General features: G+C 40.9%; 2 protein-coding genes across 5 annotated transcripts; one reads left to right on the top strand and one right to left on the bottom strand.

Annotated features, from left to right (window-relative positions):
- Positions 1–18034: 18034 nt before the first annotated feature.
- Positions 18035–28048, top strand: FHL1 (four and a half LIM domains 1). The gene is made up of 6 exons (XM_053474243.1): positions 18035–18175; positions 24757–24938; positions 25663–25837; positions 26337–26506; positions 26690–26876; positions 27027–28048. Exons 1-6 carry the CDS (start codon positions 18154–18156, stop codon positions 27179–27181), a joined length of 891 nt encoding a protein of 296 aa, XP_053330218.1. The 5' UTR covers positions 18035–18153; the 3' UTR covers positions 27182–28048.
- A 253-nt stretch (positions 28049–28301) lies between these two features.
- On the bottom strand, positions 28302–55364 carry MAP7D3 (MAP7 domain containing 3). 4 transcript variants are annotated; one of them, XM_053474239.1, is made up of 21 exons: positions 55258–55364; positions 46630–46728; positions 46456–46536; positions 46066–46229; positions 45150–45255; positions 44265–44360; positions 42996–43100; positions 42384–42476; positions 41559–41657; positions 39502–39627; positions 38626–38774; positions 37078–37205; positions 36444–36697; positions 35170–35305; positions 33374–33554; positions 32835–32939; positions 32081–32134; positions 31728–31794; positions 31384–31561; positions 30727–31004; positions 28302–29994 (listed from the first exon to the last, which is right to left on the bottom strand). In XM_053474239.1, the coding sequence occupies exons 1-21, from the start codon at positions 55301–55303 to the stop codon at positions 29987–29989; spliced, it is 2553 nt and encodes an 850-aa protein (XP_053330214.1). In that variant the 5' UTR covers positions 55304–55364; the 3' UTR covers positions 28302–29986. The 4 variants fall into 4 exon arrangements, with proteins under 4 accessions (XP_053330214.1, XP_053330215.1, XP_053330217.1 ...); XM_053474240.1 differs by having other exon boundaries at positions 38626–38750; XM_053474242.1 differs by lacking the exon at positions 39502–39627 and having other exon boundaries at positions 38626–38750.
- Between the last annotated feature and the right edge of the window lie 1532 nt (positions 55365–56896).

The raw sequence follows: 56896 nt of genomic DNA, 5'->3' as shown, positions 1-56896 counted from the left end.
GTCTTAATTTGGGGGACAACCATAGATGGTCCCACAATCATAAGTTTTTCACAATACAAGGAAAAGGACTAAGAATTACGGGAGATAATCAGATGTAAGAAAAACTAAAAACGTATCAGATGTAGAATACACAAGTAGTGCAGAGTTTGGGATCTTATTTTAAATCTCCAGTTGTCACCATGAGTTGACCCTCTGGAAGAATGTGGAATACAGCTGCTGCTGCAGTACCACAAACAGCCAGTAGGGGGACACATGCAGGTTATTGTTCTCCACCGCATAGGTCTCAGTCACTTCATCCCTGTCCTTGGAGCTGACTGCATACAGTAAGTTTCTGCTCCTGCTGGTCTCAGGACTTTCCTAATCTAACAAGGACTGCATGCTCATACCTGGGGTTCTTAGACATATTAACAAGCTCATGGCAAGAAATAGACAACTTATTAACATAAAATAAGGCTAAGGTTGTTAGAGAAAGGCTTAAACTATGTTGCAAGTTATTTTTTCAATATTTGTATGCCTTTGCATGGAACCACATTTCTCTTTGATAAAACTTTAAACAGTTTCATTGAATCATTGTAATGACTTTAATTTTGGAAAGAATCTAGACGAGTCTTTGATCAAAAATCAAAACTATTTCTGCTTCTCTGAAGAAGGGCAGCCTTACTTATATTTAAATTATATTTACATTGTTTGAATATTTCTGAGCCATATATAATATTTCACAGTTGCCAGGGCTTTTTTTTTCTTTAAATAATTTAATACTTGCTGATTACTTACAGCGCTGCAGTGTATAGATGCCAAAAGTAACTTATCACAGTATAGGTAGTTCTATAGTTTACAAGAATTCACTAAAATGCTGCAGAAATAGATGATCTTGTTATATAAAGCCGGTTCCTACATATAAAATATTGAATTGCTGAATGACACAAATCATTGCCAGTAGCTACTGTCACTCCGTAGAACTTTGAAATCTATGAATTCCAATGGATTTGGCAACTTCAAAAATATTACCGTAGACCACTTGCGTTCCGCATAATGCCATAACTCGCTATTTTTTAATCTATGCTTTATCAAGCTTTGTACTATCTAGAAGGATTAAACCCGCAGAGTGGGGAAAGGCGGTTTGCACCATACAATACGCTTAGGCCAATACGGAAACGTGAGTTTGGGGCTGTAAAATATAGTCATATAAACCAGACTACTCTGATTTAGTTAGATTTATTATTTACTTGCACTTCCACATAAAGCCACTGGGGCGTCTAGAAAAACTTTAGACAGCATTAACTGTCTAGCAGTGTCCTTTCTGTGATGCCTCCTTGGGGAACTTAATAATGCTGGGAATTAAGCATGTCATAGCCTACAGACTGAATGTTATCAGTCCTCTCTTGCTTGGACCAAATGCCCTTTAGTTCATTTGTCATGCTGGCCTTCAAGGCATTTTGCTCGGTCACCATTCAGCCCTTGGTTCTTCTGCTTCATTAGATTTTATCTGCGAGATGTATCATTTCATTTGATGGGCTCTAGCTCTACAGGCTGTGCTTCTGAATGTTAGGATGGCAATCACCCCCCCCATCCCTTTTAGATTACTGAACGCTACTTTGTTAATTACCAGTTAGCTGCCTCCTGACACCGACTAGTCAGAAGCACTGGGCTAGTAATGCGGCACAATCACACCGCCATTTACATTAGTGGCTGAGTTCTCCCAACCCGGCAAGGCCTTTTGTGTTATCAGATACCATATTGTGGGACGTGTCCACTATATTAAAATGTAAAAGCAGCGTGTTACTGAGAAATGCTGCTCATTCATTTACACTTATCATCTGGCAGTTCTGCGCATGCACTGTGAGCACACATTCACACACAATTTCACAGAAAGGGGAAAGGAAACTGCTTAGTTTGTGTCTGCGAATAAACATAATTATTGCCTGTGTTTAAAGTTATTCAGCTTTTGTGTGCCTGTATTTTGTACAGCGACGCAGAAAATGTTGGCGCATTATATGTAAATGATAATCATACATTTTGATCTATTGTATGAATTACCAAGTCTCTTACTAGGAAATTAGGTACATACACAACGTTGCAAATTCTTTATTTGGATGCATAGGAAGCGATAAGGTTGCCATGAGTAAGAATTCTATTCTATTCTTCTTATATCGTATCCCTGTGACTGTTGCTGAGAAATACAGAGTTGGTGATAAGGCTGTGGTTTGCTGCTAAATCAACGCCAAGTTCAGCTATTCATTTATTTTAAATATCTTTTTTATATTTGTATAATTCAGCTAATTTACTTTGTGTCACATCAACCCTTTAATGAATGATCAGAGTGTCGTGGCAGTTTAATATCAATTGGATGTGTGTACCAAGCGACGGCACAGCTCTAAAAAGCTGAGGTGACAAGAATTCAGATTTCTGGTCTCCATGTAAATATATATACATTTTAGTGGATGGTAAGACACCAAAGCAAGTTTGAGTAAAGCTATACCTTCTAACACCTAATTTCATTGATGTTGAGTTAGATAGAATATACTTATCATACACAACGCGTGCTGCAGCGCAATGCAGAACACAATCATCATCAGCACAACCAAGTATACACAGGTGTTATATGTAATCCCTAGTAACAAAGGCTACGACTAACACATTAAAAACACTCTAACGTGTGATGCCGCGCGGTACAGCCAACAATCAAGTATATGTTGGCCGAAGCCATAGTACAGAGATACGGCGGTGACATGCCAAAACATGAAATATAAGAAAGGGTCAGGGGTGCAAATGTGGGATGGAAGCAGGAATGACACCTGGGTGGGTGGTTGATGAATGAGGTTATCACAGAAGTCTAAGAGTGAAGAGGGGCAGGAGAGCCAGGTCAGCATTGTTACCACGTTAAGGTTTATCCTTCTGCCTCGGACATATTTGCCTCTCCTGAAGAATTGAGGGTAATCCAGACGCGGACCCCTTGCTTAGTGTGTGTTCACCCCCCGGGAACTAGTATTCTTTTGATTTCTGTTCCGGGACACTTTACTTTTGTTGATTTTATTGGTTTGGCTGTTTTGTGAATTCATGTGAAGGTACAGGGCATTCCAACGCTATTTGCTTTACCCAAACCACACTGGGTATCGTGTTTTTCTATAAGCAAGCGGTAGGGTGTGTTTCGGGATAATATGACACAAAGGTAGTTTTGTTTATACACTCAGAATTATCCTAACACAGTATAGTGAAAAGGGGGGTTTTAATAGTGGGGGTTTGGAGGAAAAGGGGTGAGTAATCAAGATCACATTTAGCCTTGGCTCCAGGAGACCTTGGGCTGGCCATGCCTGTTGTATACATTATCATTTATTGTTTTATATAGCGCCCTCAAATTCCATAGCGCTGTACAATGGGTAGACAGGACATAACAAGCAGTATGTAACATAACAATTTGACTTACAGAAACAACAGGTGAGGAGGGCCCTGCTCAAAGGAGCTTACAATCTACTAACCCCTTACTCCTTAGCCAGTTATACCCGCACCAAAATCACTCGTTCTGTGTCATGTGTCTCCTGCGTTTGCACCTCATCGTGAACTATGACCAAATATGGACTTTAGCATTCTGAGCTAAATCAACCTAAAATTCCTCACAATTCATAAAAGCAGACAACGCATTCCTGAGTGATGTCATATATATATTTATAGAGCAGGACAAGACTTTTCTCTTACATTTCTTTTTACATACAGTCAAAACAAAAATATAGTTCTATAAGTAAGCGTCCCTCCAGTGACACTGCTTGGAAGGGACACTCTTTGGCACCCAAATCTCTCTCCTTCTCCCTTTCATCCCCTGATATCCCCCTTTTCTACGAGCTCAGAATGTTTGTTGGGTACGAGTCTATCACCGTGTTCTACACGTCACGTCTTCTTAACGTCACAATAAATCATATAGAAACAGCAGGAAATGTCTATAGAAAGTGTGGAAATAAAATGCATTATTCATAAATACCTTAAATTCCAAATATCACATAAAACAATCTATGCAAAGCCCCCACAACCCCCAAATCAAATGTGTATGTGTGTTTGGGAGGTATGAGTAAGGTCAAACCTTAGGGTAGGGTAGAATTCAATTCATTATAAATCTCTGGCGTAGGCCAACCAGGCCTAGGGCAACCGGTCCAGGGGGAGGCTGGGGAGCAGGTATGTTGCTGCTTAATGGGCCGGTTACAAGGCAGATCTCCTCAACCAGCCAAGTTACACTATGGAGACCGTGCCCAGCCAACACAGCCCCCATAGACTGCATTAACAGGTGCTGTGCGCCATGTCATATCCTGGCGCTATGTCATATCCTGGCGCCATGTAGTAAAGATGGCGGCTGCGGAAGTGGTAGCTGGGGGTGTTGCATATATATATATATATATATATATACATAGAACATTCAATATGCATTTTTATTTCTCAGTTTTTTTACTCCGTTGCATCAAAGGAGACCAAAAGTGATTGAGGTCATCACTTTTGGTCTCCTTTGATGCAACGGAGTAATGGAGTAGAAGATTTGGTTCCTGTTATTTGAGACTTTTTCCACCAAGCAACCAATAATTGTGCTCCCGATTGCTCCGGCCATGCATGTACCAGCTACTCGGAGCTCCGAATGACTTCTGAATATGAATTTGTTTCAAGCTTAATAGACCCAGCAGATCGGAGGCATGCATGACGTAATAAGTAAATGGCTTACTTGAGAACGGGGGACATTTTTGAGCACGCAGAAAAGCTTCATTCCTTCTTACAACTTTTACCAAATTAGGCCTTGTCTGTTTGTTTAGATAATATTTTGTCAGGGTTAACTACTTGTTAAATTTCGTACTTTGGTGAAACACAGAGAGGGAAAGAAACCCACTGAGGGCCGAGTATATCTTGGCAGAAGGTTTGTGGCAGGAAAAAGGACCTCGTGTGCTATTCAGATTACACTCATTTGCAAAGGAATTCTAACCAGATGGCTGTATAAGCCCAGAGCGCCTTTATTCTGTGATATTTAGACATAATACATGTTTTCGTTTGCACGCACCCATTCCAACAGATCTGCATGATATCAGGAGCTGGAGCCGTGTCTATGATGTAATGTTTTCCAGGGAAGTTCGTTTAACGCCCTGTTGTGATCACAGGTGATTTGGAAACAGATTTTGTTATAATGTGAAAGCTGACTTGCCAAATTAAATGGCAATCCCTACAGAGCAGTAAAGCACGTTCCTAAATCAATGGTAGCGTTTAACAAAGGAGAATTCTGCTTCATTGTTCATTCTTTATAAACTACTATTATATGTTTTTAGCATATGTATCCAGGATGTTCTGATACAAAGGCCGCGAAACCCAATATACTGAAGAGCCTTTTAATATGGATTCATTTTAAGAATGATACATTCAATTAAAATTTTTTGGCTTTGATTTTAAATCCAAATCAAACAAATGGGATTAAAACCAAAACTTGTAAACCAGTTGGAATGCTGTTAATTGTTAATTTCTCCCTATGTCTACAGCATAATATGGAAATCAAAAAAAAAAATATATAAAATATGTTAGGCCTCTTCATTTGAAATATTCAACATGTCCAGTAGGGGGAGACATGGACACACAAGACTCTTGGTTTCAGGCAGTTACCGGTAAATCCAATGTCTTTGCCCCAAGAGTCTTAATGTTGTCATAAAAAATGAGCATAGATGCCCCTGAATAATTTGATGTGAAAACATGCAGATGAGAACAGAGAGGCGTAAGCTTTTCCGTGCCATACGTAGAGTTAGATAGGGGGCGAAGGGTCCCACCTGTGTCACGAAGCTCCAACCTCATTAGTTACCATACGTGAGAAATATCCATGCGTGTATCCATACAACTGAGAATGACAGCTACCTACAGAATCCACATGCTTATGGAGAGAAGAAAGATAAACAGAAAGAAAGACAAAAAAATAAATTTATTCCCCTTTGTACTCTTTAGCATATTAAATAAACATTTGGTGGTCTGTGATTTTTTTCTCTTTTCTCTAAAATATTAATTACATGAAAACATAAAAGAATTTTTTTAGTGTCTATGACACTGCTTTTGTGTCACCGGACAAGCATTCCCTGCAAAAGTTATGAAATAAGGAAAATTGAAGAAGAATGATTTCTTATAGTAGGCATTAAGCATTTGTTTGTAATGTTGCATTTAGCAGAGGCTTAACCTGGGGTAGAGGTCCTGTCCTACTCTGACTTCAAATCAGACAAGGAAAAGGAACGTCACTTTTTGATTCCTTATCCACACCGGTGCCCGTATTGGTGTAAACCATTTTACTGTATATTTACCTTGTCGACAAGTACAGCGTTGGAACTTGAACCTGACAGCTCCACCTGTATACAGCTTTCATATCCAACATGAATACATGAAAGTGATTCTTTGCCTACTTAAGATCACGGTGTACCATGGCGTCCCCAGCCTCCATCTTCTGGATGCAGCCCATTTGATCCTCCATGATCAGCAGGAGGGAGGGGAGAATAGGCCTGGTCTGGCCATCTGGGCAAATGCCCGGTGAGCTGCTGGGCTAGAGCTCCACACACTGCAGATGTACGTGGGTATTCCCGGCCGCAAGCCACATAAGCATTAAAACGTAGCGTACCTCATTGGGCAGCCTCTGGCCCGGGGGAACACGGAGGTACAAGCCAAAAGGTCAGCCCCCCACACCAAAAGCTGAATCTTAAGGGACCTGGCTACATTGTGGCAATCTCCATTGGGTGCAATATAGCTGTTTTAAGACATGTCCACCAGTATTTTATTAAGCTGGGCTACCTGTGGTCACTTGAGGAGACCCCAAATACTTGCACTGTTGGGGTTAGTTGAGTTCCACCATTGAGTCTGAGAAGCGCTCATTTAGGCTGTACCGTGCCTATTTTTTAAATTACAATATACATATTTATTCACCAACCAATAATAACTTTATAATGTTTACTTCCTCGGCACATTTATCATTCCTTTAGTTTGTTAATATTTGTCTCTACATATAAGCATAGCAGAAATAAGTTAAATAGTTACATAGCACTCCGGATACTTATTTGCTCATGTTTTCTGGGACAGTTGCCACTGCAGCTGAACGCAGAAATGATCCATTTATAGAAAGCCCTGACAGTTTTGTTTGTATAACGTAGTAACTGTACTTGGTAAAGCATTTTTTAACGTTATTTAAACCATGTGTCTTTGGTGGAATAAAAAAAAAGCCTGCACCCATTGTTTGACTATTACATTGCATCTTAAAGCTAGAGCAGCATTTTTGGAGGCACTTCTTGGGTTGGGGTGACAGCTCTGACGTGTATTTAGTAAGCTGGGAGTTAGCGGCTGAAAAGCTATACCTGCAAGAGGAGCGCAGATGGCTTTGTGTAATGTACGGTTAATGAGATTCCGAGAACGCCAAACATCTGGGAAACCTTGTCGGACTGCAGACTTCTAGTGGAAGCTCTTTGTTGCAGATTATGCATCAAACAGTTACAATATAAGACTGTTAAGTCTTAGGCTAGGTCTAAAGGAACGCTTAAAAACTAAAAAAAGGAAACTAAAACATTACAGAAAACTAAATCATTAATCATGTTATCCGTAGCCACGTGATTTTTTGGATTGAATCTTGGTCAGGTGCTGTACTCACTGATCAGGCCCATCAAGGCGGAAATGGATTGCCTGTTTTTTGGTCATGCTAGTCTCAGGCTTGCGTGTGCGTGTACATATGTGTGTGACGTGTGAATTTGCATTCTCGATGCGCTTCCCCAAGAGTAAAAGTGCAGACCAGATCTGTACTCTTTATTTAGGGGTAGACAGGGAGTCAAGTGCTGTACTCACTGATAAAGCCTAACAAGGTAGCAACTGCTGCCTTCTGTTTCGTTTTCAAAACCCCAGGGCCCCGCCGGTTGATAACATAAGGCTCTGATAATGGTCATGGCTTTATTTTCATTGCCTCACGTGCACTTATCACTTCATGTTAAGAACCAACGTAAGTCATAGTTGATTGATGACTCCAAGTGCGTGGACCTGTTACCTTTCCTGTTATGGTTGCCAAGAATGCCCCATCCTACACCCTTATCTTACGCATAGATGACTTCAAATCTACTTCTATTGAAACGTTGCAAATAATTCTTCAAGCAACCGCCACCACATATAGAATACTGAATATGAATTAGAAAATGGAACATAGATTCCAATTTACGAATAAGGAAAACAGATAGAGGCTTTATGGAAAACAATGAGCCTTTTGTTGGAAGTTGATCCCATTTTTTGAGGCAACATAGAAAAAAGATGTAAAGTTTTCGGGGCCTCATAGGTCTCTTCTTCAGATGGGATATTCTGGCCAGCTGTTTTGGATTACCAAAGGGCGGTTAGATTTGGCAGGCTTTACAAGGATCCTGCTGTCTTGGCTCCTGTCCCAAGTATCAAACCTGTTCTTGTCTTTAAGAAGTAGATTCACTGGTCTTTCCCCTCTATGTGTTTAATGCACTTTATTTCGGCGGTCTTAAATAGTTACGGGTTTTTTCTTTTTTTAAAACCAGAGGCTACCAAAATGTTGAATCTACAGGAACCGTTCTCCACTATGGCATTCCTAATGTGAGCAAATCCATTTGGAAAATGCAGAAAGTGTTATACTTACAGATCTTACAGATACTATGCATGATCATAGTCACCAGGCTAATGGTGAATTCCCTATTCAAGCCTAAGGGGTTGAAATAAAACAAAAAAACTTCAAAAGAGCCTTGCGAGTGGGAACATCTTTTATTCAGATTTGGGGATTCCAAGACAATTGAACTCATATTTTCATATCAGGCCTTATTTAATGATTGAGTTAATTAATATGTCAGATAAAATAGTCAATATGTTAGAAATCTTTTTGGACAACAACATTAAGAAAAGGGTTTTTAGATGGGATGCTGAAATTCTGGATGATGTCACATGTGACACATGTGACATCATTCCTCAATCTAGAAAGAGATATGAGGAATAAAAAACCCATGGAATAAAACCTGGTGAAATACAATGAAAGCAACCCTCTCCTGCCTCATCAGAAGGTCTTATTACACCAAGAATTTTATAATTTAAAAAAGCATAAACACATTTTTGTTGATTCAAATCTTCATGGTGCCTAAATTGGTAATAGTATTATTAAACACTCATCTACAGACACCAGACAGGCCAGAAGGGTTGTTTTTCCCTCAGAAATCTCATGGTGCTGCCACAACCACAAGGGATTCTGGGTAGGCGCATGCAAATAAGGCTAACAAATATCACCTTGGCCTCTATATCCACTTTAAAACTCAGGTAAGAGGTGCAATAGCCAGATCACCACTCATGGACAGCTGTTTCGTCAGCATGAGGTTGTGATACCGGCTTAATACTTGAGGCTTGGAGAAGCATGAGAAATACCATTACATTGACCTTATTTGCATGTGCCTACCCAGAATCCCTAGTAAGCACACTGTCAGCATCCAGGACCCTTCTTATGCACTTATTTTTTTTTTTTTACTCCTCAGTAATGGTGCCTAGTCACACATTTCACAACCACTTTTTGAATTGTTTTTGCACGTATGTGAATTTTGGCAGCGCATTCCAGTATATTAAAATTGCTTTGGTGGGTTCCCTCTACGGGGCGGGGGCTGGAAGATCCAGCTCTCACTTGGGTTTGGTCCGGGAGGGAAGGAAAGAGCTGTTTATCTCGTTGTGGGGAGTGCAGCCCCCAAAGGTGAAGATTGGGAACCTAGTATGGACCATGGGCATCTTTTACTTCCAGCAATGACTACGAAGTATTGGCCTAAGCAGGTAATAAGGTGTAAGGTGGCTGATCACCTGGACAATGAGTTCTATTAAATGTTGTTCTGCAGTAAGAGGTGCTCCCTGTTTCTGCATTTACAGGGTTAAGCTAATGATTCATGGGCCCTGCAGATGGCATTGACTGACCAGTACTAATGGAGAAGCAGGAATAAGCATGATCTCACACATGCAACAATGCAGCGTTCTGAATCTAATTCTGTCAGATAAACAGAAGGTCACCATGATACCAGCACCGAGTTTATCATAAACAGACATTTAGAGGAAAGATTGATTAGCTGTTAGTAAGCTTTTATTCTGGTTGATACACTGAGACCATCCTAAATTGCATGTAAGGAGCCCTTATCTAAGTTGCCTGGGATGCCTCAATCAAGGGGGCTCCCGGCTGTGGTGTATTCTTCATAGGGAGACTGGCAGACCCTGTGACGCATTACTAGGGGCAGATCTCTCTAATGGGACACAAATCCCCGTGTCAATCTTTCCCTCCCGGAGATCCTTCTTTTCTAGGAGCTCAAAATGTTTGCTGGGTGTGAGTGTATAACGGTGTTCTACAGCCTTGAAAGTGACAATAATGCTCATTTTTTAAAATGTAATTCTGCACAAAAATTGGGACAAAAACACGATGACGTAATAATATAAAATAAAAAAAATATTGCCTGGGGTGCTGCGGGGATCAACCATGAGGTTAGTAAAAATAGTAAAGGTCCTCGTATTTAGAGGATATTCTATGAAATAAAGTGTTCTTGCTTTCAATGTTTTAACACATGCTAGTTCCAGTTGTGTGGCTGCTTGCACCTATTATAATTCCTATTGGGGCTGGATTTAGGAATGAATCAAGACATACTGGGCTGGCAGGTTGGGTACCTGGGGTGTCCAAAAAAGAGGGGCTTAGTAGTCTAGCAGAGGGATAATTGCAGGGGACATGGAGACTGGGGGCTTCATCATTTTTAACTCAACTGAGCCCAAGTTGAACTCGGACACCCGGGACTGTACAAACTATCCAAACTGCTGTACTTAGGTAGAACTCATACTCCGGTCAATGGATACATCAGTGTTAATGCAGATGAGGCCGCGGAGCTGTCACTGGTCGGTTATTAGTGAATTGCCACAATGCTCGCTGCCAATGAAACACAACACTTGGCACATTCCAGAATAATTTTCGAAATGAAACACTTTGAAAGTAAATACACGAGGTGTCGAAACATCCAACTCTGACATGTTTTAACATTGTTTCTCTCTTAAATAGTTCTGCAGAGCAGTTTCTGCGTTTATATGAAGGGGACACTGGCATCCTCTGCAGCCCTACCAAAGAGTGTAAAATACATTCCACGATAAGGATAAGATAAAATAAATGAATCAATCACCTACCACAGCTGCAGCCCACTGCCCCTCCGTGGTCCTATTTTTGGACCACTGTTGGCTTTGCACACAGTAATGGGTGTGGGGGGATTTGGTAGACCCCCTGGAACTCGGGTGCTAACCAGTAGTGAGTATGGTACGCATGCAGGTTACCAAGCCTAGGAGCAGGGGGGGCAGGGGCAATTCCATAGGGAGAATGGGGCAAAATCCTCCATCCATTTCCAAGGGAGACCAAACCAACATTTAAAGGGGACATCAAGTGCTGTCAAATGCATATGATGGCTGGATCCTTTAAAGTGCATTTTATGGGGACGTTCTTCTCACTATGCATTTATCTAAGGGGTGCCTTTGGCGCATTTATTTTAATGTGTGTTCAACCATACAACATTTTTATATCCTTTTCATTTCTGAGTGTAACTCAGCTGCCCCTGATTTCTTGTAAACTCAGCTGAAACTTTCAGTGAGTGGACTCTTTCTGTCTGTACACACAGATTTCCTAAGACCAAAAAGTAATAGTGAAAGCACCTATTTTTGTTTCCTGACAACCACAACATAAAAACCAATAACGTCTAAAGCAGTCAAGCAGGGGCGTAACTAGAAACCTCAGGGCCCCGGTGCGAGAATCTGTTAAGGCCCCCACCACCCCCAACCCATCTATCCCTTTCTCACTATCTCCCCTCTCCCTCCCTACCCCCCCTTCTCACGATCTCCCCTCTCCCTCCCTACCCCCTTCTCACGATCTACCCTCTCCCTCCCTACCCCCCCTTCTCACGATCTACCCTCTCCCTCCCTACCCCCTTCTCACGATCTACCCTCTCCCTCCCTACTCCCCATTCTCATGAGCTACCCTCTCCCTCCCTACCCCCTTCTCACCAGCTACCCTCTCCCTCCCTACCCCCTTCTCACGATCTACCCACTCCCTCCCTACCCCCCTTCTCACGATCTACCCTCTCCCTCCCTACCCCCCCTTCTCACGATCTACCCTCTCCCTCCCTACCCCCTTCTCACGATCTACCCTCTCCCTCCCTACTCCCCATTCTCATGAGCTACCCTCTCCCTCCCTACCCCCTTCTCACCAGCTACCCTCTCCCTCCCTACCCCCTTCTCACGATCTACCCACTCCCTCCCTACCCCCCCTTCTCAAGATCTACCCTCTCCCTCCTCAGCCCCTCTTCTCACGATCTACCCACTCCCTCCTTACCCCCCCTTCTCACGATCTACCCACTCCCTCCTTACCCCCCTTCTCCCGATCTACCCATTCCCTCCTTACCCCCCCTTCTCACGATCTACCCACTCCCTCCCTACCCCCCCTTTGTAGGTCACTTACCGTCAACTCCTGTGTTGGGAGCGTGAGGCGTTTGTCTCAGGTGCTGGCGCTTCCCTGCTGAGCGCCGGCATATGACGTCAAGCGTGAAGCGCCGGCACCCGAGACAAACGCCTCACGCTCCCAACACTGCACTCTGGGTAGCGCGGCGGCGGCAGCGCGGCCGCGGCGACGGCGGCAGCGGCGGGGAGCAGAGGCATCCTGGATTTCTGTCAGTCAGGGGGGCCCAAGAGTTGCCGAGCGGTCGTTTTCAGCAACCGCTCGGCACCCCTTGGGCCCCCCCTGACTGGCAGAACTCCAGGGCCCGGTCGCAGTCGCGACCCCGGTAGTTCCGCCACTGCAGCCAAGTACAATTAGTCATGAAGGGACCTTAGCAGGTGACCTTTCAGGATTTGGCTCCTCGGCAGCTTCTTCCTCTGACAACCACTCAGATAACCTTCTGTGAACACAACAAGTTACATACATGGAGATCAGCATCATGGCCTTCAAACGATCGAACCGAACCTCGTCAATGGGACGTACAACTCAAACCGGTATAGTGAGAGCCACTCTGAAGGCAGAGGGATTGCTTGGTGGTCAGTGCTAGATACGTTTGTCACATATTTGGTTAAAACAAAGAAGTTTCATTCCGTCTCATAAAATATGTGTGAATAGAAACTTGGCAGTAAGAAGCCAAAATAAAATGGACTGAATCATCTTTGTAAAGCAGTATTTCAAGATCATATAATGCCATTTATGGAAATAAATAGAGAAATGTGCATGAGTGAGCAGCGAAAGGCAAAATTCGGTTATTTTTGTGGATTTACACACCTTCGTTCAGGGGGGGCAGACTGAATCATTTTTATTAAAATGTCCCCTCAACACCATTTGTGTTTAAACGAAAACAATATTCTTGGTTATTTTGCATCCTCTCCTTCCATCTTCTTTTGAGGGTCAATAAGATGTTTATTTTCTGTTTTACCGATATTTGTATATTTCTAATGCTGCAGGATTCGGGTTTACGGATTATGACAAAATGATTATATATTCCTGAGATTATTTCTAGTTTCACACTAATGTAGCAATTCATTTGACAAATAAAAACCGGGTAAAACGCATTAAATGTATGTCCGGTAACGTGTTTCTATCTCTTTCTCAAGGTAAATATGAAACAGTTTATTAAGATCATCAAAGAAATATTTGATGGGTTTCTATGGCAGTGATTTGTTTTTATGTGGCATTTTCCAGCCTACTGTTTACTGACATTTAATTGCTCACCGACAGGCAGGGGCCGACTGCCTGACAAGTGAATCAGCTTCTGTTCTTGTCACGTATGTCCACGATGTCACACGTAGATATATAACCGCTCTTCAAATGGCACGTAGCTGATAAGATTAAATCACATATGGTGTGTATCACTATCTGTATCACTATCTGTGTCGCTCTCTGTATTACTATCTGTATCACTCTCTGTATTACTATCTGTATCACTATCTGTATCACTATCTGTGTCGCTCTCTGTATTACTATCTGTATCACTATCTGAATCACTATCTGTATCACTCTCTGTATTACTGTCTGTATCACTATCTGTATCACTCTCTGTATTACTATCTGACTCACTATCTGTATCACTATCTGTATCACTCTCTGTATTACTGTCTGTATCACTTTCTGTATCACTCTCTGTATTACTATCTGACTCACTATCTGTATCACTATCTGTATCGCTCTCTGTATTACTATCTGTATCACCCTCTGTATCACTGTCTGTATCACTATCTGTATCACTCTCTGTATTACTATCTGTACCACTATCTGTATCGCTCTCTGTATTACTATCTGTACCACTATCTGTATCACCATCTGTATCACTCTCTGTATTACTATCTGTATCACTATCTGATTCACTATCTGTATCACTGTCTGTATCACTCTTTGTATTACTATCTGTATCACTATCTGTATCACTAACTGTATCACTCTCTGTATTACTATCTGTACCACTATCTGTATCGCTCTCTGTATTACTATCTGTATCACTATCTGTATCACCATCTGTATCACTCTCTGTATTACTATCTGTATTACTATCTGTATCACTATCTGATTCACTATCTGTATCACTGTCTGTATCACTCTTTGTATTACTATCTGTATCACTATCTGTATCACTAACTGTATCACTCTCTGTATTACTATCTGTACCACTATCTGTATCGCTCTCTGTATTACTATCTGTATCACTATCTGTATCACTATCTGTATCACTATCTGAATCACAATCTGTATCACTGTCTGTATCACTATCTGTATTACTATCTGAATCACTATCTGTATCACTGTCTGTATCACTATCTGAATCACTATCTGATTCACTATCTGTATCACTATCTGTATCAGTGTCTGTATCACTATCTGTATCACCATCTGTATCACTATCTGTATCACCATCTGTATCACTATCTGTATCACTATCTGAATCACTATCTGTATCACTGTCTGTATCACTATCTGAATCACTATCTGATTCACTATCTGTATCACTATCTGTATCGCTCTCTGTATTACTATCTGTATTACTATCTGAATCACTATCTGTATCACTGTCTGTATCAGTGTCTGTATCACCATCTATATCACCATCTGTATCACTATCTGTATCACCATCTGTATCACTATCTGTATCACCATCTGTATCACTATCTGTATCGCTCTCTGTATCACCATCTGTATCACTATCTGTATCACTGTCTGTATCACTCTCTGTATTACTATCTTTATCACTATCTGATTCACTATCTGTATCACTGTCTGTATCACTATCTGTATCACTATCTGTATCACTGTCTGTATCACTATCTGTATCACTATCTGTATCTGTATCTAAGCTATAGAGTGAGTCCTGAAATCTGGCCTTTCCTCCAGATACGTTTTCTAATCATGCAGAACCTGTAACGCTACAGATGTAATGAAGGGATGTGTATCCACTCAAAGAATCACTAAACGGAAACTTTAATGTGTATGATAGCTGGATGGTCGCAACAAACTTACATGGTGTTCTGCATTATTATTATTATTTCTTTTATATAGCGCCATCATTTTCCGTAGCGCTGTACAATCTGCAGATAGGACATTAGTATATAACTAATATATGTAACTTATAGAACCAACGCGCCTTCATCTCTTCCATCGTGTTCTTTCCCCATTGAAGCCTCTGTGCTCTGCGGCATGTGGGAAACACACCGCGGGGCTGCATCGCGCTTTGTGGTCAGTCGGTGACGATGGAATTGGGTTCATGTGGTTGCTGTTTAGCACCTTGCACCACCGTCACAATGCCAGTTCTATTAATCTGCGTGGCTGCCTGTGAGCGTCGTTACAGTTTTAATACCCCTCGCAGGTAATCTCTGCAGAAGCCAGGGGCTCATGCCAAGTTCCGCTGAAGAACAACGGCCAGCGTGTGAGTTCACTGAGCGTGCAAACTCTTGGCTGGGAACGTGTTGCGTACAGAAAGGTCGTAGTGAAAGGATAGCAGCTGAGATCATTGACTTGTTTTCATTGTTGGACCCATCAATAAACCATCTACATGCGCTGTATATGACTTTAATGAGCTCTGTTCACGCGTACACGGATGTACCTTGTATGTAATGCTGTCTTCATCCCAAGGCTGTAACTTTGGCCGTCAGGATCTTTCAGATATGAGCGCTTAATGCCAGGCTACTGACTCAGAGATCACCAATAGAAGTGGTATTTATTGCCGCCTGTTCCATGCTAAAGCTCCCATCCGGAATATCTGTCTCTCCGCACCTCGCTCTCCGCGTGAATCTCATACTGTACCTTGGCTGCATGCGCCACAACAGCTATTTATAATGCAAAGTACCTCGCCAAAAAACTGGGATTATTAACCTCACATTCCCCAATGCACAAAACAAACTGTGCTTGAAGCTGTAGCGTAAAACAATATCCAATGAAATAGTGGGAAATTTTAATTACAGAAACCCAAAATTCGTATTCTTATGGCTCTGAAGATTAACATTGGTAATGGCATGTATGGATTTTCAGCTAGAGAACCTGATTTAGTGTATATATATATATAGGGGAATAGGTCCTATAATAGTCACTACCTTGGGGACTATTCAGTCTTTCATTGGCTCTGCATATACTTTAGTAGTAAAAGGTGTGTTTTATTGCAATGGCTCCCATCAATATATATATATTTTAACTTACATTCTATAGAATTGAGCCGCATAAAGATTTTTATACCTGTTTTTGGTATAGAAATTACTAAACAATACCTTTTCATTAATTTCTTACAGGGACGCAGTTCACATGTCCTCATCCTGAATATCTGTCCCCTGTGTCAAACATATACTGTGAAAACTCTTAACGGGACACTCTGGGCCATCATATGCATTTTAATAAATGCATGGGGGAATTCTGTAAAACCCCCATATTTGCCCTTTTCCCCATCCCCTCGTTATTTTCCGTGCAGGAGATTGGCTGAAAACATGAACAAGTTGTCAGGGACGTAAAATACTGTAAAATAATGTAAAATACATCAGTATTTGGGGACATTCAGTGCCGTCCACCATCCCCTAGAGCTTAAACCCATCATATTCTATGCGAGCAGATGTTTAGTAGTAATGATCTGCACGGTGCACTATATAGCATGGAGCAGGCAGACAGTATAGACCCGTATTTATAATAATATAGCATGGAGCAGGCAGACAGTACAGACCAGTATTTATAATAATATAGCATGGAGCAGGCAGACACTATAGACCCGTATTTATAATAATATAGTATGGAGCAGGCAGACAGTACAGACCAGTATTTATAATAATATAGCATGGAGCAGACAGACAGTATAGACCCGTATTTATAATAATATAGCATGGAACAGGCAGACAGTATAGACCCGTATTTATAATAATATAGCATGGAGCAGGCAGACAGTATAGACCCGTATTTCTAATAATATAGCATGGAGCAGGCAGACAGTATAGACCCGTATTTCTAATAATATAGCATGGAGCAGGCAGACAGTATAGACCCGTATTTATAATAATATAGCATGGAGCAGGCAGACAGTATAGATCCGTATTTATAATAATATAGCATGGAGCAGGCAGACAGTATAGACCCGTATTTATAATAATATAGTATGGAGCAGGCAGACAGTATAGACCCGTATTTATAATAATATAGCATGGAGCAGGCAGACAGTATAGACCCGTATTTATAATAATATAGTATGGAGCAGGCAGACAGTATAGACCCGTATTATATTTATATATATAATAATATAGTACGGTGATGTTCTGAGGACTGACGTATACTTTCCATTGATAAACGAAGCAGACTTTGATCTTTGAGTGGGATATTAGGTTTCGCTCGGGGATCGGACTCCTCCGCTCCTGCATTTGCCGGGAAGCTAAATTAGAAATCGGAGTAGATGTTTGGGCATTTTGTGTGTACACTTTTTTTTTTTTTTTTTGGACCTTATTCTTCTCCCATAAGATAACCAAAAATGGTCTTGTTTTTCAAGTGGGATTAAACACGAAATCCCCCGAGAGGGGTGTGAACGCTCGCCCGTGTCTCCTTATTAATAGCCTCCAGTAAATGGACGCTATCAAACGATTTGGTATCAGCTACGAACACAGCTCTTGGTTAAGTGGGACTCTGAATATTCTGCTACAATGGCTTTTGAGAGACACTCAGGTAAATGGTAGCCACTATTACTACAATAGGATAAGAATATATTCAACCATTTGCCACGGGGCTAGCTTTTATTTCTAAATCGTTACTGATGTATGGCGAACGTGGCACTTCTATTTTTATTATATAAAGCAATATACATTCATAACTAATACTCACTGGGGCTTATTTACTAAATGGCACTAAAGGACGAGTGTGTGTGAGATTAACCTCTTAATTTCATGGGACTAACTATTCATTATGAAGGGTTATCCCTATCAAGTAAATGATGGCTATTCACCATCTAACCTGATTTCTTGCACTGTTACACACTTTTTAATAAAACTAAACAAATTGCAAATGTTTTCATAAAGAAAATGGTATTATTTTGCTGTGTTCGATTTTGTTGTTTTCACGTATGCGTTTACATTTAAATGTATTATTTGCCAGAATTTTTTACTTTAGCTTTTTATAGCAATCAATGTCGACCTGTAGCGTGTGCGTTTTATTTGAAGTTACATTGGACGCTCCATTTACTAGATAAAACCCCAATTGATGTGCATGTACAGAGATGTTGTGATGTTACACGGATAGAAGCTCGTAACCCTTATCGTCCCAGCTCTCGGTCTATGCACAGAATCAGTAGGCGGCTGGAAAGCAATTCGCTGTTGCAATGATAAATTAGTCTGGCTTCCAGTGATGCCCCATTGACTCGAGTGAGCTAGAGATACAATCAGGAATGATGTACTCGTGGTGTTCTCATAAGGAAGAGGTTTATACTTCTACTAAAACAGCAGTTTATAGAATAAAAAAGTTAGAAAAATTTAAATATTGGACAATTTAGGGAATATGGAAACTAGATTTAAATTTTTTTATACTGTATAATAGTTTCATCAATAACTTCTTAAATACATCAATATTTGCGTTTGGTTCTAAAACTAGGGTTTATATATATTTTTTCAATCAGGTCATCTGTCTTAAATTAGGGATTTTCCTTACAGCTTCCAAACATGAAGCTGGAGGTCACCTGCGATGGTGAATCAGTGTAGATACCAAATGATGGTTGATGGAACCACCGATGATTGTGTTCATCTTTGGTACCTTCTTCCGAGGAAGCAGAGAGAATGTGTGAGATTTCCAGCTTTCCCATCTGAGTCAAACTATAACTCGTAAGGTGTCATCATTTCCATGAAATACCTGAAAGCCTAATGAATTATTGTTCTCCACGGGAATGTTCCCAACTTCTTTGAGTTGTGCTTCCATTCACACCATCTATGTTCCTCTTCTAAGTCTAAATCAGTCTTGTTTTTAGTACTTTTCTTCCATTTTAGGAAATATCCTACCTTAAATTGTTATGTCTTTGAAGGTTAAAAGAAATAGTAAAGGTCAATACCATGAAGTTCCATCGTAGGATAAAAATATTTCCATTATTATATGATAAACGGTCATTGAAGGAGTCATTAGCAACGCTGAGCTGTTGTCTGGGCTACAAGCTGAATAGCAAACACATTACAGTAGAATTCTTCTGATATGGAGCGGATGAACGTGGTTTGGTAAACGTCGGGGACAAGCGCCTCGTAGCTCATACATTGTTTATCCTGCATCTGTCACTTTCTTTCCAGATATCATTTGACAGGCAGAGAGCGGCTCGCAGGCAGCCGGCCAGATCTCTGTTTGGTTGAGTTTGTTATTAGGATCCAGAGAGACATCAGAGTCAGAGTCAGAGTCATATCATTCCTTTGTGCTCTGATGACTCATATGCCTAAAATAACTTTATTTGATATTATCATGGTGTCATTAGCGTTTGTAGTTTCCTGAATTGTCATGGAAATATGGAATTTGATGGCAGATAAGAACCATTCGGCCCGTCTAATCTGCCTGTTTTCCCCTGATGTAAAGACTCAGACTTTAATCAGTCCTTTGCCTCGTCTTAGATTCAGGATAGATTTATGCCTATCCCATGCATGTTTAAATTTCATTACTGTATTAACCTTTACCACCTCTGCTGGAAGGCTGTTCCACTTAGCTACCTCCCTCTCAGTAAATGAAAATCTCTTTACATTACATCTAAGCTTCCCACCTTCAGATTTTAACATTATGACCTCCTTTGAGATATGATTTCGTCTTGCACTTTGTTAAATCCCTAGATGTATTTAAATAGCCCTTAGCCCTCAATGCGTGATGTTTTATAAATGGCAGAACAGAAAGTTAGATTTAGTCCAATGACGCGACTAACATTACTTCTGGCAGAAGAGCAGATGGGGTGCAGGTGCTAAGGCTTTCCTTGGAAAGGGTCCATGTTGTGCGGGAACCATTTCCGTTGCGACGGGATATGGCCAAAAAACCAAGGTGTGGGATGTTCTCATGTCTACCCAACTATCAAAGTCAGCTATTATCACATACTGGATACCTAATGTCTCTCAAAGTCAGCTATTATCACATACTGGATACCTAATGTCTATCAAAGGGAGCTATTATCACATACTGGATACCTAATGTCTATCAAAGTCAGCTATTATCACATACTGGATACCTAATGTCTCTCAAAGTCAGCTATTATCACATACTGGATACCTAATGTCTATCAAAGTCAGCTATTATCACATACTGGATACCTAATGTCTATCAAAGGCAGCTATTATCACATACTGGATACCTAATGTCTATCAAAGTCAGCTATAATCACATACTGTATACCTAATGTCTATCAAAGTCAGCTATTATCACATCCTGGATACCTAATGTCTATCAAAGAGAGCTATTATCACATACTGGATACCTAATGTCTATCAAAGGCAGCTATTATCACATACTGGATACCTAATGTCCATCAAAGGCAGCTATTATCACATACTGGATACCTAATGTCTATCAAAGGCAGCTATTATCACATACTGGATACCTAATGTCCATCAAAGGCAGCTATTATCACATACTGGATACCTAATGTCTATCAAAAGGAGCTATTATCACATCCTGGATACCTAATGTCTATCAAAGAGAGCTATTATCACATACTGGATACCTAATGTCTATCAAAGGCAGCTATTATCACATACTGGATACCTAATGTCCATCAAAGGCAGCTATTATCACATACTGGATACCTAATGTCTATCAAAGGCAGCTATTATCACATACTGGATACCTAATGTCCATCAAAGGCAGCTATTATCACATACTGGATACCTAATGTCTATCAAAAGGAGCTATTATCACATCCTGGATACCTAATGTCTCTCAAAGGAGGATATAGAACTTATCGCTTTCATTTTTACTTTCCTCTTCGCTCTGTGAAATCAAAAATAATTCCCTTAAAATTCATTTTTCCCACATATTCATTTTTTTAGGTCAGTACCCAACAGAAGTATAAAAATATATAAAATGCATTTTAAGCCAAACATCCACGAAACAATCACTGAGCTGATTTAAATATAACATATTTAAATTTTATAATTGGCCGGAATCATTTGCCAATCTTAGTTGTTTAACCGTTTATTAGAGCCCATCAGTCACATTACATGTTAGATACCAGAGACGCGACAATGTACATCCTTACAACGAGTTTCATACAACGATCCTAACCCCACATGGCCACAAGCGACAAAGTATTTTAGTGAGATGTTAATCTGAGGAGTCATAAAGAGCAAGGCTTCCTTCAATTGACCCGGCCTGCAGAAGATGCCTTCACAACAAGATGGCTTTTGGCACGTCTAAGCTTTTAGCCATTCACACCGACAGCTGCGGGCAAATATCAGCTGCAACGCCTGTGCTGGCTCCGGCTGCGAATACCGCAAGCACCACTTGTTTAATATTGACATTAATAAAGGTTACAGCAACACGTTGCCTTCGACCTTTAACTCCTCCGTTGGCGGATCTGCCAGCATCTGTTGGTGGATTTGCTTGCTTTATTTAGTAAGCGGTGACAAGTAGTTATTTTGCCAGTTTAAGGAGCAAGGTCAAGGTTAACATAACTGGGGAGATCTGGCCAAAGCAGTCAAGTTCCAGAACATTTTTAAATCTGGATTTGAGGGATTGTTCCCAATATGATTATAGATTATACTGAATTCTAATGGCACAACACAGGGTCACTTCGGTCTCTCTCATAGGGGCCATCACAGGGCCAGATGAGACTTGATTACAGAACAGTGTCAGGGATCAAATAATTTAACCCCAACAATGAAACCCATTAAAAACGATGTGATGTTACAAAATACTGTACCCTCTTTACTAGGTATCTCCATATTCTTTTTCTTTGGACTTTGGAGTATGTGCACTGCCAAAAGTTTGGGGTCACTTAGAAATGTCCTTTGGTTTTTGGAAGAAAAACAGTGGAGAAGTTAATGTTGTAAATGACTATTGTAGCTGGAAACGGCTGATTTTATTGGAATATCTTCATGGGCGTACAGAGGTCCTTTATCACTCCCATCACTCCTGTGTTCCAATGGCACGTTGTGTTTGCTGATCCAAGTTTAAGTTTAAAAGGCTAATTGATCAATAGAAATCCCCTTTGCAATTATGTTTCAGCTAGAAATGTACTCCATGTGACCCCAAACGTACCTGGGTTTAATATGTTTATGCTACGTGTTTTAGAAGATAGAATGTAGCTAAAGCATGTAGCAGTAGCGGGTGCTGCAGGCTAATCCAACATATAAGAGGATTGCTTTACCGTGCAGATGAAGAATACACATCAGCATTTCCCCTGTGGGTTTCCCCTGAGCGTTCTATGGCCATTCCAGGCAATCCCACATTCAAACCGAAATCTGATCTTTGCCCAGCGTGTACGCCTGTAACCACTAGTAGCTTATGGTGTTTGGGCTGCATCATGGCATCATGGTCCACACTCACTATGTGACGCCTTGCCAGAACTCATCTGTGTAACTCACAGTCCTAATCGACTGTATCCATGTAACAAATCACGGGCCATTGTGAGACAGACGTTACGAGCGGCCAGTTCCCATCCATGAATAGGCATAAAGGCTGACTGTTGAAACAGGAGTTACCCCTCCCAACCAAAACATGACAGTTGGCAGGTATGAAACGCAGAGTTCTAGAAAGGAACACTGGCATTTTCTGGTTGATATTTGTGCTCTCGCATTACCATTATACATAGCAGATGCTTCGTGCCTGTTTATAAACACTATAAACGGCCCAAGCAGCCCACGTAATTCTTAAGTGCAATACACATTCCTTCTCTGAAGCTGTTTAGAATTTTAAGTAAAAAAGTAAATTCAGGGCTGCAGACTAATCAACCCTTTTTACACGTAAAAAATCGGTTTCACTTAGACAAAGCATTCATTGTACTCTCTAGTACGTTAAACTAAGAAACAAATTAATAGAGCCTGTCTTGCAAAGTGTAGTAGGCTAAAAGGTTTCAAAAAACAGCACATAACGCTACGATCTAAAGAAATTAAAGAACGGATGAGAAATAAAGTCACTGCCGTCTATCACTCTGGAAATGGTCACAAAGCCATTCTTAAGGCTCTGGGACTCCAGCAAACTGCAGCGAGAGCCGTTATCTACAAACGGAGAAAACTTGGAACAGCGGTGAACCTTCCTAGGAGTGGCCGGCCAACCAAAATTCCTCCAAGAGCGCATCAACAACTTATCCAGGAGATCACAAAAGGACTCTACAATAGGAAAGAGACTGTGCAAAAATGGTATCCGTGGGAGCGTTCCAAGGAGAACACCACTGCTGACTCAAAGAACACAAAGGCTTGTCTCACATTTGCCAAAATAAACAGCTTGATGACCCCAGCACTTCTGGGATAATATTCTGTGGACTGATAAGTCAAAAGCAGAACTTTTTTTGGAAGACCTTGGGTCCCGTTAAGTCTGGGATAAAGCTAACACAGCAATTATACCAATGATCAAACACGGTGGTGGTGATGTGATGTTCTTGGGTTATTTTGTTGCTTCAGGACCTGGGCAGCTTGCCGTAACTGATGGAACCATGAAGTCCGCTCTCTACCAGAAAATCCTGAAGGAGAATGTCCATCCATCAGTTTGTGACCTTTAGCTCCACCTCAGTTGGGTTATGCAGCTGGACAATAATCCGATGCTCATAAGCAAGCCCACCTCTGATTGGCTCAAAAGAAAAAAAAATGTGGTTTTGGAGGCCGAGGCAAAGTCCCGACTTAAATCCCATTGAGATGCAGTGACAAGACCTTAAAAAGGCCGTTCATGTGGAAACCCCTCCAATGTGGCTGAACTAAAACAATTCTGCCATGAAGAGCAAATTCCTCCACAGTGATGTAGAAAACTCATTGGCCGTTATCGCAATCATTTGATTGCAGTTGTTACCACCAGTTATTAGGTTTAGGGGCAATTACTTTCTTCAACAAATAAAATGATGCAGACTTAAAAGATGCATTTTGTGTTTACTCGCATTAGGTTTTTTTTATTATATTAAAATTAGGATCTGAAACATTTAAATGTGACAAACAAGCAAAAAAAGAAGAAACCAGGATGGAGCAAATGGTTTTTCACAGCTGTGTAGCTGGACACTTTGGGAGGCAAAGAACACAAAATATGTGCAATGTTACACATTACAACACTCAAGGGAATTTCATTTGTCTTCTAACCATTTTTCTTCTTTGTAATAGGTCCACGTCACTACACTGCGGGCACCATGTCAGAACGCTTTGATTGTCACTACTGTAGAGCCCCTTTGCAAGGAAAGAAGTATGTGGAGAAGGACGGACATAACTGCTGTGTGAAGTGCTTTGAGAAGATATGTGCCAACACCTGCGCGGAGTGCAGAAAACCCATTGGTGCGGACGCCAAGGTATGAAGAACTAGTGGGGAGGATGAATGAATGAATGACACAGTGTGTGTGTGTGTGAATGTAAACATGCACGTGATATGCATTTGGATATCCTGACTCTAATATGAGACCAATGGCTCATTAAGGTCTGAGTCTTTACTGTAGGAAATTATAGTTTACTAAATGGGCCGAATGGTTGTTATTTGTTATCAGGCAGTGAAGCAAACTGTTTTCTCCCCTGTCTCTTTCGGATACTGATCAGTGCTTGCACGTGCATGGATCCAACACATCAAACATCCCCGTTCCAGGGAATGAATGTGAAAAACCAAAGGCCTAAAAAATAAACCAGCGTGTTCGATATAAGCCAACTTTTTGTTTATTTTCTCACATTAAGTAATTTTCCCAAGTTATATACCTCCATCTGGTGGAGATCAAGTGCATGAATCCGACTCAAATCATTACACAATGAACACAAGCAGTGAAAATACACATGAAGTGTACTTATGTCCTACTACAGAATCCCAACATGTGTAATACAGACTCATATTGTCCTGTACTTTTTCATGATTAATCCCCATAGATTGGTTTACGGTCTCTCAATTAACGTACATATTTTTTAGGTGGCAATAATAAATAATATAGACACATCATAAAAAAATGCATCAATATGACTATTTCTTTAATGTGTGTACACAAAAAGAAGTCGCATATATCCATTTATTCTCAAACCTCTGTCATTGAACAGGAGCTCCACTACAAGAACCGTTATTGGCATGACACCTGCTTCCGGTGCGCTAAATGCTACCATCCTCTGGCCAACGAGCAATTTATTGCTAAAGACAATAAGATCTTGTGTTCCAAGTGCACCACCCGGGAGGACTCCCTCCGATGCGGTGCATGCCACAAGCACATTACACCAGGTAACGGGGTCTCCCTGCGTTTTTCATGAGGACAACACATCTTCCAGCGCTTTAGGATACAGAAGCAGTTAAGAAGCTTTAGCTTACATCTCAGACAGCCACGTTCTGCACCTATGGCCCCCGTAGCACTTATCTTGACCTTAAACAAATCAGGTGGAGGAAACAAATCCTTGTAGCAGATTTATCCAGAGGCAGCATCTGCCCTAAAGCCAGTACCTGACCATAATGACCATTCAATGGACCTTCATGCAGCCCTTGCATTCATTCTTTATTCCAGGGCTGTTCTGAAAAGAGTAGATGTGCTGTAAATACTATGGACTTTTAGTTGAGGAAGTAAGACAGGTTTTCCTTCTATAATTACTTTGAAATGATACCATGAAGGAAAATGTATCAGTTTGACTTATCAACAGTCTTTCGATCTCCACTGAGCAAATTGTCCCCATTTGTGGTGTGAAGGGATGAGAAAAGGTTTACGATGTTTTTCCGTTTCATGTTGCAGGAGGACGCAATGTCGAATACAAGGGCAGCGCCTGGCACGAGGAATGCTTTATATGCAGCAACTGCAAGCAAGCGATAGGGACGGGGAGTTTCTTTCCCAAAGGGACGGATATCTTTTGCGTTGCCTGCCATGAACAAAAGTTTGCAAAACACTGTGTGAAGTGCAAGAATGTAAGTACTGCGTAGAAAGCATGGCTATACATGGAGAATATTAAACCACTTACTATCCATGTTTGTATTTCTATATTTTAAGACACTGGTTCGATGTTAAGCATCTGTGTTTTAAAAAAAAATGTCTACATGCAATTAAAGTTTAACTTTTTTAATTAAGCGTTTTGATGGCTTCCTCCTCAGCCTATAACGTCCGGTGGGATAACCTACCAGGACCAGCCTTGGCACGGCGATTGCTTTGTGTGTGAGACCTGCCACAAGAAGCTCGCTGGCCAGCGCTTCACCGCCGTTGAAGATGCCTACTACTGCGTTGACTGTTACAAGACTTTCGTGGCTAAGAAGTGCTCTGGATGTAACAACCCCATCACCGGTACGTCTAACATGCTGATGGCGCTGTGGGGGAAATTGTGGGCTTCTATAGTGACCCTCCAGTGACAGGGGGGGGCACTGTCATCATTTAAAGGGCCCACTTGTAATCTGTGTGCATAATTTTAAAATAATCCTTTACTTCTGCCAACAGGATTTGGAAAAGGCTCCAATGTCGTGAACTACGAAGGGCATTCTTGGCATGAGTACTGCTTCACCTGCAAGAAGTGTTCTCTCTCTCTGGCTAACAAGCGCTTTGTACGCCATAACGAGCAGATCTACTGCCCCGACTGTGCCAAGAAACTGTAAAAAGGGCATTAAACATACATGCCACTCGCTACTTTTGCCATTATGCAGTCATATTGGGAATCCATACATACATATATACAATTTACTATGCTTGTCAATGACATACAATTATTGCATGGCATTACGTGTATTCTGCACAGCAAACAAGGAATATCGCACACAAGTTTCCTTCCTATAGAAGGAGGCAGAATGAATGTTTCTTCACTAACACGTTTATATCGATACGTGTATATATACACAAACGACGCTTTATGCATGTTAAGGTTTGGTAAGGCTTTAATCTTAAGGAAGCAGTGAATAAAAAAAATAGAATATGAATACATCTAAAATTAAAGCAAAATTGCATGAAAACTTGATTGTCGTGGCGTTTATTTATGGAGTTTAATTGCGGATAAAAAGTGGAGACTTGATTGAATCATTGGAAATGACAAAAAAAAAAAATTAGAGCATATTTTGCAGAGCTTGAAGTGTTCAATGTCATCAAGAATTTAAGATCATATTTACAATAAATTTGCAAAAGAATAAATGCATGTGAAAAAACAAACTGTTCTGAAGCTTTTTTTTATTGCAGTCAATACCAATGATTATCACCGATTTCTCCACTTCTCAAACCGATCGCCCGCTTTTCCGTGGGTTAAGAAAGTGTCCTAAACAACTATAGCTGAATGTTATGCATATTAACAGAATGTTTAAATAACCACAAATCCATCATGTGAAAGAATATCACTTTTTAAAAAAGCATCGTAACAGAAAAATTGTATCTTTATAGCAATCGGTTTTCAGTTATCAGTTGCACAACACTGTTTGGTATTAAGCCTTTTAAAAAGCTGTTTCTTGTGAAATAATAAAAAAATGAGAAAAAAAGAAGATGTGTTCATGGTTCGCTAGTAGTTAAATAGTGTTGGTCGTATATTAACAAACAGTCACAAGAATCATTTTGTGCGATCTTAAAGAGCATGTGCAGCACAACTTCATATTACTAACTCCACGAAACACAAAAAAAGGGAAACATAACAGCAGGTTCTGCACTTTCTTACTTTGGGTTGAAATGTCCGCTGTTGATAAGTTATAACGGTCGTAAGAGGGTAGCGGATATTCTATGAAGAAGTCACACTACTCATTCTTGAAGTCTCAAAGTTTATTTAACAGCGCACATGTATTTACATAAGTGGGTGCAGCTAATTATTTAACAGTAGGAGTTACACACAAAATATAAGCATTTTTAATGGTTAGATTGTCTCGGCTAGAGTTAAACAGCATTTATACAAAAATACATTTTTCTTTACCTAAGGCACTGCTCTGTCTGAACAATGTTGCTAAATCTAGACTGATGATGTGAAAAGGCTCCAAGAGCTTTGGATGCGGGAGGAGAGTCACGAATGGACGAGTCTGTTACAATAATAAGGGAAGCGAGCACTAACATACAATTACCTTAAACATTTTACTAAGAGTACAAATCGAGTGCCGCGGTGTGATGGATGTGTGAACGCCACCGGCCAGATTTTAACGGCACTATTCAAGTACAATGAGATGATGGCCGAGCGTTCAGAAGACGTCACACAAGGAGGCTACATCTGTGCCTAACGCACATCACCATCACTCCACAAGATCACCGACACCTTATACATTTCATGATGGAGCACCGATATCAATATAGAAATTGCACACTTTGTAAGCCACGTTAACCCCTTCATGACAACATACATGTACGGGCTCACAATTCATTGCTTTTAATGGGTTTAAGGACAACCCATTGACCTTAAGGGGTTAAATCAGCTGGACTCCGGTCATTGCTTTGTATTACCCTCAAATATCTGTTTGTTGCTCTGAAAATAAGTTAATGTAGGCATTTTTGATTACTACAATCGTAAGGTGTTTTTTTTTTAATTTTGTTTAAATATTCAATGTAATCCAAATCACAACAACAAAAATGATACGAGTGATTTGACTACGCTGCGGAATTATCGGGTAAAGGGTGCATGCGGGAAAGCATTGCCCGGCGCAGCTTGAGTCCCATAACTCATTTAGGACGGGATCGGCAACATCTAGGTAACTAAATTCACAAAAAACAAATACCCAAAAACACAGTATGAAAAAAAATAAATGAAAAAAGTAACTCAAGTAGTTAATGTCTAATACTGCTTTTTATATACATGATAAAATAATACTTACATATGGAACTTAAATATATGTAACTGAAAATAATGAAATGTCTTTAAAAGGAAGGGAGTCGTGAACAATGCACGCTTGTAATGAACGTTTTTCTCATGGTATGAGCCAAGGTGTACTCATAAATATCGCCACAAAATCTGAAATATAGAATTACATAAAGCTTCAATAATAACTTGTACTACAGCAGTTACACCTTTTCCCCAAAAACGTGTTAAGTGCTAATTTTGGAGCTAACCGTTTGAGTGCCAGGAAGGGTGAAAGAACACTTTGTGAAGTGCTCCTGATGACTATGGGGTTACATTTTTAATGATATTAACCTGTTAAATGATGTAGTATAACAGAATACACCTTACCAATAGGATAAGAAAGCTGTTCCACAAAAAAAAACCAAAAAAACAACAATATAAAAACGTCTGACACCCCGCTGAACTGCCGTCACACACTGAGCGATACCACCAACACATTTTCCCTGAAGAAATGACAAAGGGTAACCTTGGTTCCTTCTCTTGTCAGGTGAATGTTAGACCCATTTAAAGTGATATTATAAAGTAGCAGCTTTTCACAACAAGGCTTCAGCTTTCTATGAAATACTGTAGAGCGAAGTGCAACCTGAGGATTCTCGCTGCCGTGGGGTCACATCTCTGAAGAAAGAAAAGGATGTTCAATAAATCACCAATTATCAATGTAATAACATTACTTTGGCATCAATGGGTACACAGACAGGTAATTATAACATAGGTGAATCTGTTGGATTTATACAGAAGCCGTATCATGTTAACAATCTCATTGGGACTCAGTCTCCATGGGATAACATGATGGAACCTTTGGGGTTTACTCACTATAAGAAGAATTGCCAGGGTAGTTTTCAGGAGAGTTAGGAGTAACTTCCTCGCTTCACTAGTCATTAGGAAGGGGTAACAATGGCAGACTTCTCTAGCAAGAAGGACCAACCTGCCCCTGTATAACGTAGAACTTGGTGGAGAAACCTCACTGATTAAACCATGCATTACACAGGGCCAGCCATAGTCTTCCTGTAGGAGACACTGCACTATGCATAATGAAGATTCATCCACAGTGAAGTCAAGGAGCTGAAAAACAATTCTCTTAACTTCCCCTTTATTGTATAAACGTCATTGTAAATGATCACAACACTAGTGCCCAGGCTTAATTCGTTAGAGGGGAAGAGACAAAATGAAAATGTGAAACTGAAAACAGAACGTCTGTATCGTAGACTGCCGCCCGGTTTTATCATCAACTACGCCGGAGATTAACAAACATGCTTTGCAAAACATGAAACTTAAGTAAATACATTGTGTATTTTCAAATCTTCTTAATTGTGTTATTGTTGATCGTGTCATAGAAACATAACTTACCAGCAGCAGAGTCAATGGCCTTAGACAACGTGTTGATTTGTCCCTCCTCAAAGGCCATCTTTGGGGTAGCAGCGTCTATGGAGTTCTGATCTGAGGTGCGCACGGCAAAGGAATCAGAGGACAAGCCAGTCGCCTTGGAATGGATTCCTAGATCAATAATTTCCTCAAACGACCATGCGTTGGATTTACCATTTAAATTCTGCACCATTTCAGTCTTATCACAATCATTTAAATGTGGGTGACCCTCGTCACATGGCGTCATTCCATTTGTCACAAGGCTGAAAGACAAGAAAAACTTTCATTCAAATAAAAAATGCTTGATACAGATTTAAAGCTTATTCTGTCTCCACAAGTAATTTAATCTCATTAATTGTTTTGTTTTTATTAGTCGTGGACCAGTGTGTTTTGGAGGTATTCAGGTCATTGTAATCATTTACATTGTACTTTGTGTGGAAACACAGTTATTTAAGTATACTTATAGTTCCAAGAAAGTGAGAAAATGGCAAATAATATATTGCGTTTCAGAACTATTTGCTAAAAACACATGTATATATATAATATAGTGTAAGTGTAACCGTTAGGAATTACATCTAAGTCACATGTATAGACAATGTGCTGAAGCTAGACACCGTTAAACATTCACAGTGCTCCACTGACCTTGATTCTTCTGCGTTGTTTGTTTCAGAAGACTGTCCATTCTGATCAATAAATAATTCATTCCTCTCAGGCACTAAATCAGCCGGGAGAAGAAGCTCAGGAGTTGTTAAAGCAGACTCTGTGCTCTCCTCTTCTTCATCTTCAGCTTCCTCTTCAGAATCCACTCCATTTGTTCTACCTTAAAACATAATGGCAACAGGAATACCGCACATATTAATTTCTTGAGGAATATACAATCTTAATAAAACACAGAGTTTACACAAACTACTCTCCAGTAAAAAATGATTGCTGATTTTACACATAATATGGGATATATTAACATCAAAGAGAATCTCATTACGTACCATGCAGGTTAGCTTCTGCACTGCTATTTTCTTCATCTTCTGTGTCTTGGTCGGGCCGATCTTCATTCTACAAAACATGCATCGATTCATTTGAGGCGTAATGTAATAGATGGGCAGCACTGTATTTACGTTGGATGAACCCAAGAATGCATTATTGTGTGCTTCTCTTACAAGAAGTTAATGTGAGAAAATGGTTTCGAAGAATATTCCAATCCCATCTATAATTAATATACCCCTGACTTGCAGAATAGACCTTAGAGACTTAAACAGCAAAGCTTACTACATATATCTCAAAGTATTAGATCATCTCTATTCTACGGCTGGGGCTTTCCCATGAGATTCTTTAAACCTACTTTAGAATCCACTTGATCAGTCTTCCTGGTTCTTTTCATTATTTCTTCAATTCTCTACAAAACAGGAAACCATAGTATTTTTATAAAAGCCAATAAAATAAAAACAGATCCCACTAAAGTCAATAGGTGTAGCAGTAGCCAATGAAATGTATGCTATGTCAACATTGACGTTTTGCTAGCATACATGTGATTGGCTGCTGCTTGATTTTAAGCACGTACACGACATTTACACACTAACGCTTCGTGGTTTCAGTAGAGGATACCATGGGAGGTCTGTTTTCTATCTTGAAACGGATAAAATGATTTTGGAGTCTCAATAAGGTGCCAAGCTGCTGTGAAATAGCACAAGCAGTGCTGCAGGTAAATTAAAAACCGGCAGCGCCAGAAAGCGATGGTCCTTCCCTTCCCACCAACAGTGCGTGTGCAGTACCAACATCTGTACATGGGAAGCTGGAGCAACCATAACACCATTGACATGAGGGAGCAAGCACCACCATTAATACATTCTAAACCGAACCAGACTTAGGTAACTAAGTAAACAGTTCTTTCCGGCTTCTGTTCCCATGATTCGCGTCGTACTATTATTATACGGTTTGCTACTCTTTCACAATGTTCACCATAAGGGAAATCGCACGCGTTGCAGCTGCTCCCTGCGTCCGGTATATTTTAACCCAGGATACAGTATAAGACTCTTACTGAGTTTGGACTTCTTCAAGTTCACAAAACTGAGGAAAGTTAAGCTAAATAAAAATACCTTCTTCCTTTCTAGTCTTTCCTGCACGTTTTGCTTCATGATTTTCTCTCGTTCCAGCCTTTGTTTCTCCGCTTCTTCCAGGGCTTTTGCTTCAGCTTCCTCTTTCTAAACACGAGTAAATAATAATATACCACAGATAAGTAAAACATGTTAAAAAGTAGTTCTACCACTTCCCTAAATACAGAATCTCACAGTGACCTATTACAGCTCTTTAATGGTGTTTACATGGCTAAATTTCTAAAAGATAGGAAAAATTTGACATCTAAACATATCTACATTATCTGTATGCCAGGGGGAGCAGCCAATGCAGCCGCTCGTCAAATAATTAACGCCATCTTCTTTTATTTTCCTTATATAGAGCACTATATTTATATATATATATATAGAGCACTATATTTTCCTTATATATAGATCAACAGAGGCACAATAGTTCCTAACTAACAGTTCTGAAACTTTGACACTGATTATTTTTCTAAAAAACGCAATTAAGGCAAAATCATGTAGTTGGCCAGTGAAGTATTAACAGTTTACAGCCGTACTTGTTGCTGAAGCTCTGCGAGCCGTTCCTGTTCTTCTATCTCATTACGGATCCTCTCCTCTTCTTCCTTTCTCTCGTCTTCCTCTCTTTGAAGCCTTTGTTGTTCTTTTAATCTTTCGGCTTCTTCTTTCTTTCTTAGTTTCTCTTCCTCTGCTCTGCGAGCCATTTCTTCCTGTTTTATTCTGTTCAATACAATTTAAGTCAGAATGATTTACAAATTAGCAGCAAAGCCACTTGCTTTGTTATTGCCAAATGCATTTTCTTGGACAAAATGTGACCTTGGCAGAGCGTTATGACAATTGCAACCAATTAATAAATTGCAATGTAATGTGACGAATCTTTATGAAGATATTCTAGATTTGTTGCCTGTCTAAAATTACAATTATATCATTTATAGCTCATCTTTATCATAAGCAAAGCCTATTACATATATATACATATATTTATATCACTACAAGCCCCTGCAATGTACTACCTAGGGCAGACTGCCCTGTTGGGCAATAAGGTCTTCTAGTGTGATGCTACTTAATGGGTCAGTTAGAGTGCATGCGCAGGACTCTGACATAATCTACTTAGTGGAACCAACGAGTCATGAATGACCCAGAACAGCACAGTCCATCAGAAGGGCAAGCAAGAGCATTTGGACAAGGGCTGCTATAAATATATACAAATCTGTACTGTATTTGGTTAATTTGTACTCTAGCTGCATTCTGATGGCACAACACACCACTAGCCCACACAGACCATTGCTTTAGTATCTGTGCCATTCTCATTACTACTTCTTACAGGATTTCTTGAAATCAAATACGTTCTGTAACTCTATGCCTATCTGAGTGTGACACAGGCTACTATATTATACGTTATATGACCAAAGGTATGTGGACACCCTTGCTAATTAATGGGTTGAGCCATTAACCCATTTCAGCCACACTAGTTGCCAACAGGTGCATAAAACCAAGCATATGGGCAGCCATTTCTGTAGACAAACATTGGCAGTATAACGGGTCAAACTGAAGAGCTCAGTGACATTAAATGTGGCAGTGTCGTAGGATGCAACAAGTCAGTTTGTGAAAGCTATGTCTTGGTTCGCTGTAATGGTTACTATTGTGAACTGGAAGCGTCTTGGGGTAACAACAGCTCAGCCATGAAGCGGTAGACTTCACACACACTCACAGGGCAGGTCTGTTGAGTGATGAAGCCCCTAAAAAAATGTCTGCCCTCTCTCGCTACAGAGTTCATAACCGTCTCTGAATGCATGAGCCTTGCGCATCTGGAGCTTTATGAGATGGGCTTCCATGGCCAAGAAGCTGCAGACAAACCAAGCATCACTATGCGGAATGCCAAGCTTTGCCGAAGTGGTGTAAAGCGCAGCACCATTGGGCTCTGGAAAAGTGTGGAGCGATGATACCGCCTATTATAAAGTTTGGTGGTGAAGGGATAATGGTCTGCGGCTCTTTTGGGTGAATGGGCACAAATTCCCACAGACACACTCCAAAAACTTGTGGAAAGTAAGTGTATAAGAGCCATATTGATATTCGATGAGAGTTGTTACCGTGTTAGCCGTAGAATTACAGGAGACAAGTGGAGTTTGAATGATACCTTTATTGGCTGAGTAAATATAGATTGCAACTTTTCAAGACCTCTCAGGTCCCTTCATCAGGCATGTTCTGATGAAGGGACCTGAGAGGTCTTGAAAAGTTGCAATCTGTATTTACTCAGTTAGCCAATAAAGGTATCATTCAAACTCCACTTCTCTCCTATATTGATATTCATCACCAAGGTCTTACAGTCACTTACTTGTCTTCTTGCTCTTTCTTAATCCGTTCCTGCTCTTCTCGTTCTCGCTGCTCTCTGGCAAGACGACGTTTTTCAGCCAAGATTTTAGCAGCTTCTTCTGCAGTTGTGCTCCCTGAAATAGCTTTGCTAAGGGGTTCTATAAAACATATTGAGAATAAAAATAATTAAAAAAAATATTGAAAGCATGGAATTGTGAAGGAAGTAAGTTGATTTCTCAATTTTTAATTTGCCCGCAGTTATCAAATTGTCTGACATTCTGAATACTGAGCCAGAATACCAACCCCTTCAAATGTTGTGAAAATCCGTTGGGTAGTTTCTAAGAAAGAATACTGCAGAAAAAAATCTCTACCCCCCCTTAATAGCGCTATGTGACATAACTGTGTCCGGCAGCCAAATCCTGTGGACAGATTGCCACCAAAATCACCATAAAGAAGTAGGTTGATCTCCAATTGTTTTCTTAATCCAAGCTGTAGAACCAGAGAAAGTCACGCTTAAAGTTTAAAAAAAAGACGTATTTTTAGCCGAGTTAATGTGATGGCTGAGCATGCGCCCTAGAGGCAGCTCGGACTCTCCCTGCCAGGTTGTGAAGATTCATTATCCTCTGCAGAGTCAGACAGCTGCAATCACTCATTTTTAAATGTCATCTATTATGTCATGTCTGATGTCATTAGCAAAAGCACATGGAGAAGCCAATTTCAAGGAACATTATCTTGTATGTCTTGGCTTTTTTACATTTAAGTAAGAAAGACTTTTTTGCCACTCAATGTATATTACTACAGGGACAATCATGAACAGACACATTTGCAGCGAAGTGTATTATAGGTTTCATAAATACAAAACATAAAATATTTAAAGAAAAATGCTTTATAAAAGATTGTATGCTACTTTTCAATTAACCTGCTGTGTTAAGGTTCAGGTCCTTAGTCTGTCTTCTCACAACCCCTAAAAGATTTTGTTTCCCAAAAATCAGCAAAAAGTATTCTGGGTCTGGATTCCCCTCCAATCTTAATTAATGCAGGAAAGGCATGCTTTATGATTCAACCCTGACTAGAGCGAAGATTGGAAACTCAATAGAGTTTTGAAAGGTCATTGAATAAAGTCATTGGTCTTTCAAAACAGAATTACATGTCAAGGTCAATGAGAGAGCCTTCTGGGCTAGTGGTGGGAGACACAGTTGTGATTAGGGCCATTTAAGGTGAATTTGTTTCCAATGTTTTTGGAATTTCAAAACAACTATAGTAAACAATAGCTTGTCCACATTATGATTGATTTACCGTCTTTGGTCTTTGTTGCTGTCACAGATGCTGCCTTCTCTGAGGCCTGTGACGTTTTTGGCTCTGGGCTAGTCCCTTCCTGGACCTTATCCTTTGGTTTAGCTTCTGTGTCAGTATTCTTTTTGGTAGCACTTAAGACACTTGGTGTGAGTGACGGACGTTGGATGGGAACAGGCTTGTGAGTCACAGTAGGTGAAGGTGGTCTCTGTTTTAGTACACTTGGAGATGGAGGCCGATTCTTCTGTATCTTTTTACTAAAATAAAGCAACAAAAATACTAGAGAGAGAACTGAACATACACAGTTATATCATGAAATCAGTTTACGCAGCAAAATGTTTTTCCGTCTTGCACAAATACAAGAGGCAAGTAAAAAACAAGTAATTTGGTTTATTGGGGCATAGTGCCCGGCACTGATTGTGAGTACGCCAAATGCTTTGAATGACCTTAGACAGAAACATCAAATAATGCTATTACGGCAGTAGAACTGCACCCCCCACTTTGGAGATACACTTTAGTGGCTACTTGGATTTCCTAAATCTGACCAATGGAATGGCCCTGTCAGCAGGCTCATTTGTATAACCACGCTTTATAATACGGACCATTGTTCCACCGGGCGCATGTATTAAGCGGTTACCTTTCAAGTGTTGGAGACTGAGCACGTTTTGGAGTTAAAACAGGGGAAGGAGACCGTCTACGCGAGCTAGTTGCAGGAGATGGAGGGCGCTTCCCCACAGAAGGTGTTGATGGCGTCTCAGTCTCTTTCTAGAGGAGACAGAACTAAATCAATTTACAAAGCAAGAAAATGTACTGTACTTTGAACCATACTGCAGCCCAGAAAGTATGTGGTATACAAGAAATACATGAAAGGTTAAAGGGACACCCCGGGGTCTCAAGCAGCCTCAAACGATGAATGCATATTTAAGGATTTGGAAGTCCCTTTATATGCATTTCTCAACCATAGGGAGAAAACACCCCCAAAAATATAGACAGACTTACTTTTAGGAGAAGCTGCAGTACAACAACCTCTCTACATTCTCATTTCTTGTGCTACTGATTGGCTTTTTCAAGGAGCCAAGCTACGGGAGGAAAATGCTTCCACTGAAAAAAACCTCAATCTCTCCAAAACCAAACTTCTCATCTTCCCTCCCTCCAATGCTGACATTCTCTCATCAGTTTTCCTTAACGTTAATGGTGCAATCTTCTCCCTCTCCCCTCAAGCTCGCTGTCTTGCTGTCACCCTTGACTCTGCTCTCTTGTTCACCCCACACATTCAGTCTGTTTAAAAAACACTGCCCCAATCAGTCTCTTCCTAACACAAGATGTCACTTAGGCTCTCATCCATGTCCTCATTATCTCCCGCCCTGATTACTGTAACTCTGTCTTAGCTGGTCTCCCCCCACTACAATCCACCATGAATGCTGCTGCCAGACTTATCTCCCTCTCCCATCGCGTCACTAACACCTCTCACCTCTGTCAGTCTCTTCACTGGCTGCCTGTGCTTCAGGATTCCTTTCTAGCTCTCATTATTAACAAGACTCTCAAGGGCTGCCCCTTTCCTCTGGAATGCTCTCCCCCGGCCTATCTGTCTCTCCCCCTGCCTTCGGTCCTTCAAAAAATCCCTCAAGACCCACTTCTTTAAGGATGCTTACTACATAGCACATTAACGCTTTCCATATTCCTTTAGCTCACCTTTCCTCTCCTGCAATACTTTCACCTATTGCGCAATACACCCTAACTCTCTCTAGATTGTAAGCTTGTTTGAGCAAGTCCCTCCTCACCTGTTTCTGTAAGTCAAATTGTTATTTTAAATATTATTTGTTATGTCCTTTCTACCCATTGTACAGCACTGCCGAATATGATGGTGCTATATAAAACAATACAAATTAAAAGTGGGAGCACTTTCTGTGCATGTGCACGGGGGTTCTTAGACATCCCAGGAACCCTTGCTAAGGCAGTGCTGGAGCTGAGTGGCAGCGAGTATATGATGTAGGCACACGCAGGAGACGTGCTCAATACGCTAAATACCTAGAGGGTGGGCAAAGAGGCAGGAACATGGAGGGGGCTCGGCAGAATCTCTCCACGCATTTGCAACCGGGACCACAGCAAATAATGAATGAACCATTGAGCTATCGTATTGCATGAGTGTGCCACGATAAAAGGGATGTGAATGAAACATGCCTACCTGAGTAGATTCAGTGGCCCCAGCTCCAGGAGACACAGTCTGGGTTGCCTTCAGTCTGTCAATGCTACGGCTGCGCATGGGACCTTTAGAGACGGAGGGTGGGGTACTGATGGTAGCGGCTGAAGCTGAACGAGGACAGAGGTAAGATTCTATAAAGTTTAGAATTTGACAGGACAAAACAAAGAGCCAAGAGCAGAGCATAACACGGGGGAGAGGAGAAAGAGAGAGAGAGAGAGAGAGACCGTGTGTTAGATATCGCAGAAAGAAGCTCACCACGGGAAGTGTGCAGCGGCTCAGACACAGAACACCATCACCACACACAGTGTACAGAAGCAACAGGATCAGGAAGAAAGTCCCATCCACAAGCTATAGCGTATATTACAATAATTTATTAAAAGCATGTTTTATCTGTTGCATGGTGCCGTACCAGTCTTACCTTTTTCAGGATTTTAGGGTTGGGGGCCAGTGTTTTGCATTCTCATATGGAGAAGTGGATGGAGCCCATGGAGCAGGGCTTGTATACCAAGTCTCATTGTTTTTTCAGGACTGGAAATGTTGCAACAGAGTATAACGAATTGCAAAGCAAAACGCAACAGAAAATTCAGTGGGTTAAGGGTTTTTATTAAACTATCCTCTGTGCTAGAGCTGTACAGATATCTGCAGAAGGGGAAGGATCAGATTCATCCATAAAGATCTATATAAAAGACGGGCACCTACAGCAAAGGCTACCTGGCCCTGGAATTAGTCTACATTCTTGTATTTAAAAGAACAAATGGGTTTGGGCAATTCTTCCTGATGCTGCTTCTTACGGACAATTTTATATAGCTGCAGAAAACGCAAGCGGGGTGTTGAGAATTCCCAGGCTCCGGTTATTACCTGGTGAATCTTTTCCATCAGCTGACAATGCGGCCGCACTCTTACTCCTAGCTAGAGAGGACTGAGTGGGGGCGAGGAGACGACTGATTATACTACTGTCCAAAGGACTGGCCGAGGGGCGATGCGCTAAATAAACAAATCAAATGCGACTGGTCATAAAAATGGCAATAATAGAAAGAATAAAAACACCCAAAAGCAAAAGCATACAGATAAGATCATTAGAGAAAAGCAAGAATAGAAGTAGTTGACAAACCAGGAGAAACACCGAGCAATATAAAGGAAGGAAGCATTTTTCTGCGATTTGGTCATATGGGCGCAAACAGGGAATACAGATCTTACAAACATCAATAACATTCAATAAAGAAAATATGTTCACATAGTGAAGGCGGTTAGAAATCCAGGTTTAAAAAGGTTCATCCAGTGCTGCATATAAAAAATTACACCTTATTAACTACTGAAAGAAAGAGCTGTGAGGAATAGACACTTAATGACGGCATTGAGGTGAGAAGGAAGGAAGCATTGTTAGATTAGTATCAGAAAAACAAAAGTTAATCCAAAGTTAGGTCCAGAAATAAACAGTCTGCAACATGCCTCGTTTTGTAACACAGTGACAAAACTTGCAAAAGCCATTAGCTGACAGTTTAATCAAAGAGTGCGATGGCAGAGAATAAGCAAAGTGGTTAATGTTCTTAAATAATGTCTCATCTTTCCTCGTCATCAGGATAATTATACAGACGCACAAACACCTAACAGCTTCCGCGGCTCCATCACCTTCTCTAACGCACTCTAACATCACCCTTCCACAAACTTTCAATCATGCTGCCATGCTACTTTACTGCTTTTGTTCTAAGAATCATTTCCTTGTGATCACCATCAAAATAAAACTTTAAAGTCATGAGTCTTAGTCAACAGCTTGTGTCATTCAGCAGCCCTCCATTCAACTCCCTCTAAAATTTGTAAAAAAAATAAAATAAATAATATATTATGCCATATTTTGTTCGGCAAGTTATTTTCTGAAAACAATCTGCTACAGTGTTTAATCACTCTCATAGCTCTCTGATGATGCTAAATATTCTCCAGGCAGTGATAGAAAATGCAGAACAAAAAATATGGTGATTTTTAGAAACAGCAAAAACAAGATATTAATGTACTGCATTATTTTGATCACCCAAAAAATGGCAACACTTTTATTACGAGTATTTTTACTAGTATTTGCTAGTATGTAAAAAACCTATACTATTTTGGTTTTTAATATAATTTTGCTTAGAATTTCTTCTATGCAGTAGGTGTCACATCGTACCCTATAGGTTAGCATTTTTAATACTTCTGACTTAAGGGGTTAGGGGGTAGTGAAAAGGGGGGTAGCACACAAAGTGCTACGGGAATGGGAAGTCAGTGCTTTTTTTTTTTTAAATTGCTTTATTAGTTTTCTTTTTTTCTACTGTTATCAGCGCAATACGGAAAGAGATGCCTTTAGGGATATCTCGTACATCTTACGTATGCCAGTGATGTCACAATGACCTCACTACATTTTTGTTCTTTATTTTTCATTTATATCTAATTACATTTTTTCCCCTTTGTGGGAAGAGGGAGGAATGTTGTTTTTCACACTCTTCCCTCCAATTTGAGCAATCGGCGATGCCAGCAGATGTCTAGACAGACCCTGTTGGATCTCTCCTCTCCTCCAAAGAGCTTCCGGTGGCACCTAGTGGAAGGCAATGCCGATTCCACGATCATTCCTTATGTAACAGTATATCAGCACTCGAGTCGTTACACATGATCGGTCGGCAGGACGCCGACAGCCTGATCTCCTGAGCAGGGGCTGTGAAAAAACGTACAGGTACGTCCTAAGGGTAATCTTGCACACCGTATGTGGAAATACCTCTGTCTCCTAACAGAAACCGTAGAGGGAAGCACAAGGAGGGGATTTAAACATGCATATGGCTAACCTGAATCTAAGATGAGACCAATGACTGATTGAATTCTATATTTTTAGATGCATCAGCATTAGAGGTAAGGACTTGGATTAGCACACAAAGCAAATATTAAGCAGACACCTGTTTTGTCTTCCTTTTTCCCGCTCTCCATATGTGCAGAAGGGGAAGGCTTATTATTCAGTCTACTGAGTGATGAGCTTCTCTTCTGTTCTGCTCCACCTAGACACCAAATTAACAGAATACTCAAAGCAAAGTCAAATACACACAGGGGCATCTTACACGAAAAGGCCAATAGTCACCCAAAGAGCAATCTCTTGGCCCATTTGGCACTACAAATGTTTTGGCAACTGAACCTATTATAGAGCTAAGGATACTAGGATACTGGAGACAAGTAAGATGAAAAATGTGTAAAGATGGAAGCTATTATTAAAACAAAATATGACATATGTTAAATAGTGCTATAAGGGGCTTATTCAATAAAGACTGCGTTTGCAGGAGAGTTGTCGGTTCAATTTTACTACGCATTATAACCGGCCAACCCTGACACATTTTCCCACAAAACGAGCACGGCTGGGGTGATGTATAGTTCAAATGGCGAGGTGATTTTCAGGCAGATCTATAAATTATAAAGGTGACTGAGCACCAAGAGAAAAAAAAAAAAGGGTAGAGTTTATCAGCACAGTACTCCAACATATCAATAAACCGTGGATTTCAATATATTTAAATAAAAAAACAATGTATTTAAATAAACATACAATGTACAGGCATGTATAATGCATAGAGGAACAGGGGAGTTTAATTATACTGTGTAATGTGATTAAGAAATCACCAAATCCTGACATCTTGTTATCAAACCTATGAATCGTTTAAAATAAAAAAACGAGTATCAATGCAATAACAGTACAGTTTTAAGCATATAAAGCTCAATACATCAGCATGTGGCACCTTTTATTTCCGTGCTGGGAACCCTAGATAAGGGCTGCGAATTAGGAGTTTTGTTACTCAATCTGCTTAATGATGAGCTTCTCTGTTTGACGCCTGTAAAAGTGCAGAATCATAGCATCTAAGACATCAAGATTTTGGTTATGAAGTACAAAATAAAACCAAACATGTTAGGAATAATAACAAAAAAGCAGCAATTACATATTAGCCCTTTTAGGTGTTTCTGATCCTCTCAAGCCATGGAAATGCTCATCTCGTCTCATGTTGTTCCCGATAGTATAGACAAAACATTATTTGCACTCTTTAGTATGTTTAGCAAACAGGCTTTAGTATGTCTTGCATGGTAACTACCAAAAATAACTACCATGTTACACAATATTTAAAGGGTTGGTCAATAAAAGAAAAAAAAAGCTATACCCACTGATTAGTCTTATCATAGGTGCTCGGTTCAGGATTGAATCCTGCAGCAACCAATCCGTACTAACAAAATACTAGATCATGAACAAACTATTGTTTCCCATAATGAACACAACTATGTTTGCCCTGGTATTGTATTTAAATTTGTACTATGCTACTTCTGAACAACAAAGCAAAACCTTAACTCAAATAGACTACCTTTCTCAGAAGAGCTCCGGAGGGTTGCGGACGAGGATGACAAGCGCTTGTGAATGACGCTGTCCGTGCTCTTAAGGTTGGTCGCTGAAGTGGAAAGCTTACTGGCTGCAGAGGAGAAATATGGGAGAAAAGTCACATCACTCAATGTAGAACGCCACATCTTTCATGCCCTGCATACTTTGCATCATGCTAACCTAGGAGTTTCTGTGCCGTGTTAGTTTCAAAAACAGAATGTTCACACACACACACATTTATATATATATATATATATATATATATATATATATATATATATATATATATATATATATATATATAGGAAAATAAACACACATTACCGCTATTTGTACAAGGATTAAGAGACCGTGTTACACTGCACATACAGTACACGCAATATCCCTGCATGCAGTGATGATATCCATTATTACTATAGAATGCGGCTCCCACTATCTTGTGAAAAGGGGACACAAGAAGTAAGGAGGGGGCACACTGTCTCCTGCCCCTCACTGCCACCATGCCATTTAACCGTCAGATCCAGTGAGGAGGACATGCAGATGTAGCCGAGGCAAACAGAGTCGTCAATTTATGGAGAAATATCACTAAATGCCCCACACATGGCGGAATAAAGCCACAGAACCATTTATGTAGAGCAAGCAAGCACTACTCATGTACATCTTCAAACTAAGGTTTAAACTCACAGAAATCATACAAGAGAGACAGGGAAATGTGTCTCGGACAGGGAACCTGAGGCTCCATAATACTATACGGGAGATCTGCAAGATGCCAACACTCGCTGGAACTAGAAACAGAAGCCCCTGCATGGAAAGGACTCAATGCTACGGAAAAAGACAGAGGACCACGCGGAGCTGCAATCCGTGCATTGCTTTCTTCTAGTGCAGCACCAGTGCTCAATATCTACAATGGAACTCAATTAATTCCAAAGAAGCACATCAATAATATCCGAGATACTTTAAATTACCGGTAAAATTAAATGTGTGCAATAGAATCCTTGCCAGTTTAAAGCACTGGCCAAGTATACAGTATCTACAGAACACTGTACAATTGGGACAGATATAGGTGAAAAAGAAGCTCCCTCAAATTGGAACGCCTGTCTGTCACAAAAATCCCATTCTGTCTAAGGAAAAGTTCCCGTAGTTGGTAACTGCTTCAGCAACAAACAGAAGTCTGCATGTGAGTATTGAAGGATTCCAATTTGTTAGAGCAGTGAGAAGTAGTTAGTAGTCAGCAAGCAATATTTAAAATAAATACCGCCTGATCCACTTTTATCTTCATGCTGTGGTTCTGTGGCGCAAGGGATTTTGTCAACTATATCTACAGCGTTGGGAGAATTACTTCCATGAGCACCTACGCAAGAACAAAACGCAAAGAAACAATTGTAATATTGGCAGATCTCTGCTCACATCTGAAAGCTCCTGGTAGTGGTGGTATTACCAGCAGCAGTTGCTTCCCTATATCTGTGTCAGTATCCGCATTCGACCCAGCGCAACAGGGTTCAGGATTAAACCATGCTGTGAGCTATTCACTCCAATTGCTACCTTGCCTACTATAAAGCTAACATGCCACCTCGGAGGAACGTGATGTGTACATCCTGCAGATTGCCTCATATGGACAACATTCTGTAGGACATGGCAAGGCTGGAAAAGTTCAGACATAACTGCTACTTTAAAATGGAGATTTCGATCCATTAGATAAAGAAACGAGTTAATTAAAGGAAACAAAACATAACATTTTATACATCCAGTAGCTTTTCAACATAAATTTAGCAGTTTGTAATTCGTCTTTCCCCATGTCTCATGAAAAGATAACGTAAGGGTTCCATAACAGGTTCTGGGGAGAGTACATGCCTTAGCACAATGTTAGAGATTATTACTCAGTGGTATAAAATCATGTGAGTCAGGCATGGTTTGAAATCATTTACAGTCCAGCCATGTTAAAGATATTTTGGCAATACATTCCAACATACTGACCATGGAGGTCGTGCTACTCACTACTATTGTTTGCTCCAGAGAAGATCTTATAAGTATTGGTTAACAAACGTATGTACAAGACATGTGTACTATAAATCGAAACCTACTGCTACTTTTCCAAATTCACATTTCTGTACAGAATTTAGAACACATTTTATAACATTACCTTGCTTGTCACCATCCACCGGTCCACCCCATGACCACCTTTTCTGTCGATGGTCTAATTGACTGCTACGTTCCAGAGTGCGGCGCACGTTTGCTTCCCGCTTTTCCTGCAAATAAAAGAGGTTATGCATACCGAACACTAAATCGATGTAAAATAAATGCATATTTATTCTGCTACAGAAAGGAAAATTTACAAATTCACATTCTAGATAGATAGTTACTTGGCCAACTATTCAAAACCTAACGGAGAGCTCCTGTCAACATTTTCTATTATTAGTATTAATAAAGTATTACATTATTATTTGTTTTATATAGCGCCATCATATTCCGTAGAGATGAACAATGGGTAGACAAGACCCTAGAGAACCACGGTGAGAGCCATTATCTACAATTCTGCCAAGAAAAGCGGGAGAACATTCCTCCACAGCAATGTAAAAGACTCATTGGCAGTTCTCTCAAACATTTGATTGCAGTTTTTACCACCAAGGCTGACGCAGCCAGTTATTAGGCTTAGGGGGGAATTTTTTTTTCACATGGGCGATATAGGTTTTGATTACCTTCTATAAATTAAATTATAATTTAAAAGCTGTATTTTTTGTTTACTAACATCGTCTTTTCTTACATTATATTGAATTGGATAATGTTAAACATTTAAATGTGACAAATAATCCAAAATAAAAGAAACTAGGAAGGGAGCAAATACTTCACAGCCCTGTATGTGTGTTCTAGCTCCCCGACTCCTTATAATACTGCACTGAGGCTGAAAGAAAGTTTATTGGAACAAAATGAAATGCTACCAAGTTCAATGCTAAAACTATATAACAAAGTCCTTGCTAAATACAAATATGTTTAAATATAAGAGGATTTGATTTTCATGTACTAGAAGTGGACAGCAAGTTATATAGCAGCATAAAAACCTTTTCCTCCAGCTGTCTTTGTTTCCTCTTCTCTTCTGCAGCTGCCCTCTTCTGCTCATCCTTTTGTTTCTGCTCTTCCAGCTTTCTCTGTTTTTCCTCCATTTGTTTCTCAAATTGAAGTTTTGCTTTTCTTTCCTTTTCAAGTAGCTGCGATTCTTTGGCGGCTACATAGAAAATACGGGTTAAATCAATATGGGGGAATCAATCTGCGCCAATGCATTCATGAAAGATGTATATAATTAAGACAAAGGAAATTAAATAAAACAGCTGCTGCAAGGGCTTTTAATATCAGCACTTTGGCAATTAAATAGAAACCACCCACACAATCCAATATATACTGCCTGTTATGGGCAAATATACGCGTATAGCGCAAGACAGTCCCAAACGTACCATTTAGTTTTTCGCGCTCCTCCCTGCGTTCACGGGCTAGTCTCTGCCTTTCATCAGTTCTTAAAGCTGAGCCATCAATTACTATAAAAAGCAATAGAAGAAGTCAACTTAATTCGGCTCTGTGAAATTATCTATAAAATTATATCGTAAATGCTTTACGGGTTGCAACTTCACCAGGCTTGGTTGTCTTTGCATTAGCAGTTGAATGACCAGGAACAGGACTGGATCCAGTGAGGCTTCTTCGCTCTTCTGCAAGTGCTTGGGCTGCAGCGACTAGACAGAGAGAAAATTGGAATATTTCATTGTGGATAATTTATTTAGCTCACAGCTTCTATATTAAACATCAAGAACTGGACGCCTTCACCCAACCATGTATTTGGAATCTACTCTGATTTTTTTTTTTTATACAAAATATACGTTAAATTAGAGAAAAGTTCATGTTCTGCATTAAGAAAGGACATTGTAGGGAAAAAAAAAACAACAGAAGAAGGCATTTAAAAACAATTTTAGTACTTCTTGTATTATTCTAGAATGCAACACTGCATTTTCCATGAAATATTCTAAATTCAGGACTTGTTCTAACAGGACAGAATCAGAATAAATAAAAGCATCCCTTATACTGCTGGTTTAAAAGAAGATTTGCAAATAGCGCAAACAAAAAGACTATTTAGCCTATGATGGCAGAAGACAAGAACCCACAAAGGCTACAAAATACTCACAAAGGACTCCTTATATATATAAATTCCCATCTGGACGCCGAGGAACAAGGTCGCCCTATAATCATTTTGCTGCAATGCCTCCAAGTTATATTCGCTTTATTTAAACAATTCCAAATCAAAGTACCTATAATGTCACGGATAAGCATTTTAAGTAAAGTCATTCTGTTTGGTTGTGCAGATGGGACGCACATGCTTCCTGCATTTGTAAAATTTTACTGGAATTCTTAACAAGATCAGAAGAATTCCAACAAGGCTCACGGTAAGGAAAATGGAAACGGCCATAACGGCCCGAGAGAAGCTGCGGTCTTACGTCAACAGAATAAAAGTGGGGTCGCATAAGACTAGAGCTGAAACAACGAATCGATAAAATCGATAATAATCGATAACGGAAATCATCGATAACGATTTCCGTTATCGATTAATCGAGTGATCAATTCGTTGTTGGAGCACTCGGCTCCTTTTACTTACCTCCGCGAGCGTTCCCCGCTTCTGCTACACGCTCTGCAGTCTCCGCCTTCTTTTAGCTACGTGACGGATGTGACGCGTTCCGGAGGTAAGTATTCTTCATGTCTATGTGCACGGATCGCACAGAGCCACTCGCACAGAGCGAATCGCTCTGTGCGAATGGAGCCACTCGCACAGAGCGGTTCGCTCTGTGCGAGTGGCTCCACTCGCACAGAGTGGTTCGCTCTGTGCGAGTGGCTCCACTCGCACAGAGCGGTTCGCTCTGTGCGAGTGGCTCCATTCGCACAGAGCGGTTCGCTCTGTGCGAGTGGCTCCATTCGCACAGAGCGGTTCGCTCTGTGCGAGTGGCTCCATTCGCACAGAGCGGTTCGCTCTGTGCGAGTGGCTCCATTCGCACAGAGCGGTTCGCTCTGTGCGAGTGGCTCCATTCGCACAGAGCGGTTCGCTCTGTGCGAGTGGCTCCATTCGCACAGAGCGGTTCGCTCTGTGCGAGTGGCTCCATTCGCACAGAGCGGTTCATGAGTGTGGGTGCAGGGCAGAGTGGGGGTGGGGGTGCAGGGCAGAGTGGGGGTGGGGGTGCAGGGCAGAGTGGGGGTGGGGGGTGCAGGGCAGGAGACTGGGTGCAGGGCAGAGTGGGGGTGGGGATGCAGGGTGTGAGTGTGGGTGCAGAGCAGAGTGGGAGACTGGGTGCAGGGCAGAGTGGGGGTGGGGATGCAGGGCAGGGTGTGAGTGTGGGTGCAGGGCAGAGTGGGTGCAGGGCAGAGTGTGAGTGTGGGGGCAGGGCAGAATGTGGGGGCAGGGCTGGGTGCAGGGCAGAGTTAGAGACTGGGTGCAGGGGCACAGTGCAAAGTGCTGGGTGCAAAGTGCCAGTGCTGGGTGCAAAGTGCCAGGGCTGGGTGCAAAGTGCTGGGTGCAAAGTGCCAGGGCTGGGTGCAAAGTGCAAAGTGCTGGTGCAAAGTGCTGAATGCTGGGTGCAAAGTGCTGGATGCAAAGTGCCAGGGCTGGGGCAAAGTGCTGGGTGCAAAGTGCCAGGGCTGGGTGCAAAGTGCTGGGTGCAAAGTGCAAAGTGCTGGGGCAAAGTTTCTTGAACAGTAATAGTCCACCTCTTTTCAGAATGTTTGGGGTTATTTTGTTTCATAAATATTGTGTTTGGGTTCTTGTACTTTGAAAATATTGTTTTTTATTACATCATAACAAAATAAGAATGTTAATGTAAATTTTAAGTTGTTTTTTAACATCCAGTTCATTAAATTCTTTTAAATAAACGAAAAATTTGCATATTGTTTTTTTTTATCCGATTAATCTATTAATCGAAAAAATAATCGGCCAACTAATCGATTATTAAAATAATCGTTAGTTGCAGCCCTACATAAGACGTCAGAACCTCAGCGTTCTCTTCATCGGATGGTGCAAGAAACACAGACTTGCATTAGGTGGATCCCATGGCTAATTTCTGCAGGAGCTCAGATAATGCAGATACGTTTCATTTTTTTTAATATATGGTAAAACAAACTGGGATCCGTTGGCTAAATTACATCAATTAATAAGATGCAGCCAAGTCTCAGTAAGACATTTGTAACATCAAACTAAATGAATAGAACAAGAAACAGAGGACATTTTACATATAATGGAATTCCAGTCACTCTCTAGAGACTTTAAATCCCACATTTATTTTTGGCATTAACCAAATTTGTTATGTGTTTCTTCAAACAAAAAGACATCTTCCTGATCTTCTATCCTCCAAGGATCACTGTCTGTTTCACCAAGTTACCAGGCAGTAATAGGAAGGAAGGAAAAAGCATTTCGCCATGGCAACCGGCATTACCCGGCTAGCCATCCTCCACGCTGAACAGAAAGGGAGGAATAAAATACCAATAATACATTAATGATACCCGTCAACTACAGCTGCACGCCGAACACAATTAATCTTTAATCACATCCACAGAGCAATAACAATTATTTCTGTTAATTCTCTTTCATGAAAGAACAGTCAATAATCGCTGTACATGTTTGATCATTGAATAGGAACACAAATATTTAGAGTAACTCTACGACGATGAACAGCTATACATGCCTAACCTATGCATGGGCGTTGGGTATTTGTCTTCTTAAAGGAATAAACACACTTGAGAAATGAAAACTCAATGTTTAGATAGAGGGCACCCTCCCGGCCCTTACAGCATACGAGTCTTTTCTCTCCAAATGATCACATGCAGGTTTATAGGGCAGATTGATCAGTCTGTTAATGAGACTACAGAGCTGAAGGCAGCGAGCTGGATACTTCATAGCCTAGGAATCAGATATCATAACACTGGAAATCAATATGAATATTGCATCGCCGCACAGATCAGATGCCCCCAGCAGGACAATTATACGAGACCTGTTTTACATTGAATATAACCTCTGCTCCAAATAAAATGGAAGATTAGCCTATATTCTTACTTAACATTCAATCGCTTCCCCAGAGTAACAGGTAGTTAACACCTTCAGCGTGGATCCGCAGCCTGCAAACATCAAAGTCTGCTTCATGAAGGGAATTAAACTCCGTTAAGGTTAGTGTGGAGCACAGAGAGGGCGGCGAGGGGCGAGCTGAGCTCTGATTAGTACTATCTGAGACATTCTACATATTAACATGACGTGTAATCCGTGTCTTGGCAGAAACACGTGCCGCAAACAATACAGCGTATGTGGCTTTATTATCTTCTCTTCACTCCAATGCCATATAGAACGGGTCATCACAAAAGGCAGATGGGTACTCGATTATTTATAAGATTCAACAAATAAAAAATTAGAATGTTAAGATTACTCCTAAAAATGAAATAGCATTTGATGCGGATCTGTCACTTTAGCTAAACCTGGGACTTTATAGCAGCAAATATCACGTTTACATGAAATAAAGACATATTATTAACAAGACCCACAAGGCCGGAGAGTGACGCTGCAAGCATTGATTAGTTTCATTTTGTAACTTCTAAGTCACTGGCAAACATAAATGGTAAAATAAAGTGTTGAAGCATATATTACAGGGTCTCATCTAGCGACCCCATTCAGATGCACCCCATCAGTAGGCAGGCAGCATTGCAGACTCTTCTGCGCATGTACAGACATCCCCTATGTGTTTTCTTTAGCAACAGGGTTAATAAACATACCATGATGTGAACCGTCCATACCAAGTGTGCTAATGTTTCTCTTTCACTTGGGTGAAATCATTCCCACCCATGATATCATCATTACGTATAAGGCATTATAAAATACAATCAGTAATAAAAGCTTTGTTAGTAGAAATATGATCCTAAAAATGAATAAACCTGTAAAGCACATCATATAGTCGGATTCTTTTCGTTTCATTATTACAATATGACGGCTTGCTCAATAGATAATGGTAAGTGAGAGGAAATGCCGGGGCGCTGCGGCACGGAAGAAATCTGCTTTGTGAAACTTCCTGCTGGTGAGGAAACCAAACTGCTTGAAAGTAATGGCTCAGCACAATAATACTGTACAAAAAACATTATTATTATTGGGACATCAAACATTCCCTAACAAAGATAAAGATGACTGTTTATCAAACTATAAGCCTTTAGAAATGCAAGCATGTCCTCCTCAAAGCCAGAAACAGTATCAAATAATAACGGGTAAGGACATATTCAAGAATAATCCGAAAATCAGGTGCCTAGGACCAGTGACGTATTTACCTAGGGCAGCACCCCCAGCAGCATCCCAAATACAATAAAAGGTGCTGTACTCCTTTAAGAAACGGAATGCTGGGATATGATGTCATATCCCTGTGCGCCGTGCCACACAGAGCCCCTGTATAGTTAACATACTTACTCTTTAACCCCTTAACGACAATCCCCGTACATGTACGGGGTTGCCGTGCAACGGGTTAACGACAATGCCCGTACATGTACGGGCTGCCGTTAAATAGCTGCAGCGCCGCGATCGCGGCGTTTTCGCCGCGATCGGCGGCTTTGCAGCATCCACGGAAGCCTCACAAGTGAGGCTGACCGTGGATCCGGGGAGGGCAGCCCTCGGCAGCCCTCCCCGGAAGAAAAATGGCCGCCGCCGCACCGATCATCAAAGATCGCGGCGGCGCCCGGCTAAAACTGCTTAGGAAGCGATATGAATCGCTTCCTAAGCATAAATGGTGTTACTGACATGCCTCGATATCGAGGCATATCAGCAACACTACCCCCCTACCCCCGATCGCCTTGTGATTGCTCCGAGGAGCAACCACAAGTGCCATCCTGTGAATGACGTTGCCGTCATTCACAGGATGGCATTAACAATAGAAATGAGTTCATAGAGGGTCTATCCAGACCCTCTTGAGAACTCTCGAGCTCCTCCTGCAGGTTGAATGCAGGTACTGCATCCAACCATGCAAGGTCAATGGAGCCCAGCTCACTAGTGAGAGTGACTAGTAAAAAAAAAAAAAAAAAAATTTAAAAAAAAATTTAAAAAATGTTTCAAAAAAATGTCAAAAATATGGTAACATGTAAAAATCCCCACTGTCACCAAAAAAAAAAAAAAAGTTTTTAATAAGCAAGTCCTAAAATTTTTACAAAATATGTCCTAATATCTTTACAAAAATTCCATTATGGAAAGAGTTAAAATATTGGCATTACAAATGCCCATAGGGTGTCTAGTATTAAAAAATATATGATTTGATGGGGTAAATTGAATTGGCCGGGTTCAAAGATGGCCCAAATATGGGACATGGGGCAGATGTCTAAATGGCAAAAAAATACACACCTCACAAAGGCGGCCTTTTACCTCCCAAATAACCCTACAAACCCATGCATGTAGGGTATCGCTGCGCTCAGGAGATGTTACTGAACACATATTGGGGTGTTGTGTGACACGGACATACACCAGGAGCGATAAATTTATACAACATGTGTGAAAAAAATACAAAAAGAATTACTACCATAAAGTTTCACAAAGGGTAGTGGTAAAATTAGTGCATTGAAAGGGTTAAAATACCAGCATTTCAAATACCTTGGGGTGTCTAGTTTTTAAAAATATATGATTTGATGGGGTAAATTTCATTGGCCGGCTTCAAAGATACCTGAAATGGCACATGGGGGGAAGAATTACCAGATTTGGAAAAAAAGGTTTTGAAATGGCAAAACGCTACCTGTACTTATTGCCCCATAACGTGCAGAAAAAAGCAAAAAAACATAAAAACATTGGGTATTTCTAAACTCAGGACAAATAGTAGAATCTATTTAGCAGGTTTTTTCATTCTTTTTGCAGATGAGTAAAAGTTTTCTGTTTAAAAAGTGAGAAAAAGTAATTTTTTAACAAAAAATCCCCATATTTTATCATTTTTTTTTATAGTAAATTAGATGATATGATAAAATTAATGGTATCTAAAGAAAGCCCTGTTTGTCCTGAAAAAAACAATATATAATATGTGTGGGAGCATGAAATGAGAGAGAAGAAAATCACAGCTAAACAGTAACACTGAAAAACGTTTAAAGAGCCATTGTCCCACAATATACTACGAGTAAAAACCCCTATTGTCCTTAAGGGGTTAAAAATACTTGTTTTCACAATTATGTCAGATTTTTGAACCATTGGACAAGGAAGCTGAAGCCCTCAGACTTATACAATCACATCCATCTCTTTATGCATATAAAAGGCAAGTCATAATGGGAATCGTTGGTTGTTGTGGGTGAGGGTTAAGGACATAAGGTCTCATCATAATGCAGCGTCTGGGCTATAACAGGGCCTGTGCGATAAACCTAGCCCACGGTGACGTGCATTTACATGGGTGCAGCCTGTCCTGCTGAGCGAGTCTTCCTACAGACACAGGAGAACAAGTCGTTGCTGCTATCAGGGTATATAGATAGTACCATGTAAGAGGCGGCCAACGAGGGAGATATCATTATAGCTGTGGCAGGGGTGCAGCACATGCCGAGGAGAGGAACCATCATTTTAATGAGTGTGTGTGTGTCCCCAATCACACAAATGCCATTACAGAAGATGAAAACATATCTTGTGCTTAAGGTCCATCTGCGGGATGTGAAAATGATGCTTGCTGGGTACAGGACATACATAAGTACCTTCCGCTTCAGCTGACGCGACAATCGCAAGGAATCTCCACGTTCGTAACAGAGGAACAGTTTTCATTAAATCCCCTACTTGCTCCACAAAAGGACTACACCCCCCCCCATGTATAGCACTTAAGCTGTTTACTGAAGATGTGGGAAATATACCACATTTTTATAGATCTTTGAAATTTGCTAAACAATAATTGCAGTTCTGATGAGAAATCATGGTAGAGCCACTGTTCAGTAAAAGCGAAATATTATATTAAGAGAGCAACGGTACATCGATCTATCAACTGGTGTAAAACAGACGAAGGTATCCTCACCGCCAGCTGAATAACTTACGCTAAAATAGTTTTATATATATATATATATATATATATATATATATATATATATACACACACACACATACATATATATATTTAATATTTCCCATAGGATTATTAGGTTTTGTCATAGGTGCTGCCCAAAGCATTCTGCAGTAACCCATTACTTCCTTTAGCAAGCCTAAGAAGTGACCCAAATCAACAGTCCGTGGGGGGGTTACCTTCTGCCACTAGAGACAGATAATTCAAATAATCAGATTGAGCCTCCTATGTCGAGGATAAGGAGTGAAAAGGGGATCAAAATAAAATACAAATTGGCAACAGTCTCAAAGAGCTTACAAGATCGCTGATCGCCAGTCACATTAAGGGGACAATTACAACATTGGCTGTAAAAGGGGCATAATCAGACTTTAAATTGGCCACTAGCTCAGTTGAGAGGATGTTGCATAGAATCTCAATTTTCTGGTGTCAGCTAGTTACTGGAAAAGCTAAAAGGATCAAGTAATAACGATATGGATTCCCGTGGGATGGCAAAGAAGGCTTCACCCAGTTAAAAATGCAAGGACCTCACTTAGAAATCCCCCACTGAATTCTGACCCTATAAGGGTGCAGACAATTAGTGAGAATTTACACCATGGGACCCTATGGGTCTATGTTTCAGCTAATTGGTGTTGGCAAAGTGCAAGGAGACCCCACAATATGGAAATCTGCATAAAACCTCCGTTTCCAGAATGTAATACCCGCGGAACACCGAGAATTCTATATCTTGTGCCGCAGGCGCGATACAGCAAATAATTACGGTTCGCTTTAGCCATCTGTGTGCCAGACAGTTTAGAGAAACGGAGTGCAGATTCCTCAAAGGGTTAAAGGAGAAAGTTATCTCGTTTCAGAAAACTCCACAGCAATATAATCCTAAAAACATCCCAGAAACCAGTGAGACCGGCTCCGGCCAACCTGGGGCAGTGACAACGAGGCAACTGCAGGGGCAAACCCCGGTGACAGGATGTGAGCCGCCGCCGCCGCCGCCGCCGCCGCCGCCGCCTCCTCCTTCCCCAACTAGCGGACCCCCGGCCTCCTAACTCAGGGTCAGCACAGACCCACCAGCCCCTCCATGACAGGCCACGTCTTCCTATGTCTTCCGACTCCCACGCCCACTACAATAGCGGCACTTCGGGCCCTTCCTAGCAATCTCAAACCTCCATCCGCCCCAGTCCTCCGTGGCAAACGAAACCGGCTTACCCATTTGTTCTCGCAGCCCTTTCAGTTTGCCGCTGCCTTCCGCCATCTTTCCCTATCCCCGGTGTTGCCGCTCTCAGTGTCCGCCCTCCAGTGCGCATGCGCTTCTGGCTGTCACGCGCTGTTGCTGCTGCTGTTGCTAGGGAGTAGGGTTTGATTTGGATTTAACCCTCTGTTTCCCTGGATCCGGTCACTCCCTGTCTCGATTATTGTGCTTTTGGCATCAACACAAATAACCCTCTTTTCAATAAATATAAAAAGATATAGGAAGTAGGATGACACGCATGATGACGTGTGTTCCTCTTTTGGACCCAAATAACCCCTGGGTATAAAATCCATACATACAGGTTTCTGCAGGCATCAGGCACAAAGTATTGATGGAGCCGCCTACAGCCTCCAAATATAAACATCTTACAGACAGGGCTCTGGGTGGACAAATGCATGCATCACGTAAAAACACACAGTTACAATGTAAATGGAAGCCAGAGCCCAGTGTCTGCTTGGGGCCACCAAGTCCCAAATACCCTGCCACATCAAAACCCCGGTTTCTCCTTGCCACCTTGGCAGAACGCTTTTCCGTTACATTTTCTGTTTTTCCTTCTATTTATTGTAAATTCATAGTGCTAAATCTTTCTGAATGGCGATCTTCAGACTAAGTTGGATAATGAATGCTTCAACTAGATTGTAAGCTCCTTTGAGCAGAGCTCTCCTCACCTGTTGCTTCTGTAGTTGTTATGTCCTGTCTTCCCCTTGTACAACACTACAGAATGATGATAATGCTAATAATAATAATAATAATGTTAGTTTCAAAAAAAGTATTTATTACCAGAATCCCTTCATAGTTCAGACTTTAAACAGATCTATGGTTCTAACTGCAGTAATATATCTGATACATCTGCATACATGAACACCACACATTAGGCCCATATAGGTGATAGCACTACCTACTGCAGGGGAAACATACATAATATTGGGATTATTTGCCGTAATCATACCAAAGTTAATCAATTTAGGAACAAAACAGCCCCCCCCAAATATTGTTTATTTTTTTGTACCCCTGGTCCACTTTTGTAGGTTATAGCCATATCTAAGAACTTCTGGGCTCTTGCGGGACGCGGCCAGGACTGCCCACTGATGTCAGCGGGTGGTCCCGTGATGTCAGCGGGAGGTTCCCCTGACGTCAGTGGGAGGTCCCCCCATTTAAAGGGAAAATGGGCGTGTCAAGACCCGATCCAGCAACCCGGAGGATTCGGGTCTTGACCTCACCAGAAAAACCGGACCTTTTTAGGGGACCCAGCTCCACCATGGCTTTTCAGTGAGTCAGAAATTGTGTACTGTGTCCATCCGTTTCTGCTTTCGACTGTATTGACAAAAAATATCAAAAAGTAAAAACCACACATGCTCTGTGCAATAAACAGTGCAAATGGTGTGAAAGAAAAACGATATACCAAGTGCTCCCCAAGGAAGCCCCAGCCCTTTGGCTGGTGTGATAAAAAATGTTTCTCGTATGCACCGCAAAATAAGTGCATACAAAAATAAAAAGTGCATGGAGGGGTCCGAGGTGCAAAAGGTGCTTACTGGCATGTGACACGTAAAAAGTAAAGTGCGCTTAGCCTCACCCGTTCCCCCCTGTGCACAGCGC

This window comes from Spea bombifrons, chromosome 8 (genome assembly GCF_027358695.1).
Source record: "Spea bombifrons isolate aSpeBom1 chromosome 8, aSpeBom1.2.pri, whole genome shotgun sequence".
In the NCBI taxonomy this organism is placed as follows: domain Eukaryota; kingdom Metazoa; phylum Chordata; class Amphibia; order Anura; family Pelobatidae; genus Spea; species Spea bombifrons.
This window is presented reverse-complemented; position numbering and strand designations above follow the sequence as displayed.

What these genes read in the sequence shown, in the direction of transcription:
- MAP7D3 (XM_053474239.1), bottom strand. Translation starts at nt 55,303, where the DNA reads ATGGCGGAAGGCAGCGGCAAACTGAAAGGGCTGCGAGAACAAATGG. An exon ending in CCGGAGCTCTTCTGAGAAAG is followed by an intron (nt 42,477 to 42,995) that starts GTAGTCTATTTG and finishes GCACTTTTACAG; the next exon opens with GCGTCAAACAGAGAAGCTCA. An exon ending in TGCAGAAGCTAACCTGCATG is followed by an intron (nt 31,562 to 31,727) that starts GTACGTAATGAG and finishes TTATGTTTTAAG; the next exon opens with GTAGAACAAATGGAGTGGAT.
- FHL1 (XM_053474243.1), top strand. Translation starts at nt 18,154, where the DNA reads ATGGCTTTTGAGAGACACTCAG. An exon ending in GGCTTTTGAGAGACACTCAG is followed by an intron (nt 18,176 to 24,756) that starts GTAAATGGTAGC and finishes TCTTTGTAATAG; the next exon opens with GTCCACGTCACTACACTGCG. An exon ending in CCATTGGTGCGGACGCCAAG is followed by an intron (nt 24,939 to 25,662) that starts GTATGAAGAACT and finishes GTCATTGAACAG; the next exon opens with GAGCTCCACTACAAGAACCG.